This window comes from Eschscholzia californica, unplaced genomic scaffold (genome assembly GCF_041429995.1).
Source record: "Eschscholzia californica isolate CP2 unplaced genomic scaffold, dmEscCali1.0.p SCAF_2, whole genome shotgun sequence".
Lineage (NCBI taxonomy): Eukaryota > Viridiplantae > Streptophyta > Magnoliopsida > Ranunculales > Papaveraceae > Eschscholzia > Eschscholzia californica.
Window position 1 is genome coordinate 37,881,690 of NW_028238309.1, and position 72,089 is coordinate 37,953,778.

General features: G+C 38.5%; 5 protein-coding genes across 5 annotated transcripts; 2 read left to right on the forward strand and 3 right to left on the reverse strand.

Moving 5' to 3' along the window:
• Positions 1 to 2,637: 2,637 nt before the first annotated feature.
• LOC147557711 (F-box/kelch-repeat protein At3g06240-like) lies at positions 2,638 to 4,060 on the forward strand. Its single transcript, XM_086659320.1, has one exon. It carries the CDS (start codon positions 2,803 to 2,805, stop codon positions 3,952 to 3,954), a length of 1,152 nt encoding a protein of 383 aa, XP_086515446.1. The 5' UTR covers positions 2,638 to 2,802; the 3' UTR covers positions 3,955 to 4,060.
• A 17,673-nt stretch (positions 4,061 to 21,733) lies between these two features.
• Positions 21,734 to 24,079, forward strand: LOC147557712 (NC domain-containing protein-like protein). The gene is made up of 2 exons (XM_086659321.1): positions 21,734 to 22,078; positions 23,173 to 24,079. Exons 1-2 carry the CDS (start codon positions 21,985 to 21,987, stop codon positions 23,823 to 23,825), a joined length of 747 nt encoding a protein of 248 aa, XP_086515447.1. The 5' UTR covers positions 21,734 to 21,984; the 3' UTR covers positions 23,826 to 24,079.
• Positions 24,080 to 24,790: 711 nt separating this feature from the next.
• Positions 24,791 to 27,735, reverse strand: LOC147557713 (Pentatricopeptide repeat (PPR) superfamily protein). Its single transcript, XM_086659322.1, has one exon. The coding sequence runs from the start codon at positions 27,437 to 27,439 to the stop codon at positions 25,682 to 25,684; it is 1,758 nt and encodes a 585-aa protein (XP_086515448.1). The 5' UTR covers positions 27,440 to 27,735; the 3' UTR covers positions 24,791 to 25,681.
• A 3,270-nt stretch (positions 27,736 to 31,005) lies between these two features.
• Positions 31,006 to 32,844, reverse strand: LOC147557714 (expansin-B15-like). The gene is made up of 4 exons (XM_086658925.1): positions 32,706 to 32,844; positions 31,802 to 31,914; positions 31,482 to 31,669; positions 31,006 to 31,318 (listed from the first exon to the last, which is right to left on the reverse strand). The coding sequence occupies exons 1-4, from the start codon at positions 32,842 to 32,844 to the stop codon at positions 31,006 to 31,008; spliced, it is 753 nt and encodes a 250-aa protein (XP_086515051.1).
• A 16,794-nt stretch (positions 32,845 to 49,638) lies between these two features.
• LOC147557715 (expansin-B15-like) lies at positions 49,639 to 56,195 on the reverse strand. Its single transcript, XM_086658926.1, has 5 exons — positions 55,849 to 56,195; positions 51,176 to 51,252; positions 50,453 to 50,562; positions 50,138 to 50,325; positions 49,639 to 49,945 (listed from the first exon to the last, which is right to left on the reverse strand). The coding sequence occupies exons 1-5, from the start codon at positions 56,193 to 56,195 to the stop codon at positions 49,639 to 49,641; spliced, it is 1,029 nt and encodes a 342-aa protein (XP_086515052.1).
• Positions 56,196 to 72,089: the final 15,894 nt, after the last annotated feature.

A 72,089-nucleotide genomic window follows, 5' to 3' on the forward strand; every position in this document is an offset into this window, starting at 1 on the left:
TTTTGACTTTTTGGAAAATTGTTGAATTAGGTAAAAAAAAGGCAGGAATTAGGAACAACAGGATATTTGAGATAAGTCGATTTAGGTTGATCTTGGTCCTGTAATTGGAGATATAAAGTTCCCAACTTTGTAATCCATCTGTTTAATGATGAAACCAGATTAAGTAATATTAGTTTAGATATGGAAAGAGGATCTTCAAAAAAGAAATATGGAAAAAGGAAAAGAAATATTATCACCATTCTGAAATAGGAAATGAACAACTTCAAATTGCATCTTTGATGAAGAGGAATGTGACTCAATATACATACGGAATGTGAGAGAGATTAGTTAGAGAGAGAGATTGGAAAGAGAAAGAGAGAGATTAGTTAGAGAGAGAGAACATGAGAAAGAAGAGAGAGAGAAAAAAATTTTCTTATGTTTGAAGGTCGTCAGCCGGAAAATTAGTCGTCGGCGACCTTCGCCGGTGAAGCCAATGAAGTGGCGAGAGAAGATGAGGTGGCAGAGAGAGGTGATGAAATGAAGGAGAGAGAGGTGATGACTAGTTAACGGAGTGATAACGGTAACTGAAAATGAGGTCATCTGGATATTTTTGATAAAGTAGGGGGCTAGGAAGGAAGCTGGTCATAAAGTTGGGAGCTATGTGGAAAATAACCCAAATTATTATCTATGAGCTGCTGAAAAAGTGGTATTGGTAGATGCCAATATCTATATTGACTTGATGTTGTAGAATTTGTATTGCCTTTTTGGGAACATAAAGAAATCATCAATTGTACTTTATATTTTCTCTATAAAATAAAATAATTTGTTTTTTTAATCATTTTTACCTATAAATAGACAGTGGTTCGATTTATCTATACACATTTTTTAAATCTCTTGTATTTCCATGGCCTAATCTGATGTCTGAAAGAGTGAAAGTTCCCACGCGAGAGAGCTTCACTATGACAAGATCAACTACTTGTGATCTTAATGATCTGCTTGTGAAAAACATTAACTGAGGCAGTGTTAGTTCGTTTTTGTAAACAAGAACTAATGTTTAACTTGAGGTCTGAAATTGACTCAGAGACATACTTTATAATTTTTGTTTTTTTTCAAATCTTTTAAAATGGCCAAATTGAATTAATCTTTGACCCATTCAATTCAAAGAAGTCAGGTTCCAACAATGAGAAAATAAAAAAATACCAATTGATAATTGGGCACTTGAGACTTTTATACCAATTCATCAAAGTCTTGAGAAGGTTTTACAACTCCAATTGGTAAAGACTTGTGAAGATCGTCAAAAGATTTTCTGCATAGCCAAACTAGGACAATCAAGTGATGAAGTTAGACAAGGTAACCTAAATGGTTATAATACAGAAATACCACACTGAGGATGAACAAACAGACTCAAGTCACTCAACTAAGACCAAGAGTGTCAAATGGGACACGGCAACGTGGCATCAATAGTTTGAGCTGCCCAGGCCTTCAAGCCATTTATTATGGGACCAAATTTTTCCAGTATCATAGAAGTTAAGGAGTCCAGTTACCAATTTATAAGATGTAAAAGTTGAAGTCAACCCGTGGTAGTCAAATTGGTCAGTGCATGTAGTTTGCAGTGTAGAGGTCCTTGCAGATTCAGGAAATATCGAATTTGAGTCTAAATAAAGTAGTAATTTCGTCAAGCTTTAGGCCCAAAGAAACTTGCCGCCCAACTTTCGTCCTCCTGCACACACCACTTCGCGTCTCCTTTGAATGTGAAAATTTGAACTTTTACATTTTTTTTTCAGAAATCGACTATGATATGATAAGCACAATAACAGTCGGAATACTGCTAAATAAGATGAGAAAACTTTTAGTTGCTGTCAAAATTTAATTAATTTTTTTTGGGTTATTTCCCTAATGGCCCCCTACTTTGTGACCAGCTTCCTGCCTGGCCCTCTACTTTACAAGAAATACCCATATGGCCCCCTTCCGTTATAACACCGTTACTCTCTCTCTCTTCCATTTCTTTTCTCTCTCCTCCAGCATGTTTTCTCTCTCTGCCACCTCGTTAAACCAGCCACATCATCGTCTTCACCGGCAGGGTGGCCGGCCGGCGACCTTCAAACTTTTTTTTTTTTCTCTCTCTCTAAAAAAAAAAAAAATTTTTTAAAAAATTCTCTCACCTCTCTCTCTCTAAACTCCGGCGAAGGGAAACCTTCGCCGGAGTTAGGTCTGTTCATCACGAACAGACCAGATCGTGGTCATCACGACAGACCACGATCTGGTTAGTTCATCACGATAGACCACGATCTGGTCTGTTCGTGATGAACAGACCTAACTCCGGCGAAGGTTTCCCTTCGCCGGAGTTTAGAGAGAGAGAGAGGTGAGAGAATTTAAAAAAAAAAAATATATATTTGAAGGTCGCCGGCCGGAAATTTGGCCGGCCGGCGACCCTGCCGGTGAAGACAATGATGTGGCTGGTTTAACGAGGTGGCAGAGAGAGAAAACATGCTGGAGGAGAGAGAGAGAGAGTAACAGTGTTATAACGGAAGGGGGCCATATGGGTATTTCTTGTAAAGTAGGGGGCCAGGCAGGAAGCTGGTCACAAAGTAGGGGGCCATTAGGGAAATAACCCTTTTTTTTTTTTATCCAAGAGGAGAAAACTTCTAATTTAGGGCTAAACAGGAGGAGCCCTCATCCCTCCATTAACAGGTCTACATTATATTCGATTCCTTATCAAATTCCATTCATCATCCCTTTCTCTCTCTCTCACTCTCTCTCTATAAGGTGAACTCTCTTTATCTCTCTCTCTTTATGATCGTATGTAGTTGTTTCTGAACGAGGATGATGATGCTGAAAAGACACCGACGTTCATTGCCGAGCCTCCCCGACGATATCATCACCAACATCTTTGCTTTGTTACCAGTCAAATCGATCTTCCGATTCAGGTCAGTATCCAAAACATGGTATTCTCAATTATCTAACCCTAATTTCATTAAACTTTATTACTCTAATTCAATTAGACTAGACAAATTTAGTCTCATCCTCGCTATTGATTCAAGATTATACTGTGTCGATTCTGATTCAGTATTATCTGATGAACCTCGTCTCAATATAATCGATTACCCATCCTTTTATCTACGATACAACCGTCCAACATTGGGTTCTTGTAATGGCTTGATTTGCTACTCTTATAATCATAAAACTTACCTTTTCAACCCATCTACTTATGAATATAAACTATTACCACCACCACAGCCTCCCTTTGAACTACTCATAGAAAAATTAGTTGTTTACAAGTGCTCGTCTGGCTTCGGTTATGATTTCAAACTTGATGATTATAAGTTTATATTACTTTCAAGAATATTAAATGGCCGTGATGTATACACCAAACCTATCATCTACTCTTTACGCTCAGATTCATGGAAATCTATTGACAAAATTCCCTACGAACTCATTTCTGGGAGTTGTGGTGTGTTCGTCAATGGAGCTCTTCATTGGAAAGCAACTTCGTGTGAAACTTCATGTGATGTTATAGTTTCATTTGACATGGTTGATGAGAAATTTGAGGAACTACCAATACCTAATGATTTGAATGTCAGATCTTCTTCCTTCTTATCAGACACCACCATGGTTGTGGGTGTTTTGGGGGAGTATCTTTCTGTATTTGATAATGTTTCTGGATTTCAAACTCAAGTATGGGTAATGAACGAGTACGGGGTCAGTGGGTCTTGGACTAAATTGTTAAGCATTACCACAGACAATGTTATTGCATTACTTTTTGTCATGAAGCCGATCAAGTCCTTCAATAATGGTTACATATTGTTAGCGAATTTGTTCGATTATGTATTATATGATCAAAAGAAGAAAAAAGATACAATTTTGAAGATACGTGCAAACACCATGTGTTCTAAAGCAGTGGCTTGTGTTAGGAGTTTAGTTTCACTGGATTCTAATACGTATTTGAAGCAAGAATCCTATAAAGATAAACAATGAAGGATAAGAAAACGCTGTGGAGACTTATGTTATCATGGAAACTTTGTACTTAATTAAGCAATATATTTACGCCAATATTTTTATTTTTTGGCAATTCCTTTCCCAATGGTGGTTTTATGCCTGAACTTTATTTTAATTTAATGTGTTAAAGAACCATGAATTATAATGAGTTAAGCCTATTTTTTTTTAATTGACGTATTGCTATGGGAAGTTTGATAAGTTATTGGTGTTTTATGTGTCGAATGTGCTAACTAGGTCTAACCTGGATCACATAATCTTGAACGGCATATGTACCTCCAGATTTAGGTGTTCTGCTCTGTTTCGTCAAAGGTTTAAGAATGTAATTTTTGTATTATCTATCATCAACCTCTTGGGGTTGAAAGTGACTGTTATGATTTTTTTTGAGGTCTTACTGGTGGATTGGATCATATATTGAGTAGTGACTGCATTAAGGCAATGTTTTGGCCCACATGAAAGGAATGCGATTATGGGTTGTGATTTCTAGTAATTGTAAATACCTTTACTTGTTTGGGTTGGCCAAAATAGGATTGGTAGAGATTGATTTTGTTCCCTGATTATTTGATGTGCCCTTCCAAGGGAAAGGGAGGCAAAACCATATTTATCCCCTTGGTTTTGTGATTCAACCTCGTGGAGAAAATCACATTCCATTCCCACTCGCCGAACATGGCCTTTTTGCCTTGTTATGAATGAAGTCAATGAACATGTTGATGCATGGCGATTGGAATAAATCAAATACTATAGAACCTTGTTATGGATCAAATGCATGGCTAGCAATACATTTGCGTTATTATTTTTATAATATTGGCAAAATACCATTGGGGCGGGTGTTTTATGCACGAACCTTCTATTGAAACCACTTTCATGAATTTGTGATTGGATGAGCATCTTATTCAACCGGCTTCTGGTAGTGAATAAGAAGTTTTTATTTGAAGATGCATCGTTATATTACTGAATTTAAGGTTGGTGCTGAGAATCTTTTAATTAACTTTGTTTAGGTTGAACTTGTTAATTTGGTCCTTGATTCATCAAGCAGATTGATTTGGGTTTGGCTCTAAAATTATCTGAATATTACTATGAGCTGCTGAAAAATCTTGTAATTTGGCCAAGCAGGTTTGTGTTTGTTCCTTGATTCTGCAGAGAGCTTATTTATTGGATTACTATTATACTTGTTTATTTACTAGGTATCTCCCGCTCCTTGCGGGCGCGGTCAATTCCGTCGGGCTTACGCCAGTCGTGGTCGAAAATTTTCAAAGTACACGCACGGTAGGTTCAAGCATTCTCTCGGATGCACGTACTACGTTGTCTACGTAAATTGTCGTCCGATGTCACACGGACCAAGCGAAAACCTAGACGTGCTAGCACTTTTTTTGCCTATTTAAATATAATGTGGTGCTAGCACGTCTAGGTTTCCGCCCGGGTCGTGTGACATCGGAGTTCGGACGATGATTTACGTAGACAACGTAGTACGCTAAGCTTGAAAAGTCGGAAATCGGGACTAGTCGGTCGACCAGGACCTAGCTACTAGTCGGGACTACAACGGGACTAGTCGGATTTAATTTGTTGATATAAAATAATATATATAATATATCATAGTAAATTATGTATATATTATAATATATATATATATATATATATATATTTTATTATAAATTATATAATAGAGATTATACATAATATATGGAGATCATACCTTTAATATGTATGAAAAAGTGATAATTAACTTTCATTCAACAAAAAAAAGTGATAAATAACTTTTATCACAGAAAATAAAAAAACAGAGAATAAAAAGAAAAAAAAATAGAGGCACCTTTCACTTTTAGTGTCTAACAGCTGTAGAGAGAGAGAGAGAGAGGAGAAGAAAATCAAACAAGAAGCATTAAAGAGAGGAGGTCATCTCTGTAACATATATAAATCACAAGAGAGAGAGAGAAACAGATCGCTGGAGAGAGGCAGATTGAAATATTAGGGCAAGAAGATCTTACTAATAGTTGTTAAACCCTAAGAAGTCAGGCCTTCACCTTTAGAGAGGGAAAGAGAAGAAAATCAAGTTCTAGAGAGAAAAACTTACTTGAATGAAGATTGTGGAGCTTCAAATCTTTGTAGAACTTGAAATATTAGGGCAATAAGTAGTAGAGAGAGAGGGAGACGGCTGGTAAGGAAGGTTAATCAAAACCCTGGCTTTAAGTTGGGTAAAAAAGGAAAAAAAACACAAGTTGTTTTACCGAGTTGGTCGGCGCCTAGTGAGCCGTCCGGCTAGTCGGCTCCCAGGCGCCGGCTAACTTGGTTTCTGAAATCGACTAGCTAGCCGAGTCCTAATCCATCGGTGCACTCACGACTAGTGTGTTACGTGCATCCGAGGGAATGCTTGAACCCACCATGCTTGTACTCTGAAAATTTTCGACCACGACTAGCGTAAGCCCGACGGAATTGAGGGCGTGAGAGATACCTAGTTTTAGTCAATTTAAGTAGTACAACATTATATAATTGTATACAACGTAAGTAAGTATAATCTAACGTAAATTTAGATAACTAATATTTAAATTTTGCACAAAGTTTCACTGATACAAAATTGATTAAAATTATGTTGTATAGAAAGTTAGTCAAACTAAGGCCAAACAAATATTACCTATTTTTTAAGTAAGAAATAATTTATTTTTGCAAATTACATTACGAAAGACTTGTAAAATAAAGCTTCGTTCGTCACCAACCCTGTGTAACATAAAATAAAAGAACTTTTGATGGCCGAACAACGTAATTATACGTTTTCAATAAGTGAATAATGTACAGAAATAAAACAAAGAAATTTTTCTCTTTTTATGTAACATTTTTATACCTACATATAGAATGAAAACACAATTCAATGAGTTCCCAGAACAACAATTATCACATTCTTTACTGATTAAGAACATCAAATCACCAAATTATGAAAGAAAGAGGGAAAACACATATAGCAAAAAATTAAAAAATATTTACGAATTCGAACTATTGTCACATCATGAAGATTAGAGTTAAAATCCACATTAAAATGCTGAAGAGAGAAAAAGACAATTAACTTCTGGTTGAAGAAAGAAATTAGATAACTTAAAAATCATTATCATCTGCATCTCATAAAAAATGTATAAACAATGAAATAAAGAATTCAAACCTAATATGAATTAAAAACATCTCATAAAAAATGTATAAACAATGAAATAAAGAATTCAAACCTAATATGAATTAAAAATGAAGAACACAGTCTCGTACTTTAGCTCATCTCGATATGAAATCAATAATGTATAAACAAATGGTGGAGAAGAAAAAATTTCAAGCTGCAATTTAAAAATTTACATTTGATCAAGAAGAATAACTACAATCCCACGACTATCAAAAAATCTATCCATTCCTTAATTAAGTGAGATTGGATTAATAAAAATGTAGTTAAATAAAAATTATATTTTACATGAAAAAACAAAAAAATACTAAAAAGCATTGATCTTCTAAGTTCTTTTTCTTCTTCATCATATTATTTTTACTGACGTGGTATCCATTTCATTGTGTCATTCTCCTGTTAATCTAAAAGAACGGAAAAATAACATCAAATTAGTCGAGCGAAAAAATTAATACAACACATTACAAAGATAATGAAGTATGTCTACTATGTTTTCATTTTAACAATGCACTTTACTAATTTATTTGTAAAAGATACAACAATTTGATTTAACAAAATAAATTCTCCAGTCATTTATCAATTTTCGTTTAATTAAACAAATGAGGTTAGACCTACAGAGATGAAGAAATGGAAGAAAACTGTCAAAACACTAAGTCATAAAAATAAGAGGATACCAAACTATATATTTTCTTCTTAATACAGAGATGAAGAAGAGGAGATAACAAACTTATAAATAAACTTTGATAAGCATGAAAGATAAATGAACCTAATGAAATAAAATAAGAAAGGAGAAAGGAGAAAGAGTTTATTCTATGGAGAGAAATTAAAAAAAAAAAAAGTTAAATGAACTTACGAATTAGATTAACTTCTAAAAGTATTTGCGGATAATCTACACAACTAAGAGGGAGGTGAAGATGAAGATTAAGTGGTAGCAAACCTAAAACTAAATCCTCTATTTGCGGATAATCTGCATGAATTTGCCCACTAATCTTTACACGAATTATTCTCTTTTGTAGCAGAAATTCACGATTGTACCGATCTTTCATCTCAAATGTCAAAATTTGAATAAATTAAAAATTAGGATTAATTAAAGATAAATAACTAATAAACTAATGTGTTGAATCTAAAAGCAGTTAATTGCGTTTAAGCTTATTCTTACAATTATGTAAATTAAAGAGTTTATCGTAGCAATTTAGTTTACATAGTAGGTTTTTTTAACTACATATGTTGTTTGTCAAAAAAAAAAAATTACATATGTTCGTTATTATTTTACAAGTATCAGTCAAACTAAAAATAATTATAAAACTTAAAGAGTTTATTGAATAACAAAGAGAAAGATAAAACATTACAAATAGAATCAAGTTAAGTGAAGGACAGAGAAAACCTATTAGATAGATGATAGGCCTAGAAAGTTTCCTAAATAGGTCACCACCCGCAAGTATACGGGCGTCAAGTGATAATTCCGGTAAGACCGGGTCGATCCGCAGGGACTAAGTGAAACCCATTCTAGAACTTGAAAGTAACATGGTTTTGTTTGAAAATTAGGTTTTGGTGATAAAATAAAATGAATAAAATATTAAAACAAATAAAAAGATGAACTCAACTGGGGAGATGATCTAAGGGTTCAGAATCTATCCACGGAACAACTCTAAAGGTGAACTTATGAGTCAACAAGTTATTTTTATTACTCGGGCTTTAAACACATGCATGAATGGTCTAAAGTCCGGAAGATGTCTTCATTAAAACCAATAAAAACTTAAAATATATAATTATTCGATCTAGGAATTTGTTGACTCACAAACAAAACATACCGATATCATAGTATCATGGAACTCAAGATTGAATCAATGAAAATAAAGTAAGAGATAAAGAGGGAAGAAAACATAACTTCTTTCTCTCGCTGGAAATGGTTTCCTTTTGATTTTCCCGTCTGGCAGCCAAACGCGCCCTAAGGGAACACGATTTTCTCGTCTTCCCCACTTGAATTCACTCTCTCTACCATTTGTTTCTCTCACTTTTACTACTGATAATCATTCTCTGTTTCTCTCTTCCTCTCACTACTAACAATAACTTCTTCCTCTCACTAAAAGAAGCAAAATTAGAAAAAGAATTAAGGAGATAAAATTACTCTCTCTCTCTCTCTCTCTCACTAAAAGAGTTAGAACAGAAACAAAAGAATACAGAAAATGATAATCAATGTTTGTATTTGATCTCTTTCAACCTCTCTACAATCCCTCTTTCGCTCTCTATCAATGTCTCTTTTCTCTCACAAAAAAAACATAAATCAAGAAGAAGAAATTGAAAACTATAAATGATAATGGTGATTTCTTCTCTCTGTTTGCTCTTACTAAGCCGATTTCTACATCACTCTCTCTCTCTGTAATATTTATGTCAAATTGAGCTCGAGAGGCTTCGTCCCCAAAATATGAGATGTCCTCTACACTCTCTGTTCTTCTTTTATATAGGAGAAGAAGTAAATCAAATAAACCAGTCGATCCAAACCCCTATCCAAATATTCTTTCAATCATCCTCTCTCTCATTAGATTCAACCGAATCCATCTTTATTCTGTCCTCTTTCCTTCTCTGCTTTCAATCTCCATATCTCCTTCTTTTTATTTGACGAATTTGAAGAGATTAGAAAGAAAAATGATTTTCTCCCTGTTTTTATCTTTATACTGTAACATACGAATCCCTCTAACGCCTTCCTTTTCGATAGAGAATAAAAGGAAAGAGATATCCGTCTAGAGAGATAACCGATCAGTTCCAGCCGAGAGCTCTTCAATCGAATCTCTTCTGCTATCTCTGTTTCGCTTCCAGCTTTCTAAGGAAATCTCGATCAACTCTTATTCTCTTTCTTTCCTTCTCAATCAAATCTCTAAATCTTTCTCTCTATTGTCTTAATAACCGCTCACAAATCTCCAAAATTTCCAACTCTCTTTCTTTCCTTATCTTCCCATCTCTATCTCTTGAAAGAGAGTATTTTATACTCCCATATAGGTTCGGGCATAATAAGAATACCGGAGGAGGCAGATCCATAAATATGGGGAACTAACCAGTTGTTGCTTGCTGGTAATTTAGGAGCGATATGGTGTAGCAGGGAGCAGTTTAATAGCGTGAGACGCACTTCAGAAGCGATGACATGTGCGTGCAGAGAAACAAGCCGTTAGATATCGTACCTTGCGGAGGAAGTATCGTAGTAAACAGTAACGCAGTACATGCAATCATAGCCTGGAAAATATCCCAAAAGTCCCCTGCTAGGGCCCACTATAGTACCGAAATTTTCATCCTAACGTCCCCGTCTGCGCCACGTGTCTCTGAAGGGCCCGATTTGACCCAAACTTTGACATGGTCCATTTTTCACATTCGGACTCCGATTTGACTCTCGTTTTCGCTGTAGGGTTCGTCCTCGACTCTACTCTGCATCAGAGCATCCACATTATCCAAAATTACCATGCTACCCTTGTCACCAAATGACCAAAATGCCCCTAACATCAATTTCTCCCGATTTCATCTGTTTTTCACACTGAACCCTGTAAAGACACCTGAGAAAGAAAAAACAAGTAATTCATCAGAGTAACTGCTCAAAATTGACTAACTAACCCGAGTTAAGAGATTCAGATAGGACATTTTCATGTCTCATCAATAGAGTAAAAAAACAGATGATGGAGATGTTTAGAAACCGAATTTGAAAGAGGGAGTGTATGGGCAAATATTCGCCCAACGAGGTGCCTATAGAATAAAGGAACAACCGCTTCGTAAGGGTAAAATCCGCGAGGCTCGATAACAAAGTCTGATAACGGCCCAAGTCGCTACTCTGGTCGCCGAATCCATACCAGCTTAAAATTAAGCATATCTGACACGCGTCACGCGATAGCTACCTGCCTGTATTACGCTATCTTACGGTCAGAGGATTATTGCGCAATCCGTAACCATTTCAATGTTGAATATCTCGTATCTTCCACTTAAAGACGGACGTTACCGGCCAGTAGCTTATCGCACACACCGTAACATCCTGGGCGTCCCTTGGGAAATTCAAATACTCATCTAACGGTCGATACGTCAGATACTCTACCCCTCAACGTACCTCGCATGAGTAACGTCCCGGAATGAATACGCCATTAACTTGCTGGTCGTCATCAAGGTAACCCTTCTCCACCACTATAAATACGAGAGGCTACATTCAGACAAGGGCATCCATTATTCGACAACGGTACTCGAGTAGCCTAATATATTTTCTCCACTCACTTACTCTCTCATAAGCATCTCAAAGATCTTCTGATTCTCTCAAAGTTTTTGACTCATCGTCTTAGAAGTTGGGAGATAAGAGTCTGGTAGTCACAAATCAAACGACATTAAGCATATATGACACGCGTCACGCGATAGCTACCTGCCAGTATTACGCTATCTTACGGTCAGAGGATTATTCCACAATTCGTAACCACTTCAATGTTGAAAATCTCGTATCTTCCACTTAAAGACGGACGTTACCGGCCAGTAGCTTATCGCACACGCGGTAACATCCTGGCCGTCCCTCAGGAAATTCAAATACTCATCTGACGGTCGATAAGTCAAATACTCTACCCCTTAACGTACCTCCCATGAGTAACGTCCCGGAATGGCCATTAACTTGCTAGTCGTCATCAAGGTAACCCTTCTCCACCACTATAAATACGAGAGGCGACATTCAGACAAGGGCATCCATTATTCGACAACGGTACTCGAGTAGCCTAATCCATTCTCTCTACTCAGTTACTCTCTCATAAGCATCTCAAAGATCTTCTGATTCTCTCGAAGTCTTTAACTCATCGTCTTAGAAGTTGGGAGATAAGAGTCTGGTAGTCACAAATCAAACGACAACTAGCTAACCGTATCAACACCATACGACCACCGCCTTATTGCATAAGAGAGCTCTCTGGTCTTATATATCTCTCATCCAACGGTAACTAGCTGACTGTAACACTCAGCCAGCGGTAACGAGCTGACCGTAATACTCATCCAGCAGTAACTAGCTGACCGTAACATCATATTTATTCGACCACCCTCTTACCACATCATCCTCACCGTTCGATCCACTTACGACCAGCGTCTTATTGCTGATCTCTTTATGACCAGCAGCTTACCGCGAAGTCCACGTACGACCAACAAGTTATCAACACGACATCATTACTATCACCTTCTTCATTACAGTAAGTATATCACTACCGTGGATCTGTTCCGACAACTCTACGAGACGCGACAGCTAATCACTCCAACGACGGTTACCCTTCTATCGCCCATTTTGACTTTCTTATTTATATTTGACCGAATATCTGACTTGACCGTTGGAGCCCCCTTAGGCCGGCACCATCCCGGTGTCCTAAAGGCTTCACGATCTCTTCCCTCGTTTTGTGTGGAGGTTCTTTTCGACACGTAGCTGGTTCCCGAAGCATCCGACCCGACAAAACTTTTGACCGTTAACCCATTGACTTTCAGACTTTCTGAACCGTAGACATTTTACCATCTACAGGGAGATATTTTAGGGGGGTTGTAACTTGGAAGAAAGTTAGAGTATTGATGAATCCATCACTTACCTACCATAACAACCATTAAAAGATGGAAAGAGTTTAAAATATATATATATATAGTGAAAAAGAGTGATTAAATCAAATCCGAAAATACATTTATCTGATTAATTCAATTATCATCTATATCTCTTTAAAAATATATATATTTTAAAAGATTTCTCTTTAAGATGTCTACACGAAAATATATTTTTAAGAGATTTATGAATTCATCGTTGAACTCTACTCGAATTCGTTGTGACTCGTTGAAGAAAAAATCAATAAAGATTTCTAGACATCAATATATATTTTTAAAGAGATTTCTCAGGCCACTAATCATTCACAATTAAAAACTAATTATAATAACCACCAACTCAAATTGACCCCTAATATCTTAAATAGTTGCTCTTGCTACTTTTACTCATGGATAATGTCTCCATGTTCTTCCCGGTTCGATTTCAGTCATTAGCGGTCTTGATAATGTCTGGTTCATTAATCTCTTCACCTTCTTCCTGGTTCTTTTTTTTGTCAATTAAGAGAAAATCTCGACTGAAAACTAGAAAAAGCGGTTTGATCTGTCCACTAACGAAAGTTTCATCAGCAGAAATAGTTAGTGATGTTGGTGGTATTATGATATGGGGCTTCACCAAGGATGATCAATCTACTACAACAATGGCAGTCGAGAGGAATGTAAATTAGTATGTTCTTTATTATTCGTATTATCAGTTTTTTTGTTGACCTTTAGGGTCCTTTCATCCGTGATCTTTAGGATCCTTTCGTCTTTCGACCTTTAGGGTGCTTTCATCCGTGATCTTTAGGATCCTTTCGTCTTTCGACCTTTAGGGTCATTTTATCGAGTCGGTGTCTAGTCCTATTTCTTTATTTTCATGAGGCACTTTGGATTTAAAGGTATGTAACTCTCATGATGTTTTCAGAGGAGAGAAATAATTATGATCATCCATGTAACATTGTGATTTAATCACTTACAAATGAAAATTTGTTTCGCTTGGTTTTAAAAAAAAAAAGATCATTTGAAACAAAAGGTAACTCAAAATCATCATCATCATCGAGATCGTCATCGTCATTTTTGTTGTTTGAGGTCCGATATGGAAATTTGTTTCATATGTTTATATACCTTCATGATCAGTAAAATTAGGTTTTTGAAATCCAAATTCTTATCTTAGATAGCTAAATTCATCACTTACATCAACAATGATTTCTGCAAATCTAAGTGATGATAACTATTGATGCTATGGCAATGTGTGGAAAGAGATGATATCTCTTGCATTTCCAACTTTCTCTCTCTAAAACTCACTTTCTCTCTCTAAAAAGTTATAGAGGAGAAGATGAAGAAGGGAAATAAATGGAAAGATTTAAATTCTTTTGTTTAAATTTTGGAAATGATCAAAAAAAAATCTGAAAATGGTTTAGAAAGATTTAATGTGACAACTTGAAAAGTGGTGCAAAAGGTAATTTCGAACAAATTTTTTGACTTCAACAGTAAAGTAGCGGTAACAACGAAAATGAAATCATCTTGGTGTTTTTGATAAACTAGGGAGCTACGCGGAAAGTTGGTTATAAACTAGGTGGTCGTTTGAAAATAACCCTTTAGTTTACTTACTATATAAAATACTCAAATAGTCATTTTCTATTAATATTTGAGCTGGACTTGAGCAACATCTCCGTACATAAACATGTTGGTTCAAAATAAAAAATGGGGTAGCATTCCATCTATGAAGATGGAATGCTAGTTGTATTTTTGTTGAAAGGATGTGAAAGCAAAGGTGATTTGTTGAGAATACTAGTTGTATTTTTGTTTTGGTGTTTGAGTATGTGTGTAAAAAAGAAAAGAAAGGGAAAAGAAAGTGAAAAAGTGAAAAAAGGAAAAAAAAAAAAAAAAAAAAAAGATAAAAAAAAAGATAAAAGTGAAAAGAAGAGAAAAGGAGGAAAAAAAAAATAAGAAAAAAGAAAGAAAGTGTTTATATGTGTTATTTTGTGTTTGTGTAAGTGTTGTGGAAAATAAAGTATTCAAGGCAAAAAGTCAAGTTTAAAGGTTGTTTGAGTATTCTTTTATCATTGAAGGCGTCGACATTCTCGGGATTTCATCATCTTCCATTCCATCACTTGTATCCGTTTACCTTTAGGAGACATTATTAGAGGGTAGAGTGGGTGAGAAGGGTGAGTGAGCTTCCCCATTCCGTTAGTGGTTGTTTCCATTCATAAGAGATCATTTCGTTTTAGAACTCGATATCCTCATTTAATTTTTGTATGTGTTGAGTGTACTTTATTCCATGCTCACACATGAGAGTGAACCATTAGATTCCATTTTGAGTGATTTCATGTTTAAGAGCGTATGACCGTGAGGCCAAAGTCGAGGCGAAACGTGCTATGCTAGGAAACAAAGTTTTGTTACTTTAGCCTTGGATGATGCTCATGATGATGGGACACTTGCACTTAAGTATGAAACTATTAGTGAGGAGACTCTTAGCATGCTTTTGTGTTTATTGGTTTGATTCATATGTTTGACACACTTCAGTCTCTCACTTGTTGATCGTTACCTTATTTGCATCGATAGTTCAACTCTTTTATCTCTTTGAATCTTGAACTTTGTGGGTGTATTCACTGAAAATCCTCACGAGACAAAACTCGTCCTTTAGAGGTAACCTAAGGGTTTAAAGGCTTGTTGCATACGCTAAATGCAACCGGGATGCCTCCGAAAGTGAGTTAGGTTTACTTTATTGTCTTGTTTTGTTTGTTTGCTCGAGGACTAGCAAATTCTAAGTTTGGGGATGTTGATGTGGCGTGAAAATGCCACATTTAGGTCACTTAACTTTGATTAGTTAGTTCTTTTCGAGTTTTATTTTCTAATTATTTATGTGTTTTTATTGCTAGGTAGTTTATTTGGGGTTTGGCTTGTAATTCGGAATAAAGAGAGCGAATTATCACATTTTCATCTTATGCGGCAAAAGGGAAGAAAAGAGCACCAGGGGTATTTTGGTTATTTTGGTCTAAATCAGAAGTCAAACAACAAGTTGAGTCAATGACTAGTCCGACGGTGAAAACGGAAGTCGATTCGGAGTTCGGACGGAGAATTTTTGAAGGAAAGAAGCCGAGGTTCGGTCTTGAAACAAGGATTCTATGAAGGCACTCCCTTGCTTTAGAAAGAAGCCCAACCCAAGAGCCCAAAGAGAAAGAGAATAATAGAGATTCTATGGGCACCTTTTTGGTCCAAGTCAAAAAGGCCTAAGACTTAGTCAAGACTAAGTCTAGGGTTGTGTATACACAAGTGAGAAAAAGAAATCAAGGGGGGAACTATTCATCATCTTCTTCACCAAGCAAGAAAGGGAGGAAGAAGAGGCTAGGAACTTTAGGGTTTTTGGTGCTTGAAGTTTTAGAGAGTTTGAGGAGGAGAAAGAGAGAAGGAAGAAGGAGGAGGGCCGGTCAAGCATAGGCCGGCCAGCACACTAGGCCGGCCTAGCTTGGCCGGCCGAGCAGCAGCCCGAGCTGCAATACGAGCAGCAGCTCGGGACTGCTGCAACACGGGCTGGAACAGCAGCAGCTGCTGCTCGGGCTGTAGCTTCCTCCCGGCCGGAACGAGCAAGGATCAGCCCGGCAACAGCAGCAGCTTGAGACGTGGATCTTGCACGGGACAGGGCCGGTACACAGCTCCATAGCTGCTGGCCGGGATCTTCAAGCACAGCTCGGGTAGCAGGACGTGCACGGAGCAGCTATGGACGTGCACGGAGAAGCTCGGGACGCGCACAAGGCCGGACATCATCTTATTTAGCCGGATCTAGGGATTTGGCCAGATTTCTTCACTCTTTGACCGGATTTTTATGAGTTTTCCGGCAACCTTCTTGATCCGAAATCATGGGGCTTTTACTTCTCATGTCCTTGGCTAGCTTCCCACGTGGTTTGATTTGGTTTTGGGTTAGAAATTTCTACAGAGAGAAAGCTAGGGTTAGCTTTAATGGAGGTTGTGTTCTGAATGGAGAAGATGATGGTGGTCGCTATGGGGAACCCAGAAAATTGCTAAGAGGAGATCGGCTGCAACTAAAAACTCATATTTTCCGACAATCTTAGCCTCGAACCACATCGAAAAAGGGGGATTCTCTCACAATTTCCTTTCCATTTCTTATTCAATCACCTTTAGCTAACTTTAGTTTGTCGATTATATGAGATGAAATGTGATGAATTCGTGACTATGTTTAATATGATTTGATGTTTTGATTATAAATTGATGTTCATTTATTTCGATTATCGTTTTGATCGTATTTTCATGTGTCTTGTCAAGCACTTCGCATAGTTAATAGACGAAACAAAGTATTCGATATCGATCGTAGTCTAAGTCATAATTTCATGTGTCTTGTCATGCACTTCACATAGTTAGGCGACTAGACGACACTTTCGATGTCTCGGGATTAACCGATTTAGACGTTTGTTTGACTAAGTATGATCTCCGGATATACATAGTACTTAGAGACATCTACTTTAGGAGTCGAATATCGATTGTACCTCGACACATCAAATCGGACTACACATAGTCGTAGGTTTATCATTATGGATTCCCGGACTTCGACACCTCTCTCACTTATTTGTTGCCCGAATCGAGTCTTACCTTCTCCAGACTCTTGTTCCTTCGACTCTTCTCTCGAATCTCTCTCGCCCGTTTACTTTTATTGTTTAGTTTAGTTTATTTCACTTGTTTGGTTTATTCTCTTATCACCTTATTCGATCAAACCCCCATTTATCTTTGTTTTCTTTCATTTTTAGTCTAAGTTAGCTAGTGATACCTAGACCGGCGAACGAGACTCCTTCGTTATCCTAATCACCTTCCTATCCTTGGATCGACTCCGGTTTTACCGGTTACTACTTGATACCTCCGCTTGGGTGTGTAACCTTTCCGGGTGCATCACTCAACTCGCCTATTCCTATCACTAGTCGAACCATTCCTATCTAAGTTTGAGTAGTCCTGATGACTTGTAGATGGTCGACTAGTGTTGGAAAGGGTTAGCATAAGGTCATTCTCATCAAATGACCAACTTGCCATGATCTCACAATGTTCAAGGATACTGACACACAATCAAAAAATGAAGACTAACACTAATAGAACTAAACAATCACACACAAGTAAAAAGGAAGAGATATAATGTGATACTATCGAGTGCTCCTCTCGTTTCGTTCGCATTTTTCTTAAGCTTCTCGATTCCTTCCTTTTCCTTCGCTTTTATGTCTCTGTTGGCTCTTTTCTTGTAATGGTACCTAAAAGAAAATGAAATTAAGAAAGTAAAAAATAAAATAAAGACGTCTAAGAAGCAAATAACACTAAACTAATGAACAAAATAACTTATGCTATCCAAACTACTAATCCTATCCCCGGCAGCGGCGCCAAAAACTTGATGCACCCGAAAAGGTTGCACACCCAAGCGGAGGTATCAAGTAGTAATCTGGCAAAGCGGCAAAGCCGGGATCGATCCAAGGATAGGAAGGTAGTTTGGATATCGAAGGGTCTTATCCCTCGGTCTAGATATTAAAAGCTAACTTAAACTAAAAATGAGAGAATCAAGGATAAATGGGGGGTTCTGATATTGAATAAGAAAATAAAATAAAATAAAACTAACTAAATAATATAAATAAAACGGGCGAGAGAGATTCGAGAGAAGAGTAGGAGGAACAAGAGTCGGGAGACGGTAAGACTCGATTCGGGCAACAAATAAGTGAGAGAGGTGTCGAAGTCCGGGAATCCATAATGATAAACCTACGACTATGTGTAGTCCGATTTAATGTGTCGAAGTACAATCGATATTTGACTCCTAAAATAGATGTCTCTAAGTACTACGTATATTCGGCGATCATACCTAGTCAAACAAACGTCTAAATCGGTTAATCTCGAGTCATCGAAAGTGTCGTCTAGTCGCCTAACTATGTGAAGTGCATGACAAGACACATGAAAAATATGACTTAGACTACGATCGATATCGAATAGTTCGTTTCGTCTATTAACTATGTCAAGTGTTTGACAAGACACATGAAAATACGATCAAAACGATAATCGAATTAAATGAACATCAATTCATAATCAAAACATCAAATCATATTAAACATAATCAGAAATTCATCACATTTCATCTCATATAATCGACACACTAAAGTTAGCTAAACATGGTGATTCAATAAGAAATGGAAAGAAAATGATGAGAGAATCCCCCTTTTTCGATGTGGTTCGAGACTAAGATTGTCGAAAAATATTAGTTTTTAGTTGCAGCCGATCTCCCCTTAGCAAATTTCTGGGTTCCCCATAGCGACCACCATCATCTTCTCCATTTAGAACACAACCTCCATTAAAGCTAACCCTAGCTTTCTCTCTCTAGAAATTTCTTGTCCAAAATCAAATCAAACCACATGAGAAGAAAGCCAAGGACATGAGAAGTAAAAGCCCCATTACTTCGGATCAAGAAGGTTGCCGAAACCTTAGAAATCCGGCAAAGACAAGTTCCGGCGAAAGAAGCATAAAATCCGGCCAAGAGAGCTGCTGTCCCGAGCCAAGGGTTGCTGTCCGAGCTGCAGGTTCGAGCTGCAGCCGCATCCCGTGAGAGCAGCCTCTGTCTGTGCCTTGCAGCTGCAGTCCGAGCTTGAGACGGAAGATGCTGGTCGCCCATGCTCTGCTGTTCCGGCCATGCTGCAGGTCGCGTTCGCTGGAGCTCGGAAATGCTGAGGACGCGTCCCGTGACGACCATCCCGTGCGCTGCTTGCTGCTGTCCGTGCTCCTCCATAGCCGTCCCGAGGTGCTGCTCGTGTTGCAGCTCGAGCTGCTGCTCGGAGCTGCAACACGAGACAGCAGCCTCCTCCTTCTTCCTCTCTTGCTCTCTCTATCAAACTCTCACTTCAAGAACACCAACCCTAAACTCTTAGCCTCCTCTTTCTCCCTTTTCCCTCTTGCCTCTTTTCCAAGGTAGAAGATGATGAATAGTAAACTCTAACTTGTGTTTACTACTCAAACCCTAAGGTCCCCTTGACTTAGTCAACTTCTTTAGACTATGTTGACTTGGATCCATAAAGAGAGGGTGCCCATATAATTCTTCTTTGTCATTCTTCCTTGGGCTCTTGGGCTTTGATTTAGAAACCAAGAGAGTGTCTCCATCCTTGTCTCTACATCTTCAAATTCTCACAAAGGACTAGAATACCCTCGGACTTCTTTCTTTCATATCTTCCCCGTCCGAACTCCGATTGAATACCGTTTTCACCGTCGGACTCGTCATTGACTATACTTGTCATTTGATTTGCTTGAAGTCTTTTTCTCTCATTTTCGGCACATGAAATGATAGTGATAATTCGCTCCTTTTAATCCGAATCACACGCTTAACTCCAAAATAAGTACCTAACATGAAAAACACATAAAATATTATTGATAACACTCGAAAATGACTAATTAGTCTAAGTTAGACTCTCCAAATGTGACATTTTCTTGTCACATCACCTCAAGAGAGGCTGAGGCTGGAGCTGGAGCTGAATTTTAGAGGTTGAGCTGAGGCAAAAAAATTTGGGTGAAAAAGTGGTCTTTTTGACCTAAGACAGACTGGGGTTGGAGATGCTTTAAGTGCCTAGGAATGAAAAAGGAATTTGAAGATGTATAAATGAGAGGTAGTTTTTTCGTGATTTTTTAATGCAAGACCTAATTATAATTGTCTTCTCTCCAAATTAATGATCAAATGGTATGAAAACTCCCTCCATTTGCCATAATGAATTTTTTTCTTTATGGGATTTTGTTATCCAAGACCTAATTTTTGTTCATTAGGTTATTTTTGGTTACACAAAACTAGATTTGGATTATAATTTATTTCCTTTCATTTTTGAAAATTTGAATTTTTTTGTGTACGGGAAATTATTTTATTTACCATCCAGTTTTTTTTTGTCAAGAAACAATTAGTTGTCCTGATATTTGGACTGGAAACTCATTTTTTGGTAAGGTTAGATTTATTTTGATTTTACCCCCCAAAAATTGGACCTCTCACTCAAAAATCAAATGAGAAATAACACATTAAGTTTTAGAACCCGATCCTCCCAAACTCGCGCACAAAAAATCCGACCCCGACCTATTCCCACCCCTAAATTCACGCCTGCCTAGGGGCGAATTAATTTTTTTTTTCTCCCCGTGCCCTTCGGAAAATGACCTAAGGGTGTGTTTGATTGAGAATGTTTCGGGGAAAATAGAAATAGTTTCTCTAAAATTTAGATTTTTCATTTGTTTGGTACTCACTTTAAGGAAAGAAAGACTTTCTCCTACAAAAACTCAACAATCTTTTACCCGGTCAACAACAAAAATAACAAAAAAAATTCTTTCAACTTCCACGATGCTTTCTTTCAGCAAAAAAAACTCCACGATACTTTCTCTCTCAATCCTAAAGCTACAAGTGAGAACTCAATCGAAGAAGCCATCAACGAAGAAAAAGCAAGCTTTCGGCAAGTTTCTCTCTCTAAATGGGTTATTCGGATGTGCAATCTTCATAATATTGTGAATGATCATAACTCATATCATCACCAGATGGGATGCCTCTTCCACTTCTGCAATATTAATGGTGTTGATGAAGATCATACCAATTAACAACTACTTAATGACTTCATGTCTCATGTGCCTATAAGATACTTCTTCAACTTTGATTATTAATAAATCATCAACATCACTATCAACTATAGATTTGGATTTAGACTTAGGGATAGTTTAAATAGATTAAACCATTAAGTAGAAGAATTAGAATCTCATTTTAACATTTCAAGTTTTGTATTTAACTTAACATATGATTTCTCATCAAAAAAAAAATATTTAACATATGATTTCTTATAAATTAATTAGTGATCAAAGACTACCTATTTCCTTTGGTTGATTAAAATCTCATATAATGGTTTCATTTATTTATTTTTCCATGTGTTTGAAGGGCTTTCAGATTAAAGGTTCTAAGCCACTTGAGGCATGAAATGGTACAATCATGAAGCATGTAGGTGTAGGTTACTATAATTTGATTCTTACCATTTCTAACAATATACGATGAATTTTATAGTGAATAACAAAATTGAGAAAAAAAAATAACATGACAAACCATAACAATAGTAAATGGAAAATTGTAAAATTACATATTTTTTTCTTTGCGAATATTTATGATGAAATTGTTTCTCCGAGAATATGTTTCTCCGAGAAAGAGTTTCTCTAATTTTTTTCCTTTCCCCGAGTTCCTGTCAAACACAACCTAAATCTTGATTAGGGTTTCAATTCCGGTTGAAGAAGAGACGGGTAAGGGGATCGGGAAGAGAGAGAGAGAGAGGGAGATGGGGTTGCTGTCGAACAAGATTGGGAAGGAGGAGCTTCAAGCAGGAGATCACATCTATTCATGGAGGAACGCTTACCTCTACTCTCATCACGGTAATCCCATCAATAATTCCCCTTTTGAAGAACAAATTCATCTCTCCTATTGATTTTTTTCTTGCTTCCCTCACTTATTAGTCAAGTTTTCTTTTTCTTGATTTCTAGTATTGTTTGGTTTGTTAGAGGTTGATTTTGCCAGTAGATTGTTTAATCGCCCATTCCTGACACATTCCTGTCCTGTGCATCAAACACCATTCCGTTCCCCTAGGTCATACTAAACCTATTCATCGCGGTACATTTCTACTAGTTTCAGGGGCTTGCTTCTTCTAATGGTGTTTAGAAGCAGAAGTAATATAACTAAAAAACCCCCCTACGATCATTTAAATAAAACAATGAAGTAACTTTCAATTGAAAAAAAATGATACTAAGCTCCATTATTTAAATTATATGTAAAAATGTACCCGTTTATAGAATTAAAACCCACAAGTCCACTAATCTGCAAATCCAAAACACGGATCCTACACCTCGTAGTAGTCCGCTATACATATGCACAGTAAATGTGGCCCGTGCATGCAACACAGTGAAAATAAAAGCAAAAATTTAGAGAACTTACGTGAAAATAGAAAGTTGTAGAGATTTAGATAAATGTGAAAAATAAAAATTAAAAAAACGAGCTAGTGATGGAAGGGATTTTAGGGTAAGATAGATTTTAGGGGTTGGTTATATACGAATGTTTTTAAACTCAACCAACGGATCTCGATACCTAGAATTGAAATTCGATTATTGGCTTTACACTGGGATTATCTGTCCCACTCTAAAAAACATCATTCTGTTATATAATAAGAATGTACATGTGTGTGTAGATTCCAAATACTGTTGGTGTTCATGTTAGTAGCTATATGATAAGTCAGTTACTTCAGGAGTAGGTGTGTTTATGTTATGCATATGGTGGCTGCCGGTGCTCAATTGTTAATCAATTGCCCTCCTAGGGTCAATGGGTTTCATTTCATCTCATAGCTAAAACTTTATGGTTCAATATTTTGTGTCGTTCTTGATATTTTGTTCTCAGCAAGGAATCTTTATTTCTGAATGTGTTAATATGTGTTATTTATTAATCAGTTTGATGGTTGTTGTGGAAATTAAACTATTAGGGATATATACGAGCGAGGGAAAGGTCATCCACTATACTCGTGGAGGAGGTCAAGAGATTGGGACCGGAACTATCCTAGACCGTGTCATCTTCAGCTCCTCTGGTACCCACACCCCTTGTGAAAAATGTGTTGATAATCACGAATCAACAACGAATGGAGGTGTGATATGTTCTTGCCTCGATTGCTTTCTATGTGGTGGTGATCTCTACCGTTTCGAGTACAATGTGTCGCCGGGTTTGTTTCTTGCCAAAGCCCGAGGAGGGACATGCACACTTGCCAGTTCCGATCCACCTACTGATGTCCTCTATCGTGCTTCTTTCCTCCTCCAAAATGGATTTGGTGTATACAATATTTTCAAAAACAACTGCGAGGACTTTGCGATCTATTGTAAGACAGGTTTGCTGGTTGTGACGAGTATCAGTGTGGGGCGGAGCGGGCAGGCTGCCTCATTCTTAGCTGCCGCTAGTGCTATCATTTCTTCACCACTTCGATACCTCACCACTAGTTTTACAGGTTTGTCAGCTGTAGCAGGTGGGATGTATTGTGTTAGCAGATTCGTTTCTGATATGGGAGTGCGTCGTGATGTGACCAAAGTTCCAGTCGAGAGCCTCGTAGCAACTACAAGCATAGACGAAGTAGAGGTTCCAAGGTAGGAAGAAGGTTAAAGAAGAAATGTTATCCGTTGTGGTGATGGTTCGTGATGCAATTTCATACGAAATGGGGTTTTCTCTTTTTCTTTTTGCCTAATCAGAAACATGTATAATTGTTGTGAGAATTCATTTAGAAGAGAAATTAAGGTATTAAAGAAATCTAGGTTTATTTTATGTATAAGAAAATGTGTACTGTATATATTAAGAAACGGAAGAAATAAAGGTACTGAAGAAAATGAAATTTTTCTTTCTGTTGATTCTGCTTACTATAAATTTGAGTTTCGTGTGCTGTTTGTATAAGCGAATATTTATATCGATCATTAGAAATGAAACAATTCAATAATATAAGCTGATAGGCGTCCTTTCAACAAAAAAAAAAAAAAGAAGCTGATAGGCCTTAACATGGTCTCAGTCTTGGCGTATGGTCCCTAAAACTATATTAATGAGTCCTACAGGGTCGGCCCTAAGGCCAAAGCAAGCAAAGCCTTGCTTTGGGCGGCAGTCTTGAAAACAGACGTATACTCAGTATCAGCGACTCGCTCTATCAATGGTAGTTCATTGAACTTGAGATAGAATAAAAGCTCATGTTAACACTGAGGACAAATCACCAAAAGCCTATGGATATATCTAACATGACTACACCAAGCCCCAACATTAGCTATTTGACCTAAATATATATGATTATTTCGATGATAAACATGGTTTACCACTTGTCTCCCGGTATTTTTTATATTACAAAAGGTTGGTGATGTCGAACTAAACTTATGTAATGTCTGAGCTGCATGACATTAATATCAACGACATTTTCAAATCATGCTCTAGAAACTTCGTAAACCTGCAACATGGTAGAACTGGAATTTCTGGTGGCAGGTTTACACCATACAGCCACTCAACTACAAAGCCCAGTTAGCTTGATTCTTCCGCATCAGCTGTAAAATTTTAGATCTGATCACAAAATGTACATCAAATTCGAAACCCCAAATCAGAAATTGATTAAAAAGAGTAAAAAAGTCAAGAACCCAAAAAGAGATCAACAATTTTTTTTGCGACTTTTTCATCAGGAAAGTTGTTCCAATGGAAGGTCAAATGCATTTCACCCAACATACTACATATAAGATTTAGATAACTTGAATGATTTCAATAAGAAGTTCTTCGGTTTAGATAATTGCTTTGAAGTTTCAAGCAAACAAGCCGATTCTTGCAAAAAGCCATCTTTTAATCATCCCAAAAGTAGGAAAGTCCAGTAGGTCACAGCAGGATATCCATCAAGCAAATAAAGTTCATTCTTGACTGCAGCATGGTAACGATGTCAGATTATCGACAAGGATTCGTCGTTCTTTCTGGTCAAAATCCCATATACCTAGGAACAGGTTTATTCTTTCCACTGTCTTCGCCTGATTCTTCGTATCAACAACAAAACTCTACACCTAATAACATCGTAGATAAGAACCACATATGAAATAGAGGGGTTGCGATTTCTTTTCACTTTATGCTGGTGCTGCAAACTCCAGCTTCACCTTTGATCTTCTCTCCACAGAAACTCGCTTCGATCATCCTTCAAGTTCCAATTCAAGAGTTACTTGCAAAGTAACATCCTCCCCAACCGTCACATTATCACCTTCCATCACCTCATACGCCATGTCTAAGATAGGAAACTGATTGCAGAAGCTTGCAATGTCGAACTGAATATCGAACATCTCCAGCAGCTCCTTCCTCTTGTGTCATCCTTCATTTCAACCAGATCAACCACCGTTTAAATACATTTTCCTGGGTTGTCTTGACATTTCATCACCAGCTCTTTGGAGAAGTTTGGAAGCTAGTGGAACGTTGGTTTTATCATGAGTTTCTTATTTAGATTTTCACCAGAAATCCTTGCAGGAACATACCCCATGTTTGAAGTGATGAAATCTAACACGGTCTCTTACAATAATTTCTCGATCAAAAGCTTTTGAGACATATTTAGTAAAGGAATGACAATCTCTGCAGACCCGTAAATTTTTCACAATCCGCAGGCTTGTTCCTTCCGATGTATTTGCTAGTCCGAAAGCTATTGCAAGCTTTTCACTATGATAACTACCCGGATTAGAATAGCACTCTTCACCAATCTCACACTCTGACTCCAGAGATACATCCTCAACCTTGTAACCAACCAAGGTTGCTCGATGGATTATTTCCTTTAATTTCAAATATATTAATTCAGAATCATCATGTGATTTATCATCCACGACGAACTTATGGACATTGTTATCAACTTCAATCCAGCTCCAACCCGGGACTGTCTTGATTCCTTGGGTTTTAATCAATTTTCTCATCCTTGCAACACCTTGTTGATCTCGGGCTGCTCCATAAATTCCAGCAAGAAGTACACAGTCCCCTGCATTCAGAGCCTTGAGATTAACGAGATGCCTCATAGCCACTTCGCCTAGTTCCACGTTTTTATGGATCTTGCAGGCACCGAGCAGAGTGCGCCAGAGAACAGGATCTTCCTGTGTTGGTGATTTATCAATGAATTCCATCGCCTCCTCCAATTTACCAACACGGCCAAACATATCAACCATGCAACCAAAATGCTTAATGCCAGGTACTATATTGAATTCAGAGCTCATCATCTTAAAATACTTCATTCCTTCATCTATCCGGCCTTGATGACTACAGCCACAGAGCAAACCAAGAAATGTAATGGAATTTGGTTGGACTCTTGCTGCCAACATCTGTTCGAAAAAGGGAATTGCTTCGTCTCCACTACCATGAACTCCTAATCCGATAATCATTGAGTTCCACGAGAACACATCTCGTTTTCGCATTCTGTCAAAAACCCAACGACTCATATCCAAACTGCCACACTTTGCATACATGTCAATAAGAGCATTACCCACAAATACATTCTGCATGAAACCATTTTCATCCACAAATTTATGAATCTGAGTACCAAAATTCAGAGCCCCTACATGAGCACAAGAAGAAAGCAAGCTAACAATGGTGAATTCGTCGAGACCCACATCCGAATTTCTCATCCGACTATAAACTTTTAACGCCTCGTCATGTAAACCAGCCTGGGAGTAACACGAAATCATCGAATTCCAACAGACCAAGTCCCTTTCAGGCATTTCATCAAACACTAATCGTGCCATTCCAATCAACTCATTCCCTGCATATGATCTCACTAAATTTGTGCAAACAACAACATCATTTGAATACCCAGATTTAGTTATCAACCCATGAACCTCTCTACATTTCTTTTGAGTCTTAGCTTTCTCACAAGCCTTGAGAAGAAATGAAAAGGTGAAATTATCAGGTCTAGATAAGCCTTGAGACATCATATGGTTATAGTAGAAAACAGCTTGGAGAGGAGTTGAGCTCTGAGAATAACCCCTGATCATTGAGTTCCATGTTGATGTTTGTAGGAATTTGAACTGAGAGAAGAGAAAGCGGGCGTACTCTAAGTTTCCTGAGATGGAAACAGCACATAAATTAAGAAGCTTATTTGAAATGATGGGGTCATCTTGGTAGCCATTGAGGATGACTTGAGCATGGATTTTTTGAAATTTGATCATATTGTTGCATCCTTGAAGAAGTGATATGATGTTGTGATATCTTGAACTACCTGGGGTTTGCATGAAAACCAAATGAATTTGTTGATTAGTTGATGGATCACTTTATATTAGGAACTTGGCGCCTACACTAAATAACTCTTTAAAACAAAAGGCCACGTCTCCCTCTTTCCCTCTGGTTGTTCCGGCGAAGGGAAGGAACCCCTTTTTCAGAACTCCCTTTTTTAGAGACGAAAGGGACCACAACCAAGGTTTTTAGTGATACTCTGGTCGAACGACCACAAAATTGTTTTGTTTTACCATAGCCAAATGCTTTTAGTAGAATTTCAGACGTCTAACACTAAATACTCAGGATCACAAACACAAACATAATGTGGATTCCTCTATTTGAGACACAAGCAAATTGACTCAATCTCCACATTTAGGTTATCTAGAACCAAATCCGAGACCCTTTTGATTTCTCTTTGACAGTGATACTTTATTTTTGAATATCAAAACTCCTTCTGACTGACAAATTGACTTTCAGTGATGGGAAGTTTTGTTCTCTAATTTTTGTCTGAGTAACTAAAAGAATAAATCTAAAACTTTTTCACACTTTTACTGATTTGTCCTTACTTGAAATTCAGACAACAATCTGAATGAGACTCCTAAAATACTCAAATCAAAACCTTACAAAAACCTCTGATGAAATTTTTATTAGATCTGTATTTGATTTGGGATTCCTTGATAAAGATTTAATCAAATCCTTATCTAATAGGAATCCCTGGTCGGCGTAGGCTCCCTTCCCATGGGACTCGCAACCAAGCCTTCAGGAGTCCCGTGAAATGGGTTCCCAATCCGGTCGGGCTTCACATGGCAGGGCCAAAGGACGGGTCATGCTAACCACCTCGGGTCCGACTCCTAGCTAGACCCTCGTGCATCTTTTGGTCGGTGCTATACTACGCTCCAAGCCATGCACATTTGCCTTCTAGTTAATTTTATGATCAAGCCAATGTTTGTTTTTTGTGTAACCTGTGTAGGATTTAGTCGCTATTATTCACGAATCAACTGATTAAGCTAAAGACTATAGTTGGATTTTAGCTAAAACTACTATCCATAAAGCTATCGAACTTAATGATCTTCATTAATTCTCTTTTCCGACTAAGAGATCACATTGTCATCTTGATCGAAGAACACCTCCTTTAATTTCTCACTTGTCCTAGAACAAGTGCAATGCTTGATTCTCGTGTCGCTCAAAATTTCATCTGAAAAATTAGGCAACATTGTACGTTATCCTCTTCCTCAGATCTTCTCCTAATCCGAGTCATCTGACAAACCAAATAATTAACTCCTTAATCCATTTGAGCATAGCCACGTGTTTCCTAATTCTGTCTAAATTTGGCTTTAGGTTATCACTCAAAATAAAGAGACTACTTCGTTGAATCTCAAACTGCTCCTCACGAACTGGGAGACAAAACCTGCAGAGAATTCGAAAACATCTATGACGTTCAAGTCAGTAAGGTGTTCTTGCAGCCCCCTTAAATTAATTTAGTATGAAGTTCTAAGTTTAAGAATTGGACCTTCGATTGATCGTATTAACTTGAGATTCAACTTGTGATTCTGCTTGTTTGAGGCGAGTCAGTTGCTTTATAGAGGCTTGTTTAACTAACTGTTAATACGACATTAATGAGGCGGCGAGAACCCATCGTTTTAAAGTAAAACTACTATTTCGTAGTCAAAAGATATTGAGATTCCTTCTTTGGGTTCAACCTTTATATTTGATAGATATCAGTTCCCTTATTCAAGGATTTTTAGTATTTTGGACATGTCTTGTTGCCAATCATGTAGGTTTGACAGGAAAGTTTCTTCCCTTGGGATTCTTGTATCCCAAGTTGTTTAAATACTTAAGTTCTTTGCTGCATATGATCTTAGACTAGATCCAGGTTTAGGTTGGGAAAGTATCATCCACACTTCTATACCCCATATTTGGGGATTAAGGCAGCAGCCCTACTGACGTGCAAACCTGATTCTTTTTACCAAAATTCAGGGCAAACGTGACTCTTTTGAGAGCCAGAAGAGGGCTTAGGCGCATACGACACTTGTGCCGATCCCCCAGTTCTGGGCTTGAGTCCAGATTCACGTCCCTGGTGACTCAACACGGGGTGACCCGTTAGGTTCTTGATATTTTCTTGACTTATTGACCTAGTCAACTGATGACCAATTTTTGGATCATCATTTTCAGTTGCTTCTCTTCAAGTGGTCCTATTTTAAATGGAAGACATAATCAATTATTGTACTCCCACTTTACCTTTTATGTCCCCCGTACCCTACCCGGTATCCGACTTTGTAACTTCCTTCTACCACACGAGGTAAGTGTGACATATGATAGGTGGAGTACTCTGGAATCTCCCCAAATTTTCTATGAACGTTCTTATGATGCTCAATTCTTATAGAATTCTCATGGTACGTTGACTAGTGTATACTCCCCAATCATATATCCATGTAATTGACTTAAATACCCATATTCATATAGCCCATGGATCTACGATATCAGTTAACCTCGCATTTTAACCTACTTAAGTCATTAATGCCTATCTTAATAACATGGGCTAGGGAATGGAATAATGGATAATTCCAAGTTCCTTTAATAGAGTTTGATTCATCAACTCATACATTTGAGGAACACATTTGGAACTATCCATTAGTTTTGGGTTGTCATTCATTTCTAAACCAAAATTAAAAGATGATAACAAAAGTTAGTAAGTTAAATACGTAAACTTCCTTTATAAATTTAAATTACATAAACTTCTTTTCAGTGAACTCTCTAATCACGTGGTACTTCCTCTAGATCTACTTAGATTTCTGTAGTACTCGAGTTGCTAAGGCTTAGAAATAACTCCATTATTAGCACAATAAGGAACCTCTCCTTTTGTATGTAAGGTATGACACCAACTTCCACAGTGAACTTCTTAATCCCAACTCCTTCCTTGACTACTAGGTATTTTGCTTGTGGTAGAGTTTGCAACAATGCTCTACTTTAAACTTTTCCAACTCACTGCTTCTCTATTCAAATAGAAGACATAACTAGATTAAGATTGGGAGTCGACTCTCTCCGTTTGGAAGCTTGCATCTACATGGTCTTCTAAAACCAATTTCTCTCCCCATCCCTCTCATATACCAAATATGGTTCCTTAGTGCTAATGTGGGAACAGGTTCGGGCATATCCATGGTGACCTATAGATCAGACTCAGTCGTTTCACGTACTATATATCAAATAACAATGGACTTAGCGAGCAGACTCCGGCCGGAAAAACAAAATTTTCTTGCATTAGAGTCCTCCATGAGAACTAGCTCGCAACTGATATAACATGCTTCTTGGAGCTGTCCAGGTACTGGGATACATTAGTTTTAAAATATGAAATTTTTTTCTAGTAAATATAAAGTACTTTACACATTGTAACTTGTATTTCAAAGAAATAGAAAACTAAGAAGCAAGAGAAAAGACACTAAATTGTAAGTGAATGATTTTTTATTCAACTGTCATAACTAACTTTCATTAATTCAGTTGTGTTAAAACAAAGAAAAAAAAAACAAAAACAAAACTTGTCAGCTTAATTATTTTTTATAGGCTAATAAGATGGGAGTTGATGAAATTAACTTGATCTATAAGTTTGACCAGGTCTCCACCCAACTGGAATAACATTATTCGCCACAATCGACCTTCCAGAGGATTGAGTCAAACGTAGAGACAAAGGACCTCCGAGTGGAGTAGGTGAATTGAGCTTCCAAACAGCACCAAATGATTCCTGCATTTTTTGCCATGCTCCTGAAGGACCATCCTTAAGTTCCACCCCAGAAAGATCACCATCTCCATCTTCATATTCAACTAATGTGGCAAAATATTGAGGGTTCGAACCCGCATCCACACGAAAAGTAAGCTTCGTTCCACCATAGTTACATGGAACTCTGCAACCACACAACCATACCTTTCTTTCGTCAGAAGTTTGACTCAATGCACTTATGGCACAATTTTTGTACATACAGTATGTGATTAGAAAGAAACATTTCTCTTGGGAGTTATAATCAAAACCGTTCAATTAGTTGTCTTTTGTTAAAAAAGAATACGAACCGTTGATATTGAATTTGAATTGTTCCGACAGTGCGTAGGGTATCTGCTTTGCCAGAAACAGCCAAGGCTCCAAAAGCCGTCCCACTTAAGTCAAAATGAACAGATTCTTTGACACACCCTGGACACTCATCTGTAATCACCACCTTTACTAGATTACCTGAACACGCCGGATTCGACGTACATTTTACCTTTTAAAAGAAACATCAGGTTATTAGAAAACCCAAAAATCCAATTATATCACATGAACACACATAAGGAGAAAGTACCGAGCCATTACATTATTTCGACGTTCATATAGCAGCAGTTACTCGATATTTTACCTGATAACAACCCCCACAGCCTTTGCCAGATTTGAAAAGAGATGGGCCTCCTGCTGATATAAAGGAAGAAAAAGGAGGTAGGGCTACATCTTTTCCATAACCACAAGCACCACCTACACAATCACATACAGTCTCGTGAAGGCCAATCATAAATTGTAACCCTAGAGATTAAAATGGTATGTTTGGACGAACTAAGGAAATTTAAATCCCTAGAGATTACTTAGATTTCAATTTCTTTCGTTTATTTGGAAAAATTAAAATCTTAGGAATCAGAATCCGAGACAACACCACCACACAAGACCACCTTCACAAAATTTTGACGTATTATGAGAATCATAAATCTATATACATTTGAAAGTCGGAAAAGAAAATCATGTTTTCTTAAATCATATTTCCTTAACGAAAACATTACATAATGCTTGTTGTATTAAAAGAATGTTCCATGTCTAGAGAGTAGGCTTTGTGTTCATAAAGAAATTTGGTCCTCTTCAAAAAATCCTGCGAAGTTATTAGTACGTCAGGATAATTTCAAACTACCCGAAAGAACCGTTGTTACATGATCGAGTTTTATTTGCTTTTTCCACCCAAAAAACCTAAATTCATTAAAATAATATGTAACAAAAGCACTAGAAATATTCAAAAGGAGCTGCTAAAGACACTTGGCTTTTGTGTTATAAGCGGACAACTCTATCAGCACTCGAGGCTATTTTTCAAAAAGTCTATTGGTATTCGGCTTTTCGCAAGACATAATAAATCGTTAATAGAAAAAACAACTGAGCCATGACCATTTTTCTCAGAAGCGTAAGATTTGAACTCTCGTATCTACAATGAAGATGCATACATGTTACCACTCAATTAAAGTTAACTTCACAGACCATGATTTTACTTTTCCACTTGTACATACCATCACTTCCAGCACCTTTAGGGCTACCATACCAGGTTGCCACAGCTGGGGCCCAACCATAAACGGCCAAAGACCCATTGAAGACAAAAATGAGGGCCAAATACAAGGAAAAGAAAGATGAAGTTTGAGTACTTCCCATTATGCTGCTTAATTATATACTAATTTTGATCACTTACATATAATCAGTAAGTTTATTGTGGTTTACTCAAGAGAAAGTCAATCGGTTTTTATAGAGTAATGTACAAGGAGAAAATCAACTTCTACATTATATCAGTAAATATCTTTCGAAAATCTTGGAAATTATACTCACAACACGAATATAGAAAATAATAAGTTAATTGAAAATAATATTATTTTCGTATATTCACTATACTTTTCTAGTAGCCCAAGAGTATATATTATTGATAACTATATGCTTATATACCTTGTATATAGTTTGTTTACATAAAAGGTGTCATATATATATATCTACATTATGCTGCAAATAATATAGCTAGAATATACAAACTATATACTCAAATATCAAATAATCAAATTTTATTCAATGGCTAAAGCATGGGAAGAACTTCTTTCGACACACAAGTTCTCGAAGAGATATAACATATTTGTCTAAATTGAGGATGAAGAAGAAGAAGGTTTTTCTTAGTCTTCTTCGACGTTAATATCGAGTTCATGAATCTTAACTACAGTCGTACTATTACGAAATGATTAACACAATACATTGGTATGAGAAAAAGTCTGAAAACTATAAACCCGTCATGGACCGTCAGAGCCCATTGACACATGAAACCAGGAGACACACTCTACCAACTGACGCAAAATAATAAATGGATCGGGATTTTTAAAGTGGTTACCCGACACCCCGATCTTGCCCAACCCATTAGTATTTGCCAGACAGTTTCCAATGAATAGTTATAAGAACTATATTACATATTTTTATGCAACTAATGAGAAGAATTGTATTCTAAGTCTGTAGTGAAGAGATTTGTTTAATTTGAACTTAGAATTAAGTCGAAATGCAAAAAAGTCTTGAACTGTACAAATTTCGGGTTAAATATAGGTTATTTTCACCCAATATAAGTCAAAATGTCCTACAAACAAATGTAGTCACGGTCTCTGTGTCTTGCAATGAAAAGAAATACAACTTCATTTACGTGTTTAGTGAATTAGGCATTGCTCCATCACTTGGTGTGTCTTGAGTTTTGCTTTAGACTCAGGCCGCCTGAACCTAAAAAACCCAAAAAGGTATGTGGGTTTAGACAAATTTAGGAAACCAAATGTATTATAAGTTAGTTGCCCAAGTCCTTCCAATAGTCTTTATTGTTGTAAAATTCTAGAGCCTGATTGATTTGATCCAATGAGGGAGTAAACTTGTGGTTTCCACTCGATTCCCACCTTTAGTATAAGTGTCTTTTAAGTACCCGATTTTCCAAGAATGTAAGGAATGGAACTGATATAAGCGGTTCTAGTTCCGCTTTTCACATTTATGGTTTAGTATGGTAGATATTATTACTCAATTAGAGCTAATTGTTGATTTTTTCATGCAAAAATTGATTTAGATACGTAATGGGAACGTGGAATGCATAGTGGACTTTTGCATGATATAGTTGCCAGAACCTCTAAACTGTGGCGAAGCCGAAATTTTTCTTTCTGGAAGCACTTTTAGAAAAAAAGAATCCACATAAAATAAATAACTGAAAGAATATCTATTTAGTCATTATGTTTTAACTCAATATATCGAATGCCTTCTGGATCGACTCAATTACAAAAATTACTATATTAGTATATTTTATCATATTTTGAAAACGACAATCTTGAACAAAATTTTTCTTCCAATCAACGTATTGTTGTTTAATCTTCTTTGAATGATATTCTTAGGAATTACATATGTGAAATTTCATTAGGTTCTTTATTATATTCTAAAGTAATTTAATTCAAATTTTTGTAAAGAAATAATTTCACAATTTCAAATAGAAATATAAAGACAAAGGAAAGGAAAAGACGACACTAACTTTTTAGTGTACACAATTTACATTTGAACAACATTCCAAGAGTGAATATATATATATATATATATATATATATATATATATATATTTTCTAAGGTGACAGACTATCTAAGATCACGTTTTTTACTAAAAAGTTTTACATTTTATTTTAATAGTAATTTATTACGGTTTTATTCAAATGAATAATCAAGCTAAGTAATTAACGCAACACTCTAAATACATTAAGAAAACTTAAATGTTATGCAAGACAACAACAACCTTATTTTAGAGAGGAGACGATAAGAAAAAATTGATTTACTCAACAAATTAGGGTTACCAAGAAATTAAATTAGAAAAACACACACTGCTCTATATTATTTCATGTCTGAAGAATGAGATTATAGTGAGGTGGGTATATAAAAGATGTGGATTTCTCTTTAATAACTAAATGATGGCCTTTGCAACAAAAAAGAAAAAATGGTGGGCTTCTTGCAAAGTTACAAAAAAAAAATTAAGACCACCGTTTTGGGGAAAGCAGAAAATTTTCCGAGGTAGACGGTGCAAAACTAAAAAAAATCAAACCAAACACTCCCCCTGTCTGTTCTCTCTTTTCCATTTTCGACTGGAATGAAGGTGTCGGCCGGAATTTCTCTTTTCTCTCTTTTCTTTCTCTCTCTCTCTTCTCCTCTCTTCTCTATTTGCCTCTCTCTCTCTTTCTCTCTTCCTCCCCTCTCCCTTCTTCTCTTCTCTTTCTTTCTTTAATACTGTTCTGACGAAGAGATTTTCCCTTCGGCGAAACCGTTCGTCTGGTTTCCAGACGAAGGCGTCTCGTTTGGATCTGGAAGAACCAGGTCCAGACAAGTTTTCGGCGAAGGGAGATCCCTTTCGCCTAAACTTTCATGGGAGAGGGACAAAAGATAAGAGGAAAGAGGAGAGAGAAGAAAGAAGAAAGAACTTTGTTGATGATGATCGCCGACATTAATCGTGGAAGTCGCCGGAATCCGGTGGAGGTCGGCTGAGTTCTAGTTACGGCGAGAGGAGAAGAAGAAAGAATAACAAGTTGAAAGGGTGATGTTTGGAGGAAAAAAAAGATTTGCTTCCACCCAAAACTTATTGCTCCGGAAACTTTGCTTATTTTCCCAAAACACCGATCAAAATTAAAAGGTGTATTTGATTTTGGAGTAATTCTAAGGGCAGGTCTTGTGAGCTTGTGGGGTCACGTGCCCCTAACTGGCCCGCCTCTTCCTCTAGATATTAAACATAATATAATTGGATCTGATCTCCAGAAGTAGAATTCTAGGCAAAGTGGAATTGGTGTGTGAATATACAATTCCTTTGGTGATGTGTTAAAATTTTTCTTTCTAGTATCATTTAAGATGTTGAGACTTCTTTGTTGAGTCTCCATATACTCCTCACAAATAAGGGAAAAACCTGTAAAGAACTAGAAAATCTCTCCAATGTTCAAGACAGTCAGATTGTCCTTGCAGTTAAAATGTTGAATATTGAGTAATCTGAGTTTAAGAATTAGATCTTTGATTGATGATATACGCTTTGGATACCTTTGTCGTAAACCGGCCTCGTTGTTTTCGGGCCTTCTTCCAAGCGCATTCATTACTTTTCATAGGTTCATAGGTGATGTTAATGAGGCAATTGAGACTCACAGTGTTGAATGAAAACTATTATTTCGTAGTTGTGAGATATTAAGATTCTTCTTTGGGATTATCTCGTATATTTGATATAAGCAAGTTTCCTTATTCTAGGATCCTCGGTATTAAGGATAAATCATGTTTTCGATCTTGTAGATTGTGATGGGAGATTATCCTCCCCGCATGATGCTTGCATCCCAAGTTTAATAAATACTTAAGATTCGCACCGACGAGGATCTTTGATAGAATTCGTGATTAAGTTGGTTAAGCATTTGACGCGCTTCTACCCCATATTTCGGGATTGAGGTATCGGCGCGACTTACTAGGACTCCATAGTCATCTCTTAAATCCCAAGGCCGACCTGGTTGTATTGGGGCAGAGCAAGACTTAGACGCCTAGGAAAATGGTACCGACCCCACAATTCTGAGATTGAGTGGTAGATCTCTGTCAGATTCAACCTGCCTGTTGACTTGATGCAGGTTGACCTATTGGACTTTTCATCTTTTCTTGATTTGTTCACCGTAGTCAACTGATGACTATTTTTTAGATCATCACGAGTCCCGACACTCCTAAGTCGAAAGAAGGGAACTAAGGAGTGCAAGAACTTAATATTCTTTCCATTGATTTTTGCAAATAATTTATATGGAAATTAAGATAATGCATACTTAATTCAAGTAAATAAATCTTCAAAATTTAGGGTATACCTGAACGAGGCCTGTATATGAGAGGCACGATTATTTTTTCACATAACAAGTTGTTTTTGCGACGTTGTTTTCCAGAGCTGGTTTTTCAGGAGTTCTTATGTATCCTTATGTGAAAGGTCTTAAATGCCTTACGTTTTTAAGAATGGATTTTTGTTTCTTGCCTTTTGATTTTCTGACGGAAGGTAGCTTCATATTCTTATCATCCATATTTTTCATTATTGTTTGTGTAATTGACAACGATTCCTTTAATCAGGCATTCCCTTTTTAATTGGTTTGAGGTCTTAGTCGTTTTGCATCATATTAATTGCATGTCTGGCTAAGTCGGAGTTTCCCAACTATTTGCTTATGCACATTAATTAAGTCGCCATTTTAGAAGGCATTCGTCATTTATTCTCTAAGTCTGTTCCAAGACTTTTACTCTTCAGCTTCCGCCTATATATTGGTTACTTGATTTTCTTATCTTCTTCATTGAAATTTTTTATTAAGTTGTTTGCCTGCTTTGATAATGTTCTTCAAATTGTTTATTTCTTCAAGTTAATGATGAGACCCTTATTCGAATTTAATTTTGATGCTATTACTTGTTCACGATTCCCATCAAAAAAGTTGTCCTAAATGGAAGTCCCATTTAAGGAAGCAGTGCTAACCCCCTGGGTTCTCCATCATTTCAGTCAGGGTCAGGGGAGTGATTGTCCCGCAAGGAATATTCCTCCTTCCTCCTCTTCTTCCGTTCTGAAACGAAGGAGGGTACAAGAGCTACCCTGGGATTTCGTTGCTCACATCCTTTTGTCTGTATTAACTGGATAATAGGACAACGAGTTCCAAATGTCTTTATTTTCTTCAAGAGGTTCTATCTAGTCTTTGAGCTCCGATTCTTTTTGGTGCACCTCGAATATGAATCCTCTTTAGGTTCCTTGATCTTCAGTAGAATTTAGGGGCGAGGCATTGCAAATTTAACCCTTTTATTTTTGAGAATTCGTTTGATGTCTTTCTCTCTTTGCTTGCAAAGCTTCTCTTTTTGTTGGTCGAGATAAATGTGTCCACTAGACTTGTTGCAATTTCTTCTGTGATAGATGATTGTAATCATGAATGAAATTTTCTTTCATCTTGCACTATGTCGATGCGAAATCAGTCTTCTAAATTTTTGTTTGACTTTGTCTTGTATCGACTGGTTGGCCGGATTTACTTTTTTACGTTTACCATATTGGGCTTTCTTTCAGCCTACTTTTTTTTTTTTCGAGACTCGAGGCCTATCATTATTATGAGATGTTCTTCAACAAGACGACGACCTACGTCCTTTAAAGATCACGCTTCCTATCACGTGTTCTGTTTTCGTCTCGTTGTATCTCCTCGCAATCTTTTTCCATCATTACTGCGAAATAACCAAATAAGAGCTTACCACCCTGCGTGCAAACTTTTCCATCTCCGAGGAGTTCAAAGTTCTCTGTTCTACGAGAGGAGATAGGATATTTATAACTTTTCACAATCGTAACGGTGTTTATCAGGCCTTCCTGAATGCGGGATTGTTCTTTTCTTTTCCAACTTTCTTTGTGGAAGTAATGAATTATTTTGGGTTGCTTCCTTGCCATTTGAACCCCAATGTTGTCTTGACCGTGATGACCTTCTTTCTTGTTTGCACGCACTTGGAGATTGAACCTAGTCTTTACGCTTTCAACCAACTCTATCAATTGAAATTCGACATGGCTAATTCCTTGTGGTACTAGTTTGCTTCCAAATGGAAGCTTTGCATCAATGCCTTCATCGTCTGGAAAGACTATAAGGGGCAGTATTTCTTCATTCCCTACAAGGACGCTGAGAAGAATTTTGGGCTGCTTTCTTGCTATTCTGCCTTTGATATGGATAACCTTCTTGAGAGCCCTCATGATCACGACGACAAACAACGTTTAGCAACGATCCAACATTTCATGGAGAATGAAGTGATCATTCCTAGTCATTATTTTTGTCTTCCTTGTCATCTCTCTTGAGTTTTCTTGAAATAATCCTTTTTTTTACTTATGTAGCCTTTCTGTCATCCAAGAAGAAGAAAGACGAAACCTCTGTTGAAGAAATGCCTAGCCCAAGAAGGTGAAGACTAAGTTATTTGTATCTAAATCTATTCGTGGAGCAATGGGAATCTTCATTCGAGACCAAGGCAGCCATGCCACTTCTTCTTCTATTCCAACTGCTGGTCCTTCCTTCTCCAAACGTTCGTTCAATGACAAAGCTAAACCTTCTTTATCTGAGAACGACGTCCTTCCAGAACGGATCCGTCTTATGCTCTCTGAGTTTGCTGATACTTTGCGACATGCCTTTCATGAGCTAGTACACTTTCTACCTCTTTGGTCCTTCTTGAATCTTTTTGTTTGGTTTCCCTTCTAACTTCGTATTCTTGTCTCATGTAGAACTCTTAACCCAAACCCGAAGTAGAACCCTGTCGAGTAGAACTTGTCATTTCATGGAGAACTTGAAGACTCCTGAGGCCACTTACAAGCCGAAAGTCCATTCCCTTGAACAAGTTCTACAATTTTGTAACTCGGACTTAGAAGTGCTTCAAGCCGAAAAGGCAATGCTAGAAATTTGATCAGGTTATAATGAGGCCTTATTGGCTCCTCTTCAAAGACAGTAGTGGCTCTTATGTCCATAAAGATTTTTTTCATAGAGAGGCGCGAGTAGGAAAGAGCGAACCTTGCATCCCTGAAGCATAATTTCAAATTGAACGAGAAGATAACTAGGAATAGGGTCATCAACACCTTCAAAGTCGGGGAAGATTATGCTCAAACTTAAGGAAGAACAGCAAAACGGGTTTTAGAGCTAGATGGGAGTGCTTCAGATGCTACTACAATCCCTCTGGTTCGCTACACGAGCTTTCAGAGGATAAGGTTGTCGTTGTTATTCTGAAGGTTCGTCGAAAAGCGCTATGAATGAGGATCCACCTTTCAGTTCTGACGGCGATAAAGAATGACATGAAGGTAGTGCAGACTCTACTGAAATTTTCGAATATGATCTGCAGGAAGATATCGACTGAGGCTCTCCCTCTGCTTATTCTGAGGGTCCATATGTCAGGGGTGACATTTCTCTTCCCAAACGAGGACCTGAATCCAAGGGAGATTCTTCCTGACTTATGTTTTTTCCGTTTGTAGTGCCCAACTCTCGGTTTGAACTATTTTTCCCTTCATTAATGAAAAATTCTTTAATCTTTACACTTAATTTCTTTGTGATAATTGTCCACACCGACTTGTGTTTTTCAATGTTTATAATTGTTTGCCGTCTCTTAATTATTCCTTAAGCACACTAATGATGGTGGCGTTTCTTTCTTCTGATTCTTTCGTTGAGTAATTTAACATATACTTTCCTCTATCCATCTTGTGGGAAGATACAATTTCTTGTCGTTTCAGAGGTTGCTGCCACTCTTCTATTAAGGTGTGAAATTCATTCTCATCATGTCTTTTCTTACTGCCCGCATCTTTCTTCTTGAAGTTAACATTCCCCTTACTTTTCGTATGATAGTAGATCATAATCTCTTCGTCTTTAGTCTGCAAACTAAACTGAATAACGATCTCCGGTTCATTAGAATTTATCATTGGGCAAACGTCTATTATTCTCGTCCCCTAATCTCTTGCGATATGCCTGACCAATGTGTTGTTATTTCCATCAAATTGGTGAGGAGACTTTGAGGGACTCTTGCGAGGTGTATTTTGTTGTGGGAGGACATTTGTTACGACTGGGGAAGAACCCATCCCGCATTACAATTATGTTGTACTTATCGATTCGGCCAAAGTCTCATTAAGGGATCCCCCGTCTCCTTTATGTATGGTTTTGACATTGACGCCCACTTTTATATCGATATCAGGACTACACCCCCATTTTCAAAACTTTTGATTTAAACCCCCACATGGACGGAAACCATTAACTTCTAGCTAAATGTCAGTTGTGGGAATCACACGTGTGAATCAGGAAAAAAATGAAAGAAAATGAAAGAAAAAAATGAAAGAAAATGAAAGAAAAAAATGAAAGAAAATGAAAGAAAAACGGTTTTCAACTTTTACAAGGGTATACACGTCATTTGAATTAGTTAGATGTTGGGATCTCATTTTTAAAGTCTGAAATGAATGGGTCTTTATTCAGCTATTTCAGATGTTAAGCTAATTTAGACAAAATTTCATATTTTTTTAAAATAAAGAAACAAACACCTGAAATCTGAATTAGAGTCCAATTCAGATTTCACATCTGAAAAATAAGAAAAACAAACACAACCTAACTGAAATACCTCAAGAACTCTGTGTGCTATATATCTTGAGTTCTTTTTTTACATTATTTTTTAGTCCAAAATGACCAAATGTAAGTTAATCAATTAGAATGTCGTAAACTTGTGATAAGTATTTCGGAAAATTTTGTGAAAATATGGCGGATTTTTTTTGGGCCTAAAAAGTGCAAAGCAAACTAATATCTATTGATGAAATTCAATAATGTCGTCAAAATTTCTCTATGCCCACATATAAATAATTTGCTGGTATATATTATTTCTATCATACGAGAATCAGTCACATGCATGACCACTTCTTCCAACGACGATTTTCGAAAGAGATCGCCTTCAGTGCCCTACACTGCAAAAGTTCTCTTAAGAAACCGCCACGAAAAATTACTTTGGTGACGGTTTGAATTAAAAGCTTCCGAGAATAAGCGTCACCAAAGGCCCTAGCTTTTGAGAGTTACGTTAAGGCTATGTTTGAGGAAGCGGGAAGAACTACGATTACTAAAAATAGCAAATCGTTAATGTGATTCCTATTTATCACAAAACTTTATTAGTTACTGTTGTTCTCTGGTTATTAATCGATAAGTCGATTTCTCTCTGTCTTGGCTTAATTTAGACAGAGTTTCCTTTCTCTAACTTATAGAGAGATAAACTAATATGGAATAATGATTAATCAATATTCCTTCTTTCGGACTAACCGAGATAGGTGTTAATGTAGTCGAGGCAAGAATAAATTCTCTTTCCTTAAGACATTTTACACCCCCGTAACAGTACCAAACGTTAGGGTGAATGCCTTCGGGATACAACGACTAACCTTTCAGAATTTTAAGATGGTACTTCTATATTCTGAAAGCGGACGAACCTTTGTCAGTATTATGAGCTCTTGGACTAATGCGGATGATCTTCTAGATGCTTCTGAAATTCAAATTTCACTCGAGACTTCTTTCTTCCTTTTCTAGATATTCTAGTCTAACCAGAACCTCTAGAAAATACTTCTTTAATTAGATATTCTAGGCTAACCAGAACCTCTAATTGTTAGAAGGGAAGAGAAGAAGAGAATGAATTGAATTGATTTTCTAGACGACCTATGATTATTACTTCACTCGAAATTTCTTTCTTCCTTTTCTAGATATTCTAGTCTAACCAGAACTTCTAGAAATACTCCCTTAATTAGATATTCTAGGCAAACCAGAACTTCTAATTGTTAGGAGAGAAGAGAAGAAGAGAAGAGAATGAATTGATGAAAAATGGAGTGGGTTTGGTTGGTTTATATAGGAGTTGAATGGGTGCATAGTGTCTGTTGGGTTAAAAGATGTAACCATTCGAAAGGAGGGACTAAACTGGAATAGTAACTGAAATTGGTGTCGGTTCAATCTTGGGACGTCGGATCTGGCTAAAAAACTCGGGTGGAACGCCCACCGTCAGATCAATACCGAAATGTGCCCACAGATTTGGATGCGCGCGGTATTCGCTCAAACGACCCCTGATCTAACTTGTCCCGTTTGACGTTTCAGACCCTGACTTAACCGTTTTTTCACCCAAACTTCAAACTCGAATTTCTCATTCATCCGGAATCGGATTCGAGTAATTCTTTGCTCTAAATTTAAGAGCTCGACGAGACGAACGCAATGGCGCGTTCGGTTTCTGAGTTTGACGAGTCGGGTCGAGCCAAAATTGGCTCCGATTCCAACAATCCCCCACATGAATGAAAATTCGAGGTTTACTATATACAAACATACTATACTGACATACGGACACTAAAAGATCTCATATGCGGAACTTCGCTGCATCGGAAGAAGGTAGTCTTTCGACTTTGAACCTTTCCTAGTGAATAACTACAAGGTCTACAAGGACGGCAGTGAACTTATCGTCTTGAACTGAGTCCTGGAAATTGTAAACCTGAATAGCTATCACACAGCTAATCCCTTACCGACTTAGGTTCTCGGTTGTGTTCATTTCGGCCCTGAACAATCCCGAATTCATGTGTGCTTTAGAGAAGTCGGCCTAGACGACCTTCCCACGGAACCGGCATCAATTCACACACATATAGGTTATCCGTAATAAGGTATCCTGCTATACCTCACGTTAGAATCAAGTTCTAAGTTTTCGGATTCATTAAAAGCTTAATGCTTAGCCTCTCAATGCAGGCAACACTGTTATCATCCTAGGAATGGGTAAGAGATAGAAATCTCTCACAGTGTTACTGTCGAGTCAGGATATAGCTTCAGTTGCCCTTTGAACCTAGATCGTGGGATCTCCAGTCATCTAGGTAGGGTTTCACCATGCCTTTACTCATTTACTTTAGGCGTTTTTGCCACATTCCCCTTGATGATGCAATTTCAACTCTCTTGTTCACCCTTGTTCTTTACGGATCCGCCAGGTAACTTAGGATTGAGCATAATTAATTTATGCATTCCTTGAGAGCAATTGCTTTACGGTGCTAGTCTATTTATTTTGAATTCTCTAGACTTACCGTATTAGTGCCTACGCAACAACTACTTAGGTTTATTGCGTGCACTGGCTTCAATCACAAACAAATATCCTCCAGGAAGTTCACCTACTTCCTTTGCTTTCTCCAAAACAATGTATCCATCAAGGCCTTTAGGATTACATTGTTGATCCAGCTATGCACGTCTGCCTCTGAGGATTTTGTGATATCGTAGCCCTTAGTGGTTTGTCGTATCCACTGTTTTGTATCTGAGATTCGAGTGTTGTCCACATATCTTCGTTTTCTTTTATGATATGTACAACCAATTAATACGAGTCTGCTCAGATACCTAAGAACTATTTGTTACTATGATAACTCTTTCTTGAATTTGTTCAAATTCAAGTATCTATGCTTATCGTGGTTTTTGAGTGGTTATTCTACCATTCTCTGTCTAACCTTGCACTTTAGATTATCAATCATGAGTAACGATTTAATCTGGAAAAGACTCATATCTTCTTAAACACTTTCTTATTCCTAACTAGTATTGTCTGTTCTTTTGAACAGATGATTCACGGTTGAATCTCGTTACTTAGTTTAGGATTAGGAAGAGAAGTTATTTCCATTTGTATTTTTCCAGATTTGTTGAGTGAATTAGACATTCACGTCATCACTTATATTCACAAACTTGATTTCTCACTTTTGTCACAACTTAGTGAATATAACCGTAGTTCTTAGCTTAATGAAACCTTATTGACCAAAGTTTCCGAGGTACTCTATAATTTTTTTTTCATGTCATTACGACGTTATATCTTCAGGAGAGTTTGTAGTTCTATATGCCATTTTATTTCTTTATAATTGGCTTTTCGGTTCCTTCTCGAGTCCCCCCACATTTCAAGAGTATTTTCTCTTATTCGTCAACTTGGGTGGAATCTAATACTATTCCATATAGGGTACCGTTCAGATATGTAATAACATCTGCCCCCACAGTTCTAGGGTAACCATTGGATTCTCCTTTTTGACAAAACTATTTTCGTACACAATTTCTTTAGTGTAGTGTGTTTAGTTTTGTTCTATAACATGATGATTTATGATCGTTAGAACCTTGAGATATAATACAAGGTGAGTTTCTCTTTTAACTCTTTCTTAAGTTTATATGTCTTAATCATATATACTCCCTTGATAGATTTAAACTATCGCATGATCAACAAAGTTATCATTCCCTATTTTGTCCTTTATCGTCTCTAGATTTCGTTCATACTCTTGAATCGAAAATCTTACCAAGACCCTTGAATTTATTATTCGAGTCACGTCTAGACCGAATGATGTAATATTCAACTTTACGTCTTATCAACCTCAATTCTCTTGTCTATCCAAGAAGATTAGGTTGCCATGAGGATTTATAAGGACTATTCTGTAATGATACAGAACTAGGGACCTCCTTACAAAGACTTAAGGATTTATTTATAATAACTCCTGATTTCGAGATCTTTCAGCCAAGGTCCTTCCGTTTAACACATCTGAGGATTCCTTGTAATACTTAGACAGGCCTAAGGACCTTCTAGAGAATTAATTACCGCCTGAATATGTTATACGAAATAACTTACTTTCTCGAAGACAAGTTTAATGTTAGAATTTTGCATTCTTCGTCAACTTTGTATTCGAGAATGTTTCACGGAATTTTCATTATCTCAGACCGATGATTTCTTTCGAACAGTTCATCGTTTTGTAACTATTTGTAATATTCTGTCGTTGACCTTGTCTAACCGTTTTAGGTTTTGACATTTGTCTTGACATACTTTTCCGCTAACTTATGCGGTTGTCATCTTCGATTCGTCATCGAATTGAATTTTTAGGATCATGTATTCATCATTGATCGCTCTCTGTATTCTCGATAGACGGTTTCACACCCAGTATTTATGTCGATAATTGGTGGTCAATGTGTCGTTTAGTTTTTCGATGTCTCTGTTATCGAGAAGATATTTTAAGAGTCATCAACTAAATCAACATTCCTGGTCACCATGGGTTGAACCTTATTTCTGTTCTTGGCTAGTAGTAGAGTTTTAGTGAAATACTTCACAAAATTCATCGAGATTAGATTGATCATCGATTTTTAATCTCCACTGATCGAGTTTTATCCCTTCTAATGTTCTGTGCTTTCATTATACCAAAAGAGTCGCCGTTTGATGAACTATGCCATTCTTGGCGTATATCTCGGCGAAAGGAAATTCATACTCTCCATCTCAGTCGTTTCTCAAAGCCTCAATCTTTTTACAAAGTTGAGTTTCTACTTTGATTTTATAAGGCTCGAACTTTTCGACTGCTTCATCCTTACACTTTAGTAAGTAATATAGCAGAAACAAGTGGAGTCATTGATGAATTACCTTTTTTCACCTTATGTTTGAACCATTCTTAGGTTATAGGGTTCATTGTGAATAAAGACTTGAACAACGTTTTAGTCATTTTTGACTATACACATGTTTAACATGTACGTCTTGAGTAAATTTCGAGTTTCGGAATTTAACTCCAAGCTCATTAATTTCTTTAATGACTTATTATTCACATGTCCAATCTTTCGTGACAAATATTGGAGGACTCAACAATATACGCATAATTATTAATTTTATTAATAATAGGTGCCTTCGGCATTACATGGGTAACATTTAATTGAAATAACCCCCCACATAAGTGGTCCTTTCCAATATACATCATTTTCTTAAATATGATAACGATATCTGACAGAAAGATTAGTCTGAACCCGTTCTCACTTAAAAGGGAACCAGAAATCAAGTTCTTTTGATTTTCTGGAGCATGGAGTACATCGGTCAAAGTCACCTCTATTTCGGAAGTGAATTTTAACACGATCTTTCCCCTTCCTTTGACTTGGGTGATCGAGCCGTTTTCCTTGAATAAGGTTTCTCCTTCGGCTACCTCTGTATAGGAAGAGAATAGGCTTTTGTCACTACAAATGTGATGATTTGTCTTAGAATCGACCCACCATCTCTGGTTGTTAACCAGGTTATCTTCATGTGCCTCTGCACAGAGGTTCATCTTATGAAGTATATCAAACGCCTTTTCGAATTCAGTAATCATTAGACGGTGATTCCGATTTTCGGTGTCTTTTGCTAATGAAGCTAGGTTATCGGCTTTTTCCCCCTGACTGTCATATGTGGAGCGACAATCTTTGGCTAGGTGGCCTCGCTTTCTACATTTGTAGCATTCGACAGGCCTTTGCCTTTTCCTCGACTTGCCTCTGTTTTGAGATGGACCCTTCCGCTTCAGAGCGAAGTCAGTTCCTTTGAACATCTCTGGGTTTTCCACGTATGTGGTGTTAGGCTGAAGAACCCGTAGGGTTGTTCTTGTTCTTGCCATTTTTTTTTTCTGAAACACACAGAAAATAATCCAGATCAATATCTTATAACCAGAGAAATAATTGTTATATAAAATGTCTTAAGATTGTTGTTCTCTGGTTATTAATCGATAAGTCGATTTCTCTCTGTCTTGGCTTAATTTAGACAGAGTTTCCTTTCTCTAACTTATAGAGAGATAAACTAATATGGAATAATGATTAATCAATATTCCTTCTTTCGGACTAACCGAGATAGGTGTTAATGTAGTCGAGGCAAGAATAAATTCTCTTTCCTTAAGACATTTTACACCCCCGTAACAGTACCAAACGTTAGGGTGAATGCCTTCGGGATACAACGACTAACCTTTCAGAATTTTAAGATGGTACTTCTATATTCTGAAAGCGGACGAACCTTTGTCAGTATTATGAGCTCTTGGACTAATGCGGATGATCTTCTAGATGCTTCTGAAATTCAAATTTCACTCGAGACTTCTTTCTTCCTTTTCCAGATATTCTAGTCTAACCAGAACCTCTAGAAAATACTTCTTTAATTAGATATTCTAGGCTAACCAGAACCTCTAATTGTTAGAAGGGAAGAGAAGAAGAGAATGAATTGAATTGATTTTCTAGACGACCTATGATTATTACTTCACTCGAAATTTCTTTCTTCCTTTTCTAGATATTCTAGTCTAACCAGAACTTCTAGAAATACTCCCTTAATTAGATATTCTAGGCAAACCAGAACTTCTAATTGTTAGGAGAGAAGAGAAGAAGAGAAGAGAATGAATTGATGAAAAATGGAGTGGGTTTGGTTGGTTTATATAGGAGTTGAATGGGTGCATAGTGTCTGTTGGGTTAAAAGATGTAACCATTCGAAAGGAGGGACTAAACTGGAATAGTAACTGAAATTGGTGTCGGTTCAATCTTGGGACGTCGGATCTGGCTAAAAAACTCGGGTGGAACGCCCACCGTCAGATCAATACCGAAATGTGCCCACAGATTTGGATGCGCGCGGTATTCGCTCAAACGACCCCTGATCTAACTTGTCCCGTTTGACGTTTCAGACCCTGACTTAACCGTTTTTTCACCCAAACTTCAAACTCGAATTTCTCATTCATCCGGAATCGGATTCGAGTAATTCTTTGCTCTAAATTTAAGAGCTCGACGAGACGAACGCAATGGCGCGTTCGGTTTCTGAGTTTGACGAGTCGGGTCGAGCCAAAATTGGCTCCGATTCCAACAGTTACTTTAGTGGGGAATAAGATTGGTAAAGATTGATTTTGTGATCTTGACAATTCCACAAACCAACTCTCCTTTGATTTGGGATTTTCCCATTAGGAGGAATCACATTCCACTGTAGAATGCGGTTCCAAATGCACTCCTCGTGTACAAGACACTGTTTTGAACTAGGTTCTAGGGCACCACCACTTCGACCATTCATGATTGACTGAGTTTTAGTTACAAACAGAGGCGGACCTATATGAAGACCAGCCTAGGCACTGGCCCAGGCTGGAATTTATACTTCCCTTTTAAGATTATAACATATATAGAGCAATAGGTAAGAGGTTAGAACTCCACCTTGGGCACCACAGGTTAAGAATTCAACTCCCATTACAAGCACTTTTATTTTTTTGGCTCCTCTTTGGGAAGTGTTAAAGACGCTCTCTATAACTATGAAAGGCGCCTCCATTAAGTCAAAGTTTGTGTGGGAAGAGGTGTCCTTAAAGTTTTTTGGGGCATCATTAAGACTATCCTTTTTGAGTACTAATTCTCGTTTTGCCCTTGTAATATGAGTAACTCACAAAAATGACCACCGCATTTTACGAGCTTCTACAATAGACCCTAAATAACTTTTTTTAATCTTTTTTCTTTAATACATCATATTTAAGCTTGCCCCGGCTATCTAAATATCCAGGTTCCACACCTGGTTACAAGTGTATCTTTTTCTCAGTCGCTTCCTCTATAACTTATGGATGCTGACCGATGACAATTTTTTCAGTATGTCAAAGTAAAACATTACGTCTATTGGTTTTTGGTGTTCTTATTTTTCTTCAATTATAATTTAACCGTTCAAAAGAAGAAGAAGATTGAAGTTGGTCGAATATTGTTGTATGTCAAAGGGTGAACTGCATGGTTAATTATTGAGGGCTAGAGGTGGGAACAGGTTAAGGCATCAATGGTGACCTCTATATCTGACTCGGTCGTTTCAAGTACGATATATCAAATAACAATGGACTTAGCGAGCGGACTCCGGCCGGGAGAAACAAGATTTTCTTGCATAGAGTCCTCCATGGAACTAGCTCGCAACTTGCATAACAAGCTTGGATCGGGCCAGGTACTTTAAACATTGTAACTTGTATTTTATGAATAGATCTTCTTCTGTAGCAATTTCTTAGATCAACATCATCATCAATTTCTTATAAAGAATCGAAAACTAAGAAGCGAGAGAAAAGACTCTAAATTGTAAGTGAATGATTTTTTATTCAACTGTCATAACTAACTTTCATTAATTCAGTTGTCAACTTAATTATTTTTTTATAGGCTAATAAGATGGGAGATGATGAAATTAACTTTATCTATAAGTTTGACCAGCTCTCCACCCAACTTGAATAACATTATTTGCCACAATCGACCTTCCAAAGGATTGAGTCAAACGTAGAGACAAAGGACCTCTGAGTGGGGTAGGTGAATTGAGCTTCCAAACAACACCAAATGATTCTTGCATTTTTTGCCATGCTCCTGAAGGACCATCCTTAAGTTCCACCCTAGAAAGATCACCATCACCATCTTCATATTTAACTAATGTGGCAAAGTATTGAGGGTTTGAACCGGCATCCACACGAAAAGTAAGCTTCGTCCCACCATAGTTACATGGAACTCTGCAACCAAACAACCATACCTTTCTTTAATCAGAAGTTTGACTCATGAGTGCGTGGTTAGAAAGATGTCACATCATCTTCTGAGTTGAACTTTCAGTAAGACTCTAAGAGAAAGACACATTTCTCTTGGGATCGAGTTATAGTCAAAACCCTCAATTAATTTGTTGTCTTTCGTTAAAAAAGAATACGAACCGTTGATATTGAATTTGAACTGTTCCGACAGTGTGTAGGGTTTCTGCTTTGCCAGAAACAGCCAAGGCTCCAAACGCGGTTCCACTTAAATCAAAATGAACATATTCTTTCACACACCCTGGACACTCATCTGTAATGACCACCTTTACTAGATTACCTGAACAAGATGGATTCGACGTACATTTTACCTATTAAAAATAAACATCAGGTTATTAGAAAACCCTAGAACTCAATCATATCGCATGGACACACATACGGACAAAGTACCGAGCCATTACATTATTTCGATGTTCATATAGTTATACGATATTTTACCTGATAACAACCCTCACAGCCTTTGCCAGATTTGAAAAGAGATGGGCCTCCTACTGATATAAAGGAAGAAAAAGGAGGTAGGGCTACATCTTTTCCATAACCACAAGCACAATCACATACTGTCTCATGAAGGCCAATCATAAATTGTAACCCTATTTGTGGACAAGGTCTTGGTTTAATTTAAGGTGAGTACTAAATAAATTAAAATAATGGTATGTTTGGATGAACCAAAGAAATATAAATTCTCAGAGATTACTTAGATTTCAATTTCTTTCGTTTATTTGGCAAAATTAAAATCTTAGGAATCAGAATCTGAGACAATCACCACCACCACAAGACCACCTTCACAAAAGAACTATTGTTACATGATTGGGTTTTATTTGCTTTGTCCACCAAAAAACCTAAAGTCATTAAAAAAAAAACATGTTGCAAAAGCACAACAAATATTCAAAGGGCGCTACAAAAGACACTCAACTTTTGTGCTATAAGTGTACAACTCTATCAGCACTTGGGCTATTTTCCAAAAATTCAATAAGTACTCGGCTTTTTGCAAGACACATTAAAAAAATATTAAATCCTTAATTCAAAAAACAACTGAGCCGCGACCAAACTTTTTCTAAAGTGTAAGATTTGAACTCTCCTCTCTAAAATGAAGAGACATACATGTTACCACTCAACCAAAGTTGATCCCAAAAACCATGATTTTTATTTTCTACAGATACATACCATCACTTCCAGCACCATTAGGGCTACCATACCAGGTTGCCACAGCTGGGGCCCAACCATAAACCGCCAAAGACCTATTTAAGACGAAAATGAGGGCCAAATACAAGGAAAAGAAAGATGAAGTTTGAGTACTTCCCGTTATGCTGCTTAATTATATACTTATTTTGATCACTTACATATGATCAGAAAGTTTATTGTGGTTGATGCACCCGAAAAGGTTGCAAACCCAAGCGGAGGTATCAAGTAGTAATCCGGCAAAGCCGGGATCGATCCAAGGATAGGAAAGTAGTTTGGATATTGAAGGGTCTTATTCGTCGGTTTAAGTGTTACTAGCTAACTTAGACTAAGACGAAAAGGGAACAAAGGTAAATGAGGAGTTTTATAATCGAATAACTAACAAAAGAAGAAAACAAGTAAAACAAACAAAATTATCAATGTAAACAGGCGAGAGAGATTCGAGAGAAGAGTTCGGAGAAACAAGAGTCGGGAGGCAAATAAGTGAGCGAGGTGTCGAAGTCTGGGAATCCATGATAATAAACCTATAACTATGTACGGTCCAATCGAATGGATTGATGTAAATCTAGTCTCGATTCCTTAGGTGGACGTTCATAAGCACTACGTATGTCCGGAGATAATACTTAGTCAAACAAACTTCCTAAACGATTAAAACCGAATCATCGAAAATGTCGTCTAGTCGCCTAACTATGTGAAGTACATGACAAGACACATGAAATTTGAATCTAGACTACGATCGATATCGATCACTTTGCCTAATCGATTAACTATGCGAAGTACTTGATAAGACACATGAAAAACGATTGAAACAAGTAATCAAAATAAGAGAACATGAATTTATTATCAAAACATTAAATCATATTAAACATAATCACAAATTCATCACATTTCATCCATATAATCGGCACACTTGATTTAGCTAAACATGGTGATAAGTAATAAATGAAAAGAAGATGATGAGAAATCCCCCTTTTTCGATGATGTTCGAGGCTAGGTTCGTCGGAAAATATGAGTCGATAAGGTTCAGCCGATCTCCCCTTAGCAAATTTCTGGATTTCCCCTTAACAGTGCATAATGGGTGTCCCCGAGCAAAAATCAGATCTCCCCTTAGTAATCAACATCATCTTCTTCATTTATCACAAACCTCCATTAAAGCTTCACCAAGCTTTCTCTCTAAGCAATTTTCAACCAAAATCAAATCAAATCATATGGGAAGCAAGCCAATGACATAGGGAACAAAAGCCCTAACTTTTCCGGCCAAAATAATGGCCGGAAAAGCTAGAAGCTCTCGGCCAAAGAAAAAAAACTAGGGTTTGGCCAAGGCAAGAGTCCGGCCAAGAAGCTGCTGTCGCGGCCGTCCCTAGCACTCCCGTGCATGTCCCGACCGTCCCGAGCTATGAAGCAGCTATCCCGAGCAGATCCGAGCATGGGAAGCTTCCACGGGAGCTGCTGTCGCGCCGGAGCAGCTGCTGGTCGCGTCTGCAGCTGCTGCGCGTTGCTGCAGGTGCGACCTCCATTGCTGGTCCGAGCTGCTGTACGTCCGTTCGTGCTTGCTGGTCCGAGCTTCTCTATGCATCTGGCCTGCTGCTCCACAGAAAATCCTGAGCTTCTTGTGTGCCGGCCTTGCTTGGCCGGCCTAAGGCTGGCCGGCCAAGCTTGGCCGACTGCCTCCTAATCTCTCTTTCCCTCTCTTCCAACCTTCAACCTTTCAAGAAACCTTAAATCTCAAGAACACCTCTCTAGCCTCTTTCTTGGTGAAGAAGATGATGAATAGTCCCCCCTCATTTCTTTTTCTCACTTGTGTATACACAACCCTAGACTTAGTCAAACTTGACTAAGTCTTAGGCCATTTTGACTTGGACCAAAAAGGTGCCCATAGAATCTCTATTATTCTCTTCCTCTTTGGGCTCTTGGGTTGGGCTTCTTTCTAAAGCAAGGGAGTGCCTTCATCGAATCTTTTTTCAAGACCGAACCTCGGCTTCTTTCCTTCACAACTTCTCCGTCCGAAGTCCGAATCGACTTCCGTTTTCACCGTCGGACTCGTCATTGACTTCACTTGTTGTTTGACTTCTGATTTTGACCAAAATGACCAAAATACCCCTGGTGCTCTTTTCTTCCCTTTCGCCGCATAAGATGAAAATGTGATAAGTCGCTCTCTTTATTCCGAATTACACGCCAAACCCCAAATCAACTACCTAGCAATAAAAACACATAAATAATTAGAAATAAAACTCGAAAAGAACTAACTTATCAAAGTTAAGTAACCTAAATGTGGCATTTTCACGCCACATCAACATCCCCAAACTTAGAATTTGCTAGTCCTCGAGCAAACAAACAAAACAAGACAATAAAATAAACCTAACTCACTTTCGGAGGCATCCCGGTTGCATTTAGCGTATGCAACAAGCCTTTAAACCCTTAGGTTACCCCTAAAGGACGAGTTTTGTCTCGTGAGGGTTTCTAGTGAATACACCCACAAAGTTCAAGATTCCAAGAGATAAAAGAGTTGAACTATCGATGCAAATAGGGTAACGATCAACAAGTGAGAGACTTAAGTGTGTTAAACATATGAATCAAACCAATAAATACAAAAGCATGCTAAGAGTCTCCTCACTAATAGTTTCATACTTAAGTGCAAGTGTCCCATCATCATGAGCATCATCCAAGTCTAAAGTAACAAAACTTTGTTTCCTATCATAGCACATTTCGCCTCGACTTTGGCCTCACGGTCATACGCTCTTAAACATGAAATCACTCAAAATGGAATCTAATGGTTCACTCTCATGTGTGACAATGGAATAAAGTAAACTCAACACATACAAAATTAAATGAGGATATCAAGTTCTAAAACGAAATGATCTCTTAGGAATGGAAACAACCACTAACGGAATGGGGAAGCTCACTCACCCTTCTCACCCACTCTACCCTCTAATAATGTCTCCTAAAGGTAAACGGATACAAGTGATGGAATGGAAGATTATGAAATCCCGAGAATGTCGACGCCTTCAATGATAAAAGAATACTCAAACAACCTTTAAACTTGACTTTTTGCCTTGAATACTTTATTTTCCACAACACTTACACAAACACAAAATAACACATATAAACACTTTCTTTCTTTTTTTCTTATTTTTTTTTTCTTCCTTTTCTCTTCTTTTCACTTTTCTCTTTTTTTTTTTTTTTTTTTTTTTTTTTTTCCTTTTTTCACTTTTTCACTTTCTTTTCCCTTTCTTTTCTTTTTTACACACATACTCAAACACCAAAACAAAAATACAACTAGTATTCTCAACAAATCACCTTTGCTTTCACATTTTGCTTTCACATCCTTTCTTCTTCACTTTTCATGCCTTCATTCTCGAGAGTAGTATGATGAATGGATGGTGGAGTATCCGTTTCCCTAAAGTTGACACCATTATCGGGTTTCATGGACTACAAGAGTAAGGTTTATTCGCTATCCTGATGTCACTCCTAGTGGCTAAGGAAGTTGAGCTCATGAGATCGTCTAAGCTCCATTGAAAGTTGCGAAGTTGAGTAGCTCTTCATTCTACTCGGAGTGAGCGCGGAAGAGTACACTCAAAGGCAATAAAAAGGCTCAGATATCTCACATGGGTTTAAGTCTCCACTAATGACTATTTTAGGTCACTTAGAAGTGTTCCTTCTTCCTTAAGATGATACTCACATGATAAAACACCAAACACCAAAGCACTCAACATTCATGAAAACACTAAGAGCATGCATAAGATTTATCGAGAAAGACACACATGCATCAGCATACTTAAGAAAATCACTAGAATCATACCAAATCTACCCAAAAAAATTTCAAATTTGGTCGAATTTGTTGAACTCTCTTGTCTTTTGAAATCTAAGGTCATGATGTCATGCGACTAAATAGTCGTATCCCTATATCCCCAAACTTAAAACTAACATTGTCCTCAATGTACTAAGCATATACTCACCAAAAGATAAGAGGTACAATAAGTTAAAGAGAATAGTGGAAGGATATTACCATAGCCGAAGGAGATAAAAAGTCATACTACCAAGACTTAAGTATTCGAGTTCCAAGTTGAGGATAAGTCCATCGCCATCCCCAAACTTGGAAGGAACCACGTCCCAAAAGTATACAAATTGAGAAACGCTCCTAACACATCAATAAATAGAATAAGAATGAAACATACGCATGACCATATAAAAATGACCACTCACGCGGGATCACTCGATTGCATCAAGCTATGCAACTAGCCTTTGAGTCTCTTGCTTTAACAATAGCACGAGTTAGGTCTCGTGGAGGGTTTCCAGAGATGATACCCACAAACATCAAACCCATCTCAATAGACCAACCAATCATATAACAAAAGACGAAATATTTGGGGGTCTACCCATACGAAAGTTTTAACTGGTAAGAACCATCTCACAACAATGTAATGGTATGGGTTTATACGTGAGACGGCAAAAAATAAGTGGTAATCCCCAAACTTGGATGACGACAAGGCAACAAAGTTTGACATAATAACAGGGAGGACATGCATTTCACTAAAGGGATCTACGTATGTATGAGATATTGGTTTAGATGTCGAACTAGAACTTAAGGATTTGTCCATAAGGCTCGGGACTAATCAGAAGTTTCCTTAAGTGAAGGTTCAACCAATTGTTTAAACATTATTCTTGTCTCGATATCATATGTGTCCTTAGGGAAATCTATAGCCCCACTCAAGAGGGCATCCACATCTCGTCCATTTTTACTAGCTACAAAGGTCTCAGGTAAAAAATTAGTCATGTCGTTATGATTCTCCTGAGCACTAGTAGTATTGTCCCTCTTAACTATCAATGCAAGCATATTCATATCACGAGTAGGGAACAATTGTTTATGAAAAGTGGAATGAGGTTCATCAACTAGTTCAGACTCAGATTTCGACTTTAAAACCTCGTTATGTCCATCTCCTCTCTCGGAGTTTGTAAGATCCTCGGGTATGTCTACCTTCATAGGAGTATCCAATCTAATCATTTCATCACTTCCAAGAATGAAGTTGGACTTAACATTAGCACTAGGTGTATTACCCTCACCTATACCCTTGAGATCTGTTGGAGTTTGGGGTTGTGAAACCCTTTTCTCGATGTCTTTTAATTTTTCCTCCATCTCTTCAAGGGCGTGCAAGGTGTTTTGGCTAATCTGAGTTTCTGCCTCATAAAATGATTTTGAAACATCTTCAAGAGTCCTCTCATGATGAGACGCATAAGAACTAACTAAGGGCTCTTGAAGATTCTCATAATCATTGGTAAAGACATCACTCCTCGAACCTACGGGCTTCATATGAGTGTTTACGACATTTGTGCACCCTAGCGAGACATCTCGACAAAGAGAAATAGTAGGGCATTTACTCGCTAGGTGTTCTCGACTTGCACAAATGCTACAGACACTATCAATCGCTAAATCACCATCATGCATATCTATAAATTCTTTCCGAGCCATATAGGCAATTTTATCTTCTACTTCCCCGTTCTCCTTTAAAAAGCATATGCCTCCTTTTGAGTAATGGTTTCCTTCGGCTATATCTCTGTCACTCTTAACGGGTGTGTCCCAATCTTGGGCCTTCTCCGCTAAGAGGTCGAGATACTCCCAAGCCTCATTAGGATTTTTACTCATAAACCCTCCGTTGCACATCACTTCCACGAAGTGTTTCATTTTGGAGGTCAAGCCATCGTAAAAGAACCCGATGACCCTCCATATTTCATAGTTATGATGTGGACATGCGAGAAGGAGGTCTTTAAATCTCTCCCAACACCCAAAGAAGGTCTCCTCTCTGTGTTGCTCAAAATTCATAATTTCTCTTATTAGGGTGTTGGTTCGATGGATTGGGAAAAACTTTTTCAAAAACGCCCTAGTCATCTCATCCTAACTTCTTATAGTCCTAGGCCTTAGAGAATGAAACCATATCTTCGACTTTTCTTTTAATGATAATGGAAATAGTTTGAGCTTAGCGACTTCCTCGAGTACTCCATTGATTGGGAGTATCGAGCAAATCTCATCGAACTCTCTCAAATGAAAATATGGATCTTCATTCTCTAGGCCTCGGAATATAGGAAGTAATGGGATAATCTCAGGGTCTATGTCTAAATCACACTCATTACTCGGAAATATGATGCATGAAGGTATGCTAGCCATATTAGGTTCAAGGTAGTCTCTAAGACTTCTAAGCGGTCGATGAACCTCATACCCATCATTCCAATTATCATTCCCATAAATATCCATTGAAGCACAATTAAAACAAAATGCAAGCAATCACAAGTGTTCAATTCAACTACTACTATCAATAATAGACAAGATGCAAATGCACTTAAGCCGCTCAAATAAGTAAAGGTTGGGGAACAATACTAGAGGTGGCGTTTGTTACCACAATTTAATCCTCTTCCCTTTTCTTGTGTCTCCCTTTATATCCCAAAACTTGTTAATTTTCGTCCTTTAGAGCTCCTTGGATGAATACCTAAAAGAAAAGAATTAAAAAGAAGCTTAAAAAAACAAAGAAAATAAACGTCCAAGTAAGTAAATAACACTAAACTAATGAACAAAACACGTAAACGATATCTAAACTACTAAACCTATCCCCAGCAGCGGCGCCAAAAACTTGATGCACCCGAAAAGGTTGCAAACCCAAGCGGAGGTATCAAGTAGTAATCCGGCAAAGTCGGGATCGACCCAAGGATAGGAAAGTAGTTTGGATATTGAAGGGTCTTATTCGTCGGTTTAAGTGTTACTAGCTAACTTAGACTAAGACGAAAAGGGAACAAAGGTAAATGAGGAGTTTTATAATTGAATAACTAACAAAAGAAGAAAACAAGTAAAACAAACAAAATTATCAATGTAAATAGGCGAGAGAGATTCGAGAGAAGAGTTCGGAGAAACAAGAGTCGGGAGGCAAATAAGTGAGCGAGGTGTCGAAGTCCGGGAATCCATGATAATAAACCTATAACTATGTACGGTCCAATCGAATGGATTGATGTAAATCTAGTCTCGATTCCTTAGGTGGACGTTCATAAGCACTACGTATGTCCGGAGATAATACTTAGTCAAACAAACTTCCTAAACGATTAAAACCGAATCATCGAAAATGTCGTCTAGTCGCCTAACTATGTGAAGTGCATGACAAGACACATGAAATTTGAATCTAGACTACGATCGATATCGATCACTTTGCCTAATCGATTAACTATGCGAAGTACTTGATAAGACACATGAAAAACGATTGAAACAAGTAATTAAAATAAGAGAACATGAATTTATTATCAAAACATTAAATCATATTAAACATAATCACAAATTCATCACATTTCATCCATATAATCGGCACACTTGATTTAGCTAAACATGGTGATAAGTAATAAATGAAAAGAAGATGATGAGAAATCCCCCTTTTTCGATGATGTTCAAGGCTAGGTTCGTCGGAAAATATGAGTCGATAAGGTTCAACCGATCTCCCCTAAGCAAATTTCTGGATTTCCCCTTAACAGTGCATAATGGGTGTCCCCGAGCAAAAATCAGATCTCCCCTTAGTAATCAGCATCATCTTCTTCATTTATCAAAAACCTTCATTAAAGCTTCACCAAGCTTTCTCTCTCTAAGCAATTTTCAACCAAAATCAAATCAAATCATATGGGAAGCAAGCCAATGACATAGGGAACAAAAGCCCTAACTTTTCCGGCCAAAATAATGGCCGGAAAAGCTAGAAGCTCTCGGCCAAAGAAAGAAAACTAGGGTTCGGCCAAGGCAAGAGTCCGGCCAAGAAGCTGCTGTCGCGGCCGTCCCTAGCACTCCCGTGCACGTCCCGACCGTCCCGAGCTATGAAGCAGCTATCCCGAGCAGATCCGAGCATGGGAAGCATCCACGGGAGCTGCTGTCGCGCCGGAGCAGCTGCTGGTCGCGTCTGCAGCTACTGTGCGTTGCTGCAGGTGCGACCTCCATTGTTGGTCCGAGCTGCTGTACGTCCGTTCGTGCTTGCTGGTCCGAGATTCTCTATGCATCTGGCCTGCTGCTCCACAGAAAATCCCGAGCTTCTTGTGTGCCGGCCTTGCTTGGCCGGTGATGAGACATGTAACAGTCTCATTTGGATCTCTTAACTCGGGTTAGTTAGTCCAGTTTGAGCGGTTACTCTGATTATTTGTTTGGTTTTCTTTCTCAGGTCTCATTTACGGAGTTCGATGCGAAAACATTATGATACAGACATACTTGAGGGGCATTTTGGTCATTTTAATGACAAGGGTAATCGGTTGATGTCACATGGCTTCATATGGACTTCCGTTGCAACGAGTTATAATGCTGCTTGGTACACCGAATCATCTCTAATACAACTATGACCCACACACGTTGACTAAGCAATAACCACCTCCTTCCTGTTTAAGAATTTCAAGTCTAAACAGTAGAGAGAGTGGGTGTGTGTGAAAGGCAATGGGTGGCTGAAGATCTTTTCGAAAATGGAAGTTTCGGGTAAGGGTAGCTGGAGATTGTGTTTAACATGGAAAGATGGACCCGGCTAAACTTAAAGGAGGAAGTAAATTGAAATTGAGATGGAAGCTAGAATCGGACCGAGAGAGAGAGAGCTAGAGAGGGAAAGTTTAAGTAACCCGAGAAGGAAAGATTGGAAGAGATAATCAGGAGGCTCTCGGCTATAAAAAGAGAGAAGGAAACAGGAGGGAAGATATCTCCACACAGCTGAAATAAAAAGAAAGAAACAGAAAAGATAGTTTAGACAGAGAGAGGGAGCTCCTCACGGCCATTAAAGAATAAGACCGAGTTAGAGAGAGAAAGTTAGTAAAACGTTGCTGTTTCTGTTTCTTCTTCTTCGTCTAATCCTTCTCTTTGTGAGAGAGAAAAGGATAGATAGGAAGAGTTAAGAGAGAGAGAGAGATTACTGTTTGTAGAGAGAGAAAGAGATTGAATTATTTATAAAATCCATTGAAACCATCTTTTTCTTCTTCTTTCTTTCTTGTTTCTGTTAGAGAGAAAAAGAGAGAGTTATAGTATTGTTAAAGAGAGAGAAAGAAAAAGGTTAGAGTGAGAAAGAAGGAGAAAACAGTAGAGAGAGAGAAGAACCAGTCGAGGAAAATAATTTTCTCACCAGGAAACCGTTTCCGGGAAGACGAGAAAATTATTTTCTCTAAGGGTCTGTTTGGCAGAAATCAGCAAAACCAGAAAGAAAATACCCTTCCCTAAGGGTCTGTTTGGCTGCGCAGAGGGAAATTTAGTGAAAAAAAAAGGTGTTTTCTTCTCCGAATTTTTTTTCTTTCTTTAATGTTATTAATTTTGATCTCTCCCACCATGATCATGATCTCTTTAGTGATGAGTAGCTAATTTCTCTAATCTAGGGTTAGGATGAAGCCTTAATCTTGTATGATAGGATGACATTTTTCTCACGATAAATATATTTGATGTGATTTGATAGATAAATTTAATTTCTTTGCACTTATTTTATAGTATCTCCTTCATTATTTATGCTTACAATTTGATGTTACATGTTTAGACTTAGAGTCTTTAATGTATCATGCTTAGGGTTTGATATGTAATAGTTGGAGCATCTCTTGAATATTTGTCTTGAAATTAAGATATTAGATGTTTATGTCGTTTTAAAAGATTATAATTTTCCGAGGTTTGGTACGAATGGTTGCCTTCCCTTGAGTTATAAGAAAAATATTTGATTGTGAAAAACTAGGTCATTTTACATACATGATAAGGTGGATTCTGAAACCCTAGGTTTCCTCCTCATAAGTTTCTCCATTAATTATATTTCCGTTGTTTTAATCAAGTTCGTTATTTTTATCGTCTCATCACGAAAATCAATTTCCAAAGTAAATTCAAATTAGTTATAGGAGTCAGAATAGATTGACTTAGTCTCTGAGGAACGAACCGGTCTTACCGGAATTTATTACAACTTGACACCCGTGCACTTGCGGGTGTAGACCTATTTAGGGTAACCTTTCTAGGCCCATCAGCCGGCCTAGGGCTGGCCGACCAAGCTTGGCCGACTGCCTCCTAATCTCTCTTTCCCTCTCTTCCAACCTTCAACCTTTCAAGAAACCTTAAATCTCAAGAACACCTCTCTAGCCTCTTTCTTGGTGAAGAAGATGATGAATAGTCCCCCCTCATTTCTTTTTCTCACTTGTGTATACACAACCCTAGACTTAGTCAAACTTGACTAAGTCTTAGGCCATTTTGACTTGAACCAAAAAGGTGCCCATAGAATCTTTATTATTCTCTTCCTCTTTGGGCTCTTGGGTTGGGCTTCTTTCTAAAGCAAGGGAGTGCCTTCATCGAATCCTTGTTTCAAGACCGAACCTTGGCTTCTTTCCTTCACAACTTCTCCGTCCAAAGTTCGAATCGACTTCCGTTTTCACCGTCGGACTCGCCATTGACTTCACTTGGTCTTTGACTTCTGATTTTGACCAAAATGACCAAAATACCCCTGGTGCTCTTTTCTTCCCTTTCGCCGCATAAGATGAAAATGTGATAATTCGCTCTCTTTATTCCGAATTACACGCCAAACCCCAAATCAACTACCTAGCAATAAAAACACATAAATAATTAGAAATAAAACTCGAAAAGAACTAACTAATCAAAGTAAGTGACCTAAATGTGGCATTTTCACGCCACATCAGTGGTTTACTCAAAAGAAAGTCAATCGGTTTTTATAGAGTAATGTACTCAGACCTCCATGTACAAGGAGAAAATCAACTTCTACATTATTTCAGTAAATATCTTTCAAAACTCTCGGAAATTATACTCATAACACGAAAAGTATATACACTTTTTATTTAAACACATGGCTACTAGAAAAGTATATACACTTTTTATGTAAGCATAAGTTAATCTGAAAATTTATACAATGTATATAAATGTATATATTTTGTTTACATAAAAAGTGTATATACTTTTCTAGTAGCCATGTGTTTCCTAATTCTGTCTAAATTTGGCTTTAGGTTATCACTCAAGATAAAGATACTACTTCGTTGAATCTCAAACTGCTCCTCATGAACTAAGAGACAAAACCTACAGAGAATTCGAAAACATCTCCGTCGTTCAAGTCAGTAAGGTGTTCTTGCAGCCCCTTAAATTAATTGAGTATGAAGTTCTAAGTTTAAGAATTGGACCTTCGATTGATCGTATTAACTTGAGATTCAACTTGTGATTCTGCTTGTGTGAGGCGAATCAGTTGCTTTATATAGGCTTGTTTAACTAACTCTAAATACGTCATTAATGAGACGGCAATAACCCATCGTCTTAAAGTAAAACTACTATTTCGTAGTCATAGATATTGAGATTCCTTCTTTGGGTTCAACCTTTATATTTGATAGATATCAATTCTTTTATTCAAGGATATTCAGTATTTGGACATATCTTGTTGCCAATCATGTAGGTTTGACAAGAAAGTTTCTTCCCTAGGGATTCTTGTATCCCAAGTTGTTTAAATACTTAAGTTCTTTGCTGCATATGATCTTAGACTAGATTCAGGTTTAGGTTGGGAAAGTATCATCCACGCTTCTACACCCCATATTTGGGGGTTACAGTACCGGGCCTACTTAGGTGCAAATAACCTGATTCTTTTTACCAAAATTCAGGGCAAACGTGACTCTATTGAGAGCAAAAAGAGGGCTTAGGCGCATAGGACACTCGTGCCGATCCCCCAGTTCTGGGCTTGAGTTTAGATTCACCTCCCTGGTGGCTCAACACAGGTTGACCCGTTAGGTTATTAGTATTTTCTTGACTTATTGGCCTAGTCAACTGATGACCAATTTTTGGATCATCATTTCCAGTTGCTTCTCTTTCAGTGGCCTGAAGACACCAGTCATATTTTAAATAGGAAGACATAATTCTTAGGCTTCATGGTAAGCCACAGAGGAATAGAAGCTAACCCGGCAAAAATACAGCACTAAGAGACATGCCCAGCTCGAAAAGCCTAATAGATGTTCAACGACTAACGGGAAGGTTGGCGTTTCTCTCTAGATTCCTTAGCAAAATGGGGGACAAGCCCCCTACCCTTCTTCAAAACTCTCTGCAAGATACCAGATTTCACATGGAAGGACGAAGCGGAAAAAGCATTCCAAGCACTGAAAACACATATGATGGGGGTACCATTGCTAGTTAGACCCAGCCCCGCGGACGAGCTAACCGTCTATCTCGCAACTTCAGGAGAGGCAGTCTCAGCGGTAGTACTCAAAACGGTAAAAGGAGTAATGCGTCCGATATATTTCGTCAGCAAAATATTGGGTGGAGCAAAACTTAATTACCCGACTGTGGAAAAGCTGGCGTTCGCGCTCATCCTAACAGCCAGAAAGCTCCGCCCCTACTTCCAGGCTCACACAATAATTGTACAGATAGATCAACCGCTCAGAAACATACTCCAGAAGATGGATCTTTCACGACGGTTAACCAAGTGGGCAGTAGAATTAATTGAATTCGAGATCAGATACGAACCCCGGACTGCGATAAAAGGGCCCCCGGACTGCGATAAAAGGGCAAGCATGAGTAGATTTTGTGACGGAATGCCCAATTACAACAGCCAACGTTGGACCAGAGCAGGTCTGGACTCTTTTCATAGATGGGGCCTCGAGCGAAGCTATTAAAGGAGCGGGAGCAATACTGATTAGCCCGGAAGAGGAGAAGACTTTCCAGACTACCGCGTTCAAATTCGCCGTAACCAATAATGAAGCCGAATACGAAGCCCTACTGGCAGGTTTAAAACTGGCCCTGAAAGCCAGAGCTGCTAATGTCCGAGTATATAGCGACTCCCAACTAGTCGTAAATCACGCTAACGACTATCGGTTACATCCCACTGAGCTGACACCAATTACGAGCCCTTGTCATTTCGCGCAATGGGAATTGACCTAGTAGACCCCTTCACGGCAGGAACAGGGGGGAAAAGATGCTGCTAGTCATGGTAGATTACTTCACCAAATGGGTGGAGGCAGTGGCGTTAATCAAGACTCGAACGAAGTAGATTACCAGCATACTGTGGACCAACATAATAACTCGGTTTGGAGTTCCCAGAATTCTAATCATGGATAACAAGTCATAATTCAACAATGAGGCCATGAAGGAATTTCTTGCGGAGTATGGGATCAAACCAGCGTACGTCAGTCCTGCACATCCCACCGAAAACGGACAGGTCGAGGTAACTAACAAAACTCTGGTTAAGTACATTAAAACCAAATGCCATAAAAACAAAAATTGGGTGGACGAACTGCTGGATGTGTTGTGGACCTACCGCATCACGCCGCGAAAGGGCCACAGGAGTAACACCTTTTTGGATGGTGTATGGCATGGACGCCGTACTGCCTGTGGAAATAGGTAAACCGAGTCTAAGGGTAAAGCACTTTGACCCCGAGACTAATGAGCAGCTAGCATTAGAGCGTCTGGACCTAATCGACGAAGTTCGAGATCGGGCAGAGCTAAGAAACCTTGCTTTCAAAGACACAATGACTAAGCAACATCGATCTCACATGAGGATAAGAAAGTTTGATGTCGGAGACATGGTATGGAGAAATTCTAAATTCACCCAGCAACCATCGGAACCCAAACTCTTCCCCACATGGGAGGGGCCTTACAAGATAGTAAAAGTCGTGGGTCCCGGTACGTACAGATTGGAGAACACATCAGGACAGATCCTCACACACCCCTGGAACGCTGAATACCTCGAGTTCGCCTTCAAGAAGAAAAACACTGACGTGTCTTAAGCACAGTACCATCAACTGAGTCCACAAGGCAATAGATAAACCAGTCTATATAATGTTAAATTAATTAAGGATGCTATAGGAAATCAAATCAGATTTCAGCACACCTAGAAGCATGTACTGATAAATTCACTCGATCCTAGTAGAGCTAGCAGCCCTGGCGGTAGAGATAAAAATCAGATATCTAAAAGAGGAGTCCTAGTCCAACTCACCTCGCTTCGGCAAAAACGGGTAGTTCTGCTAGCTAAGGCGACGACCAGAAACCTTAAGGAGCAGTCCGAGTTAAACTGAACTTCACTCGAGTAAAACGGACCCCTCACCAAGGTCCCTAGGAGGATTCCTAGTTAAACTGACCCTGCTCAAGCCGGCAAAATTAGGTAGCTCTGGTAGCCAAGGCACCGACCAGAGAACCTTACAAGGAGCAGTCCTAGTTAAACAAAAGACTTTACTCGAGTAAATCGCGATCCCCACTGAGGGTCGTAAGGAGAAGTCCTAGTTAACCTTCAGCCCTGGCAAAGGTGACCCGGGGTACAAGGAGAAGTCCTTACGAAACTAGTCATGCAGAAGCAGACAAAACGGCCTTTGTGGCCCAAGCTACGACCAGGGGTACGGGAGGAGTCCCGGCGAAAACTAGTCGTGCTCAAGCCGACGAAACCAGCCTTGTTAGGAAAGCAACGGTCAGGGGTCCAAGGAGAAGTCCAAGCTAAACTAGTTGTGCTCAAGCCAACGAAACCAGCTCTGGTAGCCCACGCTACAACTAGAGGTCCAAGGAGAAGTCTTAGCTAAACTAGTTATGCTCAAGCCAACGAAATCAGCCCTGGTACCGAAAGCAACGACCAGGGGTCCTAGGAGAAGTCCTAGCTAAACTGGTTAAGACCAAACCAATAAAAAACAACCCTGGGAGCGATAGCCATGATCAGGGGCAAAAACCAGACCCGAAAGTCATTATGATTTACGGAGCTACGCTAATTTGGGTTTTATTTTGCAGGGGGGAAATAGTGAGATTAGGGCATGATAGAATAAGTCTAACTTCCTTCGTTTTTTGCAGAAGCGATCATTAAGAGCATGCGTAGTAAGCTTAGGCGGAATGCATTAGTAAGCTAGGTTCAATGTTAACAATAATAACTAATCAATTTTGTAGGACAATAAAAAACGAGAAGAGCAAACAGGAAACCAACTCAACAGTCAGAAATAGAAAGGGCACGACAATTCAGAGAAATAGAGGAAAAATCCAATTCATAAGAAGGGTCTATTACAGAAGAAATTGCTAAAAATTAAAAGGAGTTGAAGGTAAGGAAGTGCTGGGAGGATCAAGGTCACCCCTATCTTGTAGATCCTCTGGGAACAGGAATGCCATGACTGGCACCTGGGCAAACCACCATTTTTGGGGTTGGACCCAAATTGGTATCCCGGGTAACTATCTCCATTGTCGGAAAAGTTACCTTTAACTATCTCCATCATCGGAAAAACATCACCACAGAAAATGCCAAGCATGAATTCGAACAAAGGCCTCATCTCGGACATCCGATGAGGACAGAAGGTAATATGAGAAGATAAAAAGGAATTTATAAAGGAAGGACTTTCTTTTATTCAGCTTTCGATAATGAGGAGTTGAAGAACGAAGGCAGGCTATTTATAATGAAAAAGGATAGCCAGGGGACTTCTTGGAAACAAACAAGGGTCATTAAAGGCTAAGGATGAACGCACCTCGGAAACAAACAGAGTCCTAATAACTAAGGGAAATTCACGGCTCGAAACGGTCAGACAGCAGAAGCGTTAGCGAAACCCAAGGAAACGTGATGGTCTCGCCACTAGCCAGACACCACGTGTCCACGCATGCCGAAAGGATTACTATGTACAACAACCTAAAAGATCAGCGCCGAAAATGGGCAGTCAGAAGATCAAATACGCGACGTCACAGAATCACGCATGGAAAGGAAATTAATTACTCGGGCAGAAGTTGTAACGTGTCTCGAAAAGATAAACCATGCGTGAAACAGTCTAAGGCAAACACAACTCAAGTCAGTTCTGGAAAATATGGTTGTAGGGGAAGAAAGTTTTACTACCAGCAAACCCCCACCAGCTCAGTGCAGATTAGCTCAGGAATGCGCAACTCGACTTAAGGATCTTCAAATGTTTAAAACACACGAGTTACTTATACTCCTCAGTCTCATTACTTTCAACTAAGGAGTGGCGGGACTCATGATGATGTATAAAATGTCCAGACGTTGACCAACTTCTGAAGAGTCAAGATCAGACCAGAAGTCTACTAGGTCGACCCGACCTAAGGTAGCAGGACCGCTGAGCCCCTGATGGTCCACCAAATATTCCCCTGACTGGGAGGTCGGCCAGAAGAAACCAGCCCTGCAAAACGCCCCTGGCATGGACAGATCATCCCTATGGTCTTTAGAGGAGTAAGGGGGGTCCAAACAGATCCGACCAATGTCTTACGCCCAGAATTGGGGAGGCAGCAGCACTAAGCGATCTACCGACTTAATCCCGAATCTTCTAGAAAGATCTCAGTCGGCTACACATCTCGAAGTGTTTAGGCCAGTTTGAACTCCGCGTAACTAAAGGAGCAAACTTCTCCTCTAGGATGTATCACATCGGCAAGATATCTACGAAGGATCCTTGAACTTAGGAATTTCCACTTATCAAAGATCCGAGATAGGATCTAAGAGAACCCCTAGATAGCACTCAAGAGAGGAAACTTTCTCTTTGGTCTGACGGCAACCGCCTCACCACCGCCACTAATCATAGTCGGCTTAACATCACCTATAAAAGACCCCCCACATCGTTCTTCCTAGGACACAATCTCTTTACCCTAAAAAAGATCACCCAAAACTCAGAGTTCCCACAACTCGCCCCCAAAAGGATCAATCAATATTCATTCTTTTACTGCAAAGAGCACCCTGACTGGCTTGAGCGTCGGAGAAGTTTTCGAACCCTGCAGGTTTTCCCCCCTTGGGAGCAGACGAACAGGAACATGAGCAAGGAGCGGGAGCAGGGAACAAGGAGAAGGAGCAAGGAACAAGGAACAAGGAGCAGGGAAAAGGAGGCAGAGCTGGAGGCAAGAACTCTAAGCCGAGCAACACTCAACTTAACAGAATAATCACATATAACGGAGGTTGTCATGCATCAACTCCCTATTTCATGCTGATCTAACAGAAAGCCATTTTTTTACATCAGCAATCCCGAATGCGAGATAAACACAAAAGGAAAGTTCCCCTAAATGGCAAAGACCGCCGCCTCTTTAGCCTATAAAAGGCCCCCACATCGTCTTCCACAGAACAATCAGGAACATCGTCTTCAACCCCTAGAAACCCTAGAAGAAATACTCAGAGTTCTCATAACTCGCCCCCAAAAGGATCAATCAACATTCATTCTTTTACTGCAAAGAGCACCGTGACTGTCTTGAGCGTCGGAACGGTTTTCGAACCCTTTGCAGGTCCCCCCCCCCCCCGGGAATCAGACGAACAGGAGATAGGTGTTGGGATTTATACTTTTATACTAGTGTTTATAGCGGATAACGACATCTAATGTCTAACACTAGTATCCCCAAGATCATCATGCAAAACTAGTAATTAAACTAATGGAGATAGTAGATTACCTTAATCGATTTTTCCCTCCAACTAGTTGAATTGATTAAAGAAGACCAAGAGCTTCAAGTGTAGCTCCTCTACTTGGGACACGGGCAATCAACTTGATCTCCACCTTGTTGTATAGCTAGCACACCAATGGTGGTTGGAAAGAAGAACACCTTCTTCTTTGACTAGATAGATAGTAATGGGAATTAGCTCACTTTCTCCTCTCTACTTGATGTGGTAGAGTAAGAAAGCTTAGAGAGAAATTCCATACCTTATTCTCTGCCCTAAGAGTGTTTATATAGAACCCTAATAAGAATCCACCTCCTTTTAGGTTTCCCAAAACACCCTTTAGAATAGCATCTATTGGTATTTTCTCAATTCCCTAAGGATATGACGTCCAAACCCAGCCAAAATTGGCAGATTGAATGTTCATAACATAAGGAAACATCCCTCAAAAAATCAGCCCAATCCGAGCCCTAGAAGTGCCCGAATCGGCTAAGGCCCAAAAACCCTGTTTTTGGCCTTTTTGTACTATCTTTGCCTAATTCCTTTTTAGGCCTATGAGATATGTTTATGGGACACTCCCATGATTATATCTCACTCCCACTAGTCATATCCTATATCAATTTGTCACTCTTATGTGTAACCCGTTGTAGGATCCGATCGAAGTTAGCCGCGAATTACTTCGTAATTCGACAATCGTAGTTGGTCTCTAGCTACAACTCTACGATCCCTAAATCAATCAGACTTGATGATCTTCCACATCAATTATCTTATCCGACAAATTGTTCGCATTGTCACCTTGGTCGAAGGACATCTCCTTCAACTCCTTCAATAGGAGATCGGGAGCTTGGAAGGAAAAAACAGGAATAAGAGCAGGAGTAAGGAACAAAGAGCCAGAGCTGGAAGCAGGGATAGACGCAGGAATCTTACCTCACATAACATAATATACTATCATAACAGAGGGTGTCATGCATTAACTCCCTTTTTCATGCTGATATAACGGAAGGCCATTTTTTGACATCAGTATTTGGCGCTAGAAGAAGGGGATCTCTTCAGCAAAACAATCGATTCGGTAAAACTCGAATCCTCTTGTTCACTTTCAAAACTAATTGTTTTCTCCCGCCCGCCAGGCAAGTATGTCCTCAAAAGAACACACCCCCCGCAGATCCCAGAATAGGCTCCCAAACGCAGTCGAGCTCCTGGCTGAACTCGAGCAGTTCAAGGTCGATGGGACGCGAAGAGAAGAGGATGTGAAATGATTGCAAGAGAGCCTCCGCAAAGCCGAAACAACTAGGAAAGGTACACTACAGGAGGAAGGAAAGGAGGCAATCAGGATGCATGCTCGAAGACTTTTCTCACTAGGTGGCGTGTGTTCATCCGGAGGGATGGAATCGCAGCCTGGCGATCAGATGCACATGGACACCATCTTAGACGAAGTCGGGGTACTGGACCCAAACAGACGATGCATCCCCAGGCACGGAGGAGTCGGCAAAGGATGCACGGACAACCCGACCGTCTGCGAAATACTTATACATCAGATAGTTGAGCTGACTCGCAAAAGAGAGAAGGAGAAACTATCAGGAAGAGCAGTAATCCATCAACCTCCCTTCAGCCGAGAGAAACTCGAGTCAGAGAAGCCCAAGAACTTTAAGTGTCCGGCCCTCGAACATTACTACGCCCTGGAAGACCCAGGTGTGTTCATCAATAAATACATCTCTGTGATGAACCTTTACACGACCAATAGGAACGTATGGTGCGTGGTATTCGACACCATTCTGAAGGGGCCAGCACAGGCTTGGTACTAGGCACTGGGCACCGGGGTTCATAAAATCCTTCGAGGAGCTCGCCCAAGCCTTCTGTAATGCATTTCGAGGCAGCACCACAATTAAGAGAAAAACCGACGAACTATTCAACGTGGTCCAAAGGAGAGGCGAGACTCTCACAAACTACTGGCAGGGATTCCGAAACCTCATGGTACAAGTTCCCGACCAGACTAGCCCTTGAAGATATGTCCCAGACAAGACGACATCATACGCGATATCTCGAGTCGAGAACCAGACACACTACCAGAGATGATAAAGAGAGTCCAACAGTTTATAAGGAGGGAAGAAAATTACCGAAGGATGAAAAAGGTTGCCAATTGTTGGGATTACATGTAACTAATAAATAACCTAATCATCTAACTAGTGTTGGTAGCGGAATCTCAATCATCATATGATTAACACTAAGTTATATAGGATCTTATACATGAACTAATCAATGAACTAGAAAGACGAAGAATACCTTTATTTGCTTTCCCACAAACTAAATTCTGACCCGTATTCGGAAGATAAAGAGCTTCAAGTGTAGCTCCTCTACTAGAGACACCGAATGTATAACTTGAACTCCCTCCTTTAAGTCAGCTAGGACCTTCTTGAAGGTTGAGATGAAGAACTCCTTCTTCTAGACTTGATAAATAGATTGAGAAAATCTTCTCTCTCCAATAGATGTGTGAATAGAGGGATGTCCTTATAAGAAATTTCCACTCCTTTTCTGAACTCTAAAGTGGTCCTTATGTAGGCATTAGCTTAATAGAGTCCTACTCAAATAAGGAAACCCAAAAGTTCCTCAGAAAAAATAAGCACAAGTTAGAGTTTAATCTAACTAAAACTCCTAATTAGGAGTAAAACCTTAATTAGGGTTTCCTTATGCTATGGCCGACCAGACTAGCCCACCCCTTTTATTAGGCCGTCCAGGGATCTCCCCTAAGGGAATCCCTTGTTGGCCCAAAAGTGGGTATTTGCCCTTTTCGGGCTTCTCTTTCGAGCCCGATTCTTTTCTATTTTTTAAGTATTATTAGACTGGATCATATCCATCTATATACTAGTTCTCATCAATCTATTCTCACTGTGCAAGTTACCATTCTTATGTGTAACTCGTTGTAGGATTCGGTCTATGTTAGCCGCGGATAACCGAAGTGGTCTGACAGTCGTAAGCGGCTTTAGCTAAGCATTACGAGTCCTAATTGAACCGGATTGATTGATCTTCCAAATAAAGTCATCATTATCCTATGAGCCAAATCGTACGGGTTTCCATTTTGGTCGAAGGACATTCCTTCGGAAGGATATACCTTCAGACCTCAAGGATATATATCCTTCAGTCTCCCACTTGTACTTAGAACAAGTCCAATGTTCGATTCCCATGTCTTTTCATATCTCATCTAATACGTCACACTTTATCAAACTTTCTTGATCGGGAGGAGAGACTGTCAAATTAAATGATTAACTATTTAATCCATTTGAGCACGACCATGCATTTCCAGTTGTCACTCCTCAAGTGGCGTAGATATACTTTATCCTAACTCTCGTTAGGAAGACATATTCCATTCTTGAACTCCCGCTCAGCTTAATGGCTATCCTGTCTTACCTGGTCTGCGTCTTTATAACCTCCTTTTACGGTGCGGTGTTTGACGAGACCAAAGCTCGACATTCCTTACATAAGATGAGCGAGTACTCATGTTTTGAGGAATCTCTCCAATTTTGTAAATGAGAGTCATGACGTTCATGTCTTCAACTCTTGAAGCACTCTCACTTGGTGGGTTTCTAGTGTATCTT

Excerpts from the sequence above, each read along its gene's own strand:
- LOC147557713 (XM_086659322.1), bottom strand. The coding sequence starts at position 27,439 with ATGCAAACCCCAGGTAGTTCAAGATATCACAACATCATATCACTTCTT.
- LOC147557711 (XM_086659320.1), top strand. The coding sequence starts at position 2,803 with ATGATGATGCTGAAAAGACACCGACGTTCATTGCCGAGCCTCCCCGAC.
- LOC147557712 (XM_086659321.1), top strand. The coding sequence starts at position 21,985 with ATGGGGTTGCTGTCGAACAAGATTGGGAAGGAGGAGCTTCAAGCAGGA. Across the intron at positions 22,079-23,172 it reads TTACCTCTACTCTCATCACG|GGATATATACGAGCGAGGGA; the intron begins GTAATCCCATCA and ends TTAAACTATTAG.
- LOC147557715 (XM_086658926.1), bottom strand. The coding sequence starts at position 56,195 with ATGATTAGATTGGATACTCCTATGAAGGTAGACATACCCGAGGATCTT. Across the intron at positions 50,326-50,452 it reads GCTGTGAGGGTTGTTATCAG|GTAAAATGTACGTCGAATCC; the intron begins GTAAAATATCGT and ends TATTTTTAATAG. Across the intron at positions 49,946-50,137 it reads GTTCAAATTCAATATCAACG|AGTTCCATGTAACTATGGTG; the intron begins GTTCGTATTCTT and ends GTTTGGTTGCAG.
- LOC147557714 (XM_086658925.1), bottom strand. The coding sequence starts at position 32,844 with ATGGGAAGTACTCAAACTTCATCTTTCTTTTCCTTGTATTTGGCCCTC. Across the intron at positions 31,915-32,705 it reads TAAAGGTGCTGGAAGTGATG|GTGGTGCTTGTGGTTATGGA; the intron begins GTATGTACAAGT and ends GTGATTGTGTAG. Across the intron at positions 31,670-31,801 it reads GCTGTGGGGGTTGTTATCAG|GTAAAATGTACGTCGAATCC; the intron begins GTAAAATATCGA and ends TTCTTTTAAAAG.